Source organism: Lotus japonicus, chromosome 1 (assembly GCF_012489685.1).
Source record: "Lotus japonicus ecotype B-129 chromosome 1, LjGifu_v1.2".
NCBI lineage: Eukaryota > Viridiplantae > Streptophyta > Magnoliopsida > Fabales > Fabaceae > Lotus > Lotus japonicus.
In genome coordinates, this window is record NC_080041.1 from 37,099,199 (window position 1) to 37,170,936 (window position 71,738).

The 71,738-nt window shown below is 37.5% G+C and overlaps 4 protein-coding genes across 4 annotated transcripts; 1 reads left to right on the forward strand and 3 right to left on the reverse strand.

Annotated features, from left to right (window-relative positions):
• Positions 1-3,121: 3,121 nt before the first annotated feature.
• LOC130734601 (GDSL esterase/lipase At1g29670-like) lies at positions 3,122-7,190 on the reverse strand. Its single transcript, XM_057587089.1, has 5 exons — positions 6,760-7,190; positions 5,932-6,056; positions 5,445-5,690; positions 3,792-4,029; positions 3,122-3,680 (listed from the first exon to the last, which is right to left on the reverse strand). The coding sequence occupies exons 1-5, from the start codon at positions 7,001-7,003 to the stop codon at positions 3,439-3,441; spliced, it is 1,095 nt and encodes a 364-aa protein (XP_057443072.1). The 5' UTR covers positions 7,004-7,190; the 3' UTR covers positions 3,122-3,438.
• A 20,043-nt stretch (positions 7,191-27,233) lies between these two features.
• On the forward strand, positions 27,234-29,092 carry LOC130734445 (uncharacterized). The gene is made up of 5 exons (XM_057586879.1): positions 27,234-27,594; positions 27,685-28,005; positions 28,087-28,230; positions 28,365-28,510; positions 28,958-29,092. The coding sequence occupies exons 1-5, from the start codon at positions 27,234-27,236 to the stop codon at positions 29,090-29,092; spliced, it is 1,107 nt and encodes a 368-aa protein (XP_057442862.1).
• A 5,871-nt stretch (positions 29,093-34,963) lies between these two features.
• LOC130734602 (GDSL esterase/lipase At1g29670-like) lies at positions 34,964-38,394 on the reverse strand. Its single transcript, XM_057587090.1, has 5 exons — positions 38,079-38,394; positions 36,935-37,059; positions 36,569-36,814; positions 35,390-35,630; positions 34,964-35,280 (listed from the first exon to the last, which is right to left on the reverse strand). Exons 1-5 carry the CDS (start codon positions 38,326-38,328, stop codon positions 35,063-35,065), a joined length of 1,080 nt encoding a protein of 359 aa, XP_057443073.1. The 5' UTR covers positions 38,329-38,394; the 3' UTR covers positions 34,964-35,062.
• A 5,544-nt stretch (positions 38,395-43,938) lies between these two features.
• LOC130734600 (GDSL esterase/lipase At1g29670-like) lies at positions 43,939-48,749 on the reverse strand. Its single transcript, XM_057587088.1, has 5 exons — positions 48,421-48,749; positions 45,750-45,874; positions 45,219-45,464; positions 44,725-44,980; positions 43,939-44,378 (listed from the first exon to the last, which is right to left on the reverse strand). The coding sequence occupies exons 1-5, from the start codon at positions 48,668-48,670 to the stop codon at positions 44,155-44,157; spliced, it is 1,101 nt and encodes a 366-aa protein (XP_057443071.1). The 5' UTR covers positions 48,671-48,749; the 3' UTR covers positions 43,939-44,154.
• Positions 48,750-71,738: the final 22,989 nt, after the last annotated feature.

Here is a 71,738-nt window from a genome sequence, read left to right on the forward strand (position 1 = left end):
TTTCAACCCCCTAGTGGCCAATTTGAAGCTCATGGTAAGAAAATATCTTCAAATTCAACACAGGAACAAACCCATCTTCCTCCAACACCCTTCTTCTTCAACCTCCTCCTCTTACCAACACCAACAACGTCATCACCACCGCACTCAAAACCACAACAACAAAAGCCAAAACCTTATGACTCGATCCATTCCGCACAAACCATCCCTTTCATCCAGATCTGCGAAACCCTCACTTTGATCACACGTTCCTTAACACCGATAGCCTACAGAATAGACACCGGAACCCCACCCATCACCATCGACAAGCTCGAAACCCGCGACGCAGTCGCAGAGCCTCGACATCTCGCATAGCCTTGACACCTCAACCCCCTGGCTGATCCGTTTCGAATCCGGACATGGCGGCGGAGCGGGGCTTGGCGTCGACGGCGTAGGGTTTGCCAATGACGTTGTGTCCACTTCTCCAAGTCTTCTTAATCCTACCAAGGTTTTGTTTCAGAAAGCTTCACATACGGTGTTTAGATTTCGTTTTTGACCTTCAAATTCTAATCGCAACTGCTGAAACCCCATTTTTTTATCCCATCAATTTTGGTGATTTTTAGAAGAATTTTGTGAAGAAATAAATGGTATAAATAAAATTGTGTTGATAAATATTACAAGTCTCTATGTAGCTCACATGGTTAGGTTCTGGTTTTGCCACTTTTGAGGCTTGGGTTCGAATCTCCCTCACAATTTTTTCCTAATTTAAAACGTAATTTCCACGTGGCATTTCTAAAAAAAAAAAAATCCACATCACAAACATAGACAAAAATAGATGGGGGGTGTCTTTTGCACAAACATGATACATCAGGGGCAAGAAATGCTTTTAAGCCAAAATTAATCTATAACATTGTAAGTATTACTCATATTTTTCCCCTTTATTGATACTTTGCTTCGTTAGAATTTGGTAACATGATGATAACATTCAAATTTCCTACTATTATATAATCATCAATCACTTACAATATGAACATAGACCTAAAAGGCATCCATGAACAAATAAAAGTTCTGAAATAGTTATTTTTAGTGGGAACAATTTAACCATCTATTTAAGTGTTTAAGCTGTTTACAAAAAAATTAGGTGTTTATGCTATATCTATATAAGATTGGAATATTTTATAGGAAAATTTAGGGTCGTGTAAACCAACTTTTACTCACTACATCTTATACTTTCTCTTTTCATCCTTTTTTATTTATTTTATCCTTGTAATATCCACATGCATAAGCTTTCGTATAACGATAAGATTTTTTTTCATATCTCAGTAAAATCAACACATAAAGTTCTTGAGTTTTATTCCTACCTTCAATGCTGTAGACAATAGAAATTATTGAAAACATTTAGTTATTGCTATCAATAGTCATGATTATTTACTTAATAAAAGTTAATACTAAATTCAAGTAGGATTTAATTTCAAATATTTGATCAAATGGCTAGAATGACAATGTATAGGAGATGGGGTTAACATGGGTTTTCTTGGGGAATTACTATTATTTTTTGGCTACAAAATCTAAAGCAAAATGGAAACTAAAAACAACTCCAAGCATCACTACGATGATATAAGATGATACATCGCTCACTCCATAGAGTTGAGTTACACGCCAAATAAAAGGGATCCTATGCTACATAGAATGGTGGCTCGCTACTTAGCATGATGGCTCATCGCTTGGGGATCTTTGGGCATGCTTTGATCAAGCATCTCTGGCCTTTGAGTCTTAGACACGCATGAAAGGCGCTCAGATAAAGACCGCCCAATTTGGACACTAACCAAGTAGGCCTTTGATTGGGAAGCACCTGACAAGACACTGTGCTTGAAGCATGAAGGTTAAACGTGTCTTAACGGCTCACCGTGTTATTATTAAAACATTTGTATTTGCGAATTCTTTATAGGTAAGAAGGGAACTGGAGCTGTTGCTGCTTCGTTATTCAGGACAAACTCTCGGCTGGCAAGCGCCTATCAGTCCACAAGACTTTGTGCTTGAAGTTTGAGAGCTAAATGTGTCTTAATGGCTCGCCGTGTCGTCTAGAGAACCTCGCTTCATACGCGTTCCGCCTTTTCCTAACATGTCGAAATGTTTTTTGAAATATCTAAACTACCCTCAAACTCATGCCAACTCTTTCACATCCCATCCTCTCTTTCACACCATCCCTTCCCTCCAGCTATCCCTCACACTCTCCTCTCAACTCTCTCATTCTCATTCTAAGTTCCCTTTAGCCACTATTGGCCTATTGCCATCGCCTATGTCCAGAGGTGATTTGTATTTTGCTTCTGCACGAATCTTGTTCCAAAAATTGACTTGTGTACATTAATAGTTTGGGTTATTGTAGTTCTAGAAAGCAATTTTTTGAACGTAGAATTTACTTCCAATCGTACAATTCTTATTCCATAAACTTGTCCTTGGAAGCAAGTGAAACCTGAAAGTAGTTTCCGAAACAACTTTCAAAATGTGCTCTAGCAAAGAGCAATAGATTTTCGAAATGTGTTCTTTAAAAAGGACATTCCATAATCTCCTGGGAACACAATTCTTTCCCACACATCTTCAAGGTTTCTACCAAATCAATATCTCAGGGTGAGTTTTGATTCTTATATTTCATTTCCATTCAAGGGTGTTGTTTCAAATTTTTGCTCTGTTTAGTGTGTGTACTTGATACAAAAACAGGTCCTGGAATTCATGTCTTCAAGTTCTGTCATGCTCACTATATTTCTCTTATATCGTGTCTGTTAAATTATAAACTGCTTGTTTATAGTTTATATCACAATTAGCCTTACTTTCACACATCCTTGTGAATAGAGATATACCTTTTAGGTTCAATTCTTTTTCTGCATTTAATGTTTATTTGACTTATGAGTTCGATTCTATTTTCATATTTTGTAATTTGCAAAAGAATATCAAACATTCTTCATCGTAGTCGAGACAATTACCCACATAATTCATCATCAAGATTATTTCCTAAGTGCACAACTTTATTATTTTAAGCCATCCATTTTCAGCATTCATAATTAGTACGTTCACAATTCCTGCATTTTCAAACCTAACCTTAACGTGATAATAAAAAAAAATAGACTAATAAATTTGATACGGTTAATTTTTTTTCCCGGAAGCAAAACAGTTTATTGAATTTAGTAAAAAAAAAAACATGAGAACAACTTTCTCATGACAGTGGTGAAAAGATACATCCAACCTGCAAACAACTCATTATCTTTAAAAGCTCTAAAATCCTCCCCAAACTAACCTATTGGCTAGTTACAATTTATTAAACATCAAAAACAGCAAATCTTGCAGCAGGATTCAAGCTCTTCACACCCGTGAAGCAATATTTCCTTATTCCAAAACTAATAAGAAGCTTCCACACGGTTATTTTATTCATATTATAGTATTAATATCCATCCGCGCATAGGTAGGTCACCATGCACTTAAACTAGTCTGAAACGACTCAACAAGGTGCTCGATATCCACCGGATAAGTGAAGTTTGGATCAGAACCATTATATGAAGCATATGCAGTGAGTATGTTGACAGCTTTTGTAGGATGGAATGCATCCCAAAAGACATACTCATCTCTATTCTGGCATGGAGTCTGATTCGGAATGCAAAGTCCAGTTGCCGCTACTGTTTGACAGCAACTTGTAGTGAAAACCGTAAAACCTGAAATACAAACTCATGATTAAAATGGGTTTATACAATAATCAATTGATTTATAATTTAGAATGTACTATAATATATATGAAACGTGAGGAAACCAAAATGTATGTATACCAAGTGAAGTGTCAATGGTTCCAGCTGTACTGTTTATAAAGATAAATTTGGAATCAGCAGAGTAGTTGTCATTGAATTCATCCACTGTAGACTTAAGCTTGTCGTTAAAAAGGTATGCAGCAGCATTCTTCTCTTCAACACAAGTTCCATTCCCACCAGTAGCTATGGCATTTGGAGTGCAACCTATAAGTCCCACACCAACCATAACGTACTTTCTTGCCCCATAAACATGGAGATCCTGCTCCCAAAACCATTCTTATTATTATAATTAAATTAACCATCCAATCATGCTTACCCAAAAAAAAACCATCCAATCATATATAATAGCTGTAAAACTTGTTTAATGCTTTAAATTGAGCCGGATTGAACATCACACCTAATAATTGAATTGATATATATATATATATATATGTTCTGTTATTATTATTAAAGAAAACTAGTTAAAAATGCTTTTCAAGTTCTCATTTGATTTTAGGTAGTTGCTTATTTAATATTTTATGTAATAAACACGTTATAGCTAGTGAGGATTTGTTGGTGTACCTTTGTGTATATCACTTAAGTTTGATGTGATTTTGAAAAATTTCAAGGAAATAAATTTATATATACATACATATACTGGTCATTAATTATAACTTCGGCTTTCTAGTGTTTGGATCACTGATGGTGGTGAATGATGTAATGCATATTTGTTTATTAGCTGAATATTAGAGATGTAAACAACACCGCCACTAAACGACAATTCACTTGTTTAATCGATGGGTAACGATTTACGAGCGGCTAATGCTATTGTACTCACTCATTTATAACTTTTGGCCTATTATTCAATATACAAACAAATTCAGTTAGACTTTTTCCGAAAGGGGGTTTGTAGGGTATTTACTGTTTATGTGGGCTATTTGCAAACTTCATTTGTTGCATTTTTTTTTGTTAAAAGAACGTTCAAAATGAATTTATTTTTGACTCACCAAAAAAAAGGTGAATTTATTTTGTAGCTAAACTTAAAATTGTTAAATGTTTAGATAATTTTCATTAAAATCACTCTACTTGTAGAGAAATAAATTTTATTCAACGAAAACCCCATTCCCAAACAAAATTGCTCTGTTTATTTAGCTTCTTCAATTCTTTTTCTTCACTTTGATCTGAATTAACATTGATCTTGTTCTTGATGGCGGTGGCAGTGGATTTGTTCTCTCCCTTTCATATTCCTCTTCTTTGATCGAGCTCGAAGTAGAAACCAGTGCTATATGGATTATGGAGAGGGTATTTTGTTTGGAAATAGGGGTTTCGTTGGCATTGGTTTGAGAGGTTGGTGAGGTTGAGAAAGGAAGAAGAAGAAGATGATGAGAGGTTTCGAAGGGAAAAAGAAAATGGGGATTTGAGAATTGAAGGGAAGAAGAGGCTGAGAAATTTTCTATTTTTGGGTTATGTTTTCTTATTTGTAAAAAATACTTTTTTTAATTATATCTATTGATTTATCTGCATGATATCTATGTAAAAATTGTGTTGGATATTTACGTTATTAAATGAGTGTCACATCACTCACTTTCATAAGCAGTTAGGTGAAATCTATGGACGGACCAATTACGCACGTCACTAAAATCTAATACCCAAATCGTTCAATAAGTGCAATTAAGCCAACAAATTAAAGTATACCTCTATATATTGAGATAACTGGTCAATAAGAACTTCCGTATACTGTTCCAGAGTATAAATGTGGCTTGTTGGATAGTACTGTGGAAGGAAGTAGTTGTTTATATAATCATTACTCCCTATATTCACGTAATACAAGCACTTGTTAAGATATGTTGCTGCTTTGTCAAAACCTCCAAGTTTGGCTGCAATTCTGGAAACTATGATTTTATGGTGTGCTAACTGTAATCCCAAGCTGATATCAGCACCCTGCGTTCATATGAGGGATCATTGAAACGTAAATAATCTCCAAATATATATTAAAAACCCAATTTTTTTCCGGTGTTAATCAAAATATCCCACAGCTTATAGTTGTGAGATTAATTCCTCACCCCCACTGTCAGCACAGTAAACAATATGGGGCTGAACAAGGAGACATATCAAGAAAACTATTTGAAGATTTATAAAAATGAACATACAAAAAGCTAGTTAAAGGTTATTTGATTTATACCAAATGCGTGCCGCTCTCAATGCGAATTCCAGCAGCACCGGATGCATAATTCACACCTTTAAGTATGTCTGAGCCACTGGTGTTTGCAAATGGTGGGATGAAATTCTCAAATCCCAGTAGTTGGCCTGCAATGAACAAAATGGTTGGGGTAATAACTAAGAAAAAAGAATAGAGAATGACACCTCAAGGGCTCCTCATAAATATAGCTTTTATTCTTAATTTAATTAAAACTTTAATTTGATAAGTTATATTATTTTTTATGATATGGAAAAATTTAAATAAACTAGTAATCAAGAATGCAGTCCATGAGTACTTTAAATTGAAATATGAATATATATAATTTTTAATTTTTTTGAATATGCTCGGTTGAAATTTAAGTCAATGAGAAGTGAGAACACTGATTTTTAAAATAATTAATTTTAATTAGATTTTAATCTTATATGAAAGATGATGATGACAGGTGTGAGGTGTTTCAATCACAATATAAGACAAAAATATATATAGCTATGTGAGAAGAGAACAAGATACTGATGCAGCTTCATGATATTTAAGAATCCTGCACTCAAATTGAATATATAAGTTTGAGTTTGAGTTTAAAATTTTGAACAAGCCCAATACATCAAGAGAAATAACTAAGTTAATTGTCAAATTAGTACATGATTTTAATAGTGACATCGATTTTAGTCTCTCAATGGAAAAGTGACGTTTAGTAGCGGTTAAAAACTCTGGCCATATAGAGATTAAAATAATTTTTCCACTGAGAGACTAAAATTAAACTCGCTTACAAATGATATATTATTGAAGTGTTGAGATTATAGAAATATATACCAATTATGTCAATTGCAGTTGGTCCGTTTGTGAATCTCCCAGTTGGACCTGTAGGAAAATCGATGCCATATGGATTGTAATTGGATTTTGTAGATGTTGGAAGGTTGTTGTTGTTTCCATCATCAGACAGAGAGTCACCAAAGATAAAGAGGCAAGGCACTTCCGGTTCCCCATGAACAGAATGTTGCATGGATTTTGCAACCAAGAGAAGAAGAGGAAGAACGTACCATGTCTTCGAGGGCATTTCTACAGGTAGAATAAACTAATGAGATGAGGGAAAAGAGATTGGGTTAGTTATGGACCACAAATACGGAGATATACATGTGTGTATATATAGGGGGGAGTGGGGTGACAATTATTTTGAACAAGCTAAGTTCGAGGATTTATTATCAAAGTCAGAACGGAGCTACGAGGAATGCGTGGTTTGGTGACAAAGTTTGCTATTAACATACAAATGAGTAAAATACATTCATTATCTCAAGATTTATAAGACAACATTGAGCTTCGTTTTAATCCGAAGTGTAGCTACATTCAATCTTACCCCTTTAACCTTGAATAGATATTACTCAAAATTGTTTTATTTAACACATGAAATAAAATTAGAAAAACTTTGTGCTTTATATTTTTAATTATGTAGAGAAGATTAAGATATGTCTTCTAAATAATTTTACTACATTAAGATGCACATCACCATCAGTGATGGTTTCTTCCAACTTCAACGATGTAGGTAGCTTCTAAAATGGGTCATCAACAAATAAAAATTGGTCTTTAATTGTGTTCACTGTTTGATTGTATAAATATATGGTACTATACTAAATCTCATGATTTTGTAAATAATGCAAGGTCGTAAATAAACAATTTCTGTTTCAAAAAAAAATTAACTACGTACATTTTATTTGAATTATTTTTCTTTTTATATATTTTCTTAATAATTTTGGGCATAAAATAACCCTTGAATATCACACTTTTGTTTAGTGAGTATGAGTTACCTAATTACTGTAATTGGCTCTTAAACTAATATTTGACCAAACAAATATTATTACATATTATTAAAAACTGATACAAATTTGAAATTAACTTCTTTATGAAAAAAATTGGTATTAAATGACTAGTTTTATTTTTGGTAATTAACATATTCTTTTTCAGAATTGAAGGGGTTATTGGTAATTTAGTAAAAGTAGTTTTTATAACAATTTTTTTAAACAAAATATAATATAATATATATAAAATGTTGGAAAATAACCCTCTCAACAAGGGTACGGTAACTTAGCCAACCACTACGAGTTTCTCAATGAAGTCGAAAAACAGCGATAAGATCAACCGACAAGGGATCCTAATAAGCCGCTCGACACCTGCAAATTGGAAACCAAACCGATCGAGTAAACTAAAACCCTACCAAAGCCATAGAGTCGGAAAAAACCTAAGGGAAACAACACCAGACAAGAAACAAAAAGAAAACATAAAACAGAAAGGAACCAACAACTATTGGTCAAGCCACCGAAAACTCACCACCAACTCCTCGTCCGCTACTGCAACACACGAAGAACTTAAAGAAGAAAGCATATCCAGAGCTCTCTCCATAACTTAGCGTCATAGAGAGCAAGCTGATCGAATCACTAATGAAGAAATAGGCATCTGCGTCGAGGAAGCACCACAACCAAAAGAAGCTGAAAAAGTCCCCAAGAGCTGTCGACAACCACAATCAGCACACAGGCAGCCAGATCCTTCATCGTCAACCTCGAAACCTACTCAGAAAACCCAGACAAACAGCAGCACACTGGTTGCATCGTGCCTTCGGTCACAACTCCACCCAGCAACACCTCGTAAAATAAAGCTTGAAGAAGTACTAGATCTACCGCCGACACCAAAGTTGCAGAAAGGCGGAGGAGAAAGAAACATCATTCAACAGTCTGAAGGAACCAAATTCGGAAAGAAATCCAGAAACACGGGGCAAGAGGTATCCGATATAGGACGAAAGCGTCGAGAAGGAGATGTAAACCACCACGCAGCAGGTAGAAGAAAGTAGAGAATCATCGATTGGAATCGCAAGGAGAAGAGCAAGAGGACGTCAAAAACGCGAACGACGGTCGTTGACGAAGGAGCCAGGAAGCAAACAACCAGAAGATGGAGCAAACGCCGGCGCAAAACCAGAGCATGACAAAGGATAAAGACCACGAAACAGAGGTTGAATACAAAAGCCAGGGAAGGAGAAAACAGGCACATGAAGAGTGCGAGAGCCGTCGCGACTCAGGTGTGCGAGGCGCCACCTCCGTGTAGGAGGGGAGGCGACGCCACTGATGTGCAGGAAAGGATGAACCCTAGCAGAAGTGCTTCTTAAGTTCTGTCGTGTTGCTCTATTAGGGTTAAGTTATTATTTTTAGTACATTGGAAAGATAAGTTTCATCTCCCTAGGGATTGATCTTTGAACCTCCTCCACCTTAACCCATATGTCTTCTAGCTGTTACCACTTGAGCCATCATTGAAGAAAAAAAAATTATATTTTTGAGTTTAGTCTTATTTAGATAAGATTTTGTAAGCATTATCATAAGTTTTAAGCATTAACATATTTTCAAGTAGTGTATAAATCACCTAAAATTTACTTCGAGTAAAATTACACTAATTTAGTTGGTCAAATAATATTTCAACATGTGTCTTAATTAGAAAATTTTAACTCATGACACATGTCAAAATATAACTAATCATCTAAGATTAGAGTGATTATACATTACTAATGCATGTTGTGAAAATAATAAATTAGGAGAAATAAAATATATTCTAAAAAGAAAGATAATAAATAAATAAATAAATAATTTTTAATAATTAACAAAATAAATGTATTTTTTATATGCAAATGTTAGTTGCCAGTAATATTTATAAATTATTAACCCTTTTCAGACTTCAAACATATACTTTTGAAATAATATGTATGTATATATTTTGGATAATTTAAACAATCTCATTGATATAATATAAAAATTAACAAAAAGCTGCAAAATACATCATCCGGTCACATATATAAGTAAAAAACAACATTTTAGGTTCATTCAACAAATGATATATAATCATTAATAATGGCTAGATACATCATTTATTTAATGAACATAAAATATTGTTTTTTGTTTATATATATGTGACCAGAGAGGTTGTATATATATACACGGGAGTCCATATTTTAATGTTGCACCTCTGAAAACGATGTACGAACGGTGCAGAATTGATTTGACTGGCTGTATTCAAGCATTTTAGTGTTTTCTTTCTAAATGTTGTAGCTCCATATTTTCACGTGTACACTGTACGTAACATGCACATCAGCACATGCCCAGCTAATTATAGTATATACAACTAACAGGTGGGTGACTAATATTTATCAAATTTAAACTTCTTAATTCTAATTAGCAAATTGAAAAGACAGGTGGGGGAGCCCTATCCAATGAAGATCCGTCATTGCCTTGTTATTGGTCCTTTGAATCCTTCCTTCATTCTATCTTGATGAATAGTTTTGTTCAAACTTCAATTGAAGTTTATATGAAGGGAAGAAAAGAGAGAAATAAAAATAGAAATAAAGTGAAAATGTGAATAAATTATTATTACCCTTATCATAATAGAAAAATTAGAAGATCAGCGATACTTGTTGCACAAATGATTGTGCAAAACGTGCATTGGTGACATCCTTTTTTTTTTTTGCTACATCGAAAAATAAATTGGTGACATCCTTCTCACCGACAAAGAGAAAGAGACATTGTTCTCTTTTGTAGGATTTTGCCTCATTATTCAACAAATTATTTTTAATAGCTTAAATTAAATATTTTTTTAGGTCTCTAACTTTTTGTAAGAAGAATTAAATTAGATCATTGAAATTTTTTTTATTTAAATGTTTTTTCATAAGCCAAACTGAATCAAAACAGAAACACAAGAAGTGCTTTAAACCGTATGTACGAGAGAAGAAAGAAAATAACATCTCAAAGAGATTTGCATGAAGATAGAAATGAAAGGAGACAGCAGAGCCACAGCCAGCAAAATGACAAGAGCATGGGAGAAAACACCAGCCCGTCCCAGTTTCACTTGCTTCCCTCCATGCTACTTGGGCCACGTGAGCTTGTGTGCCAGCCATACAAATCACGTTTTTTTAATCAAATTAAAAAAAAAGTGTTTATGTCTACGTGTTAATAATTTTGACCAGTCAACAATCCATACAACGAGCCTAATTAGCCAATGTGATCATATGGATTTTTTCGTATCAAATTTAGTCCATTTAATTTTTTTAATCACATCTAATCCTTCATTTCCCACATCTTTCTCTTTCTTCCTTTTAGGTAAAAAAAAACCTTCATCTTCTACTTTTTTAAATAAAAAATCTAAATAAAAAATCCAGATAACTTTTATGTTTGTGATTTGGGAGAGGGTGGGACATGAAGAATAGTAGGTTGATTTTTGGAGATAAAGCTTATAGTATAGTTTGAAGAGAAGAGCACGAGACAACCCACTTTTCAGAGGTTTCTGCTTCCTATCACACAACCGGAAACAAAAGCGTCGCAATCACTATTGTTTTGCTTGCTGAAAATTTGAAAAAAAAAACGTTTCGTTTTAATTTATTTATCATCTGTCTCTCTCATATCACTTGCCAGTGTAAAAATCTCTCAGTCATGGGACCGTAGTTGCGTCTCAAATCTCAACTCTCAACTTTTAACTCAATCTCTCACCAATTACAGTGCCGCTTGCTTCTATAAATTCGTAAAATTCGTAAAAGCTCTTACAATTGTTTTTCGCTCACACTTTAAAGGTACGTTATGGTCACACTTTGAAAGTGAGAACGAAACGCACATATTTTTTTTTCTCCTGTTTAAATTTTGAAAGTAATCTAAGACTGTCACTTATGGTTAAGGTAATACGACCATTCTACGCTCAAATCTGCAGTATGAATTCCAACATTCCTGCATCTTTTAGGAGTCGCTTCACAATCAGGAGCGGTGCGGTTTGGAAAGTTTGACAATTTTTTGTCTCAGATGCCAAGTCGGCCAACTACAAAGTTGAAGAAAAAAAATAAAGTAATTGGTTCCTTAGCACCTGTGGTCCTAAGATTCATGAAATTTAGCCAAATTCTTTCATCTGGTATTTTATTTTGAATTAAAAAAAAAATTTATTCCACCATAAATCTCAAAATATTCTTCTTGATTTACTATGGCGGTCTCATAAAATATTTTAAAAATCATCTAATATTAGTTTTGTACAAATATGCAGCAAAACGCACTTTAAAAGTGCATTAACCACACACTTTGAAAGTGCGACCATAACACACTTTCAAAGTGCGTTTAGTTGAAAAAAAATATGAAAACGACGACGGGACCAACGACGACAATGCCGATGACGACCGTGACGACATTAGAAAAAGGAGAGAAGAGCAAATGGATAATGAGTATGATGATAAGTATGGGTGGTGGTGGTGGTGTTGGTGAGGAAAGAGGAGAGGAGAGAGAATGAGAAGATGAGGGTGTGGGAAATTTTTATAATTTTTTTCATTAAGGGCATTTTAGTATTTTCGCACTTTAAAGGGGGTTGAAATAGATGTGGGGGAGGGGGTTTGAATAACAATTCCAAATAAATATTGAAAAATTGCAATGTAACATCTCTCTCGGGAACGATAATGGCAGAAGAACTACTTCTACAACTTTGAGAGAAGAGTGATTAGATGTGGTTTTTTTTTTAGAAAAAAAGGAAAATGAATGTGAGAGAAGAATGAGTGGATAGAGGGATGACTACTGCACTAAATCTTGACCCGGGGAAAATCCTCACAACTCATCTTTGCGAACTTGTTCTGATAAGTGGCATTTTGGGGGTGGGATGCTTTAAACCTCTGTACTCATCCCGTTTCTAATTTACTTAGGTGCATTGCGTTTTCAAAAGCTTCTTGTCGAACCGGCTCCTATTTCAATCCGTGTTGGACCGATCGATATACCAATAATCAAGTCTTCAGCCAACTGGTGGAATATTTTGCATCAACCAGGGAGCATTAGTCGATCTAGTACATCAATACATGTTCCTAACATGTGATGTAAGAACATGTATAGATCAAGTAGTAAAGAGTAGGATTAAGGACAGTCCCTTCAATCATATAATATAGAATATGAGGTTCATTCCCTCAATTGGTGAGGAGCTCGATCTTTCGACCGTCTCACTTCAAGTTACATGTGTGAGCAAATGCTAGCAAACAACGCTTCGTCCTTATCCGAATACATGTCTAGCCAAAGTTCATTTGTCTCTATCGTTTTGATTAAGAGGTTCGACCTTAATCATAATATTGGTTATTTGATTAAGAGGTTAGACCTTAATCATATAATTTTGTTATTGGATTAAAGAGGATGAACCTTAATCCTATTATTTGTTATTGGATTAAAGAGGATGGACCTTAATCCTATTATCTGTTATTTGATTAAAGAATATGAACCTTAATCCTATCTGTTATTTGAATAAAGAGGATCGACTTTAATCATATTATTTGTGATTGGATTAAGAAGATAGACTTTAAATCCTATTACCTATATCGATTAAGGGGCTATTCCTTGATCCTGTTATCTGTTTGCTTGATTAAAGAGTATATACCTTAACCGCATTAGTTGATTGACCCCTGGGTCGTAAAATTATGTTAGCGACACGTGGTGCTGCCATGGCGAGGAAATGAAGATACACCTATGCATAGGCGACGAGCAATGGACTGATGACTTGACGTTCAGATGCTAGAGATGGACATATGTTGTGTTCAATTATTATTCACACACAACTTATAACTATGCTGAATTTTGCTAAGACTTATATATTACGTTATTCACACACAACAGCTACAATCTGTTTGCTTGTAGGAACGATTGTATAACTTACTTTGGTTTTGGGTAAGTTTCGATGCATTGCTCTTCTGCGATTCTCCAGTGGGGGGATTGTAGGAAGTATATTGGACATAGGGTGTTATAGCAGTTTGAACTATGTTGTCGAGTAAAACATTACTCTATTGTATTTCGCTTGATTTGAACATTCGCCGTCACTCACAAGGGTTTGCCTTGACAAGGCTGGATGTTTGGGTTTGGGCAGGAGTATGCATATCAAGTTTTGGAAATGTTTTGAAAAAAAAGAAAACAAAATATACCTGTATTTGTAAATCTTTTTGGAAAATCATTTCATTTTCTTTAGCAGGTTACTATTTGTGACCCCTGAAAGTCGGAGTGTTACACTGGGAACTAGAACCCGGAACACACATATTACTCTTTAAATTTAGGATCCGGGATATAGAACTCATAGCCTTAGTTAGTTTTAAATAAAGTTACAGGATATAGAACCTCCAAATTTATTAAAAACAACCTAGGGTTCCAGGTTCTATATCCCGGAACTTAATTGTAACTAAACGAGGTGTGTTTCGGGTTCGAAAACCCGAACCTAAGTTTTATATTAAAGGGGTGAGTTCCTGGTTATAAATCCCAGAACCAAATTGGTGTGTCCTGGGTTCTAATTCCCGAAACTTTAACAAATTATAGATTAATATTCTTTTGAGTCATAAATCCCATAACCAAAGTGGTGTATTCCGGGTTCTATTTCCCGGAACTATAACAAAAGATCTCTCAAAATGCTTTCGAGTTATAAATCTTGGAATGTTAAGCAATGTTAGGGTTTCGGGTTCAAAATCCCAGAACGTTACTAGTTGTGTTCTGCGATCTTAATCTCGGATCTATCCTAAATCTCAAAATCCTAAATAAAGTTCCATGTTTTAGAACCCAAAACGACGAAGTTCCACTCCAATAGCGGAAGCTTCGTCCAGGAGAAAAGGACAGGAGAATAATGAGAACAATGAAAGGCATAAAAAAACTTACCTCAAGATGTTGTTGTTGATGATGATGCCACAAGGAAGAAGAAGATGGAGAGGTTGATGATGATTATGATGCCGCAATGTAGAAGAAGATGAAAAGGTTGATGATGATGATGAGATCGCAAGGAAGAAATTTGTTGTTAATTTTGGTTGTCTTGCATTTTGTCCAAAACAACCTGATGTCGAAGCAGATGCAGTGACATCTGCTTTTGTGTAGCACAGGACACCAGTCCATGACTTGGAGTGCTTATGTGTGCCCTGGAAATCTGTGTAAGATTTTATTGTGGTTACTTACGAGTTAAGTAGCTGTATTATGGTTGTTTAATGTGGGCTAGTTTAATTGTTGGAACAATCTCTGATTGAAGATTTTTTTCTATTGTGTTAATGGTGATTGACATGTGAACGCAATCAACATTTATGAAAGATTGCGTTTTGATTTGTTGTTGTTGGACTACTGCTTCAGCCTTTGGAAACCCTAGTGTGGCTGCTGAAGCTTATATATATTGAAGACCTAAAACGCGAAGAATTTTGAAGATATTGAGAGAAATAGATCAAGTGTTTTAGGGTTGTTATTTGTGCTAGTCCTAGTGTTCGTTGTGAACTAACCGTGCTTAATGATTCTGTTGGTACATGTTGCCTTGCATTTTGTCAAAACAACCGATTGTCGAAGCAGATGTCGTGGCATCTGATTCCGTGTAGCTAGGGCATCAATCCTTAGCTTGAGTTTTTATTGTGGGCCCTCTGAAGATTTACTGAAGATATGTTTTTGAGTTACTTGAGGAGCAAGTAGCTTTTCCAAAAGGGTTTTGATTGTGGGTCGTTATTTGTTGAAACAATCTTTGTTAAAAGATTGATTTCTATCTTTACTTGTGCAATAAGTAAACCGAATCTATCAAGATTGCGTTTTGAATTGCTGTTGCTGCAATCTGTTTCTTCAGCCCATGATAACCCTAGAGCCCATGCTACCGCTGCTGAAGTCTATAAAAGGATGAAGACCTAAAACTTGAAGATCACCGAAGCTAAGAGAGAGAGATCGAGTGTTTTAGGATTTGTTATTGTGTTTTGTCCTTTGTTAGTTGTGAATCCTCTTTGCTCACTGATTCTATAAAGCAAAGAAGGGTTCTGTGTGTTTGATTGCGTTCAAACTCTGATTGTTCATTGTATTCACCAATCACTGTGGCAGTGATTGAGAGAAAGTGAGAGGGGCTCTCATACTTAGGTTGAGATTCTAAGTAGAAATACACTGGGTAGATTAGGGAGTGAACTATGAACTGTTGTGTTCATGAGTGTCTGTAATTCCTGATTCTTGAGATAGTGGATTTCCTTTCTTTGGGTGCAAACCCTCCAGACGTTGGTGAAAGTTTTTCACTGAACTGGGTTAACAATTCTTGTGTTTTGTTGTTTCTGGTTTAAGTTCTGTTTTACTGTTAAGCGATTGTCGAACCTATTGTCCTAGCATCGTGCAGGACATTCGTACTACAGGGAACCTGAATTACAATTGGCATCAGAGCAGGCACCCTGTTCTGGTTGGGTGAGCTCCAGGGAGTTTTATTCAAGTTCTCATGGATAACAAGGAGGGAGGATAAGTCAATAGGCCACCCATTCTGGATGATACTAACTATGACTACTGAAAGGTTCGCATGACAGCCTTTCTCAAGTCAATTGACAACAAGACTTGGAAAGCTATTGTCAAGGGTTGGAAGCACCCCACTAAGGCTGAGGTTGAAGGCACCTTTACTACTGTTGTGGAGAAACTGTAAGATCAAGATTTGGTCATGTGGTACAACTCTATGTTTTGATGATAACAAGTATTTATTTGTGGATGAACAATTATGATACTCTAACGTTTGGCTTGAGTGTTTTGACAAACAGGTTCTGATAGTATCTTGACAACTCCCTTATGTGATCAATTTCTATGCTCTAACGATACATTCTGATTGATGTCATCTCTTTCAATGCTATGATACATCTTATGACTCAATTAACTCTGATCACATACTTCAATATTGCTCAGAATCTAGATACTTCTAACGTGGTTGATATTAAGTATTAGATTCAGGGGGAGCTTAGCTCAGAATCAAGCACGAGTCTTGGATTCAGAAGGAGCTAGATAAACTACACACATCAGGATAAGCTTTAACTCTGATACCTTATACTCTGAGTGTATTCAGTTTATTTGTTTAGAGTTGTTCATCAAAATACATGGTTTTGTCATCATCAAAAAGGGGGAGATTGTAAGATCAAGATTTGGTCATGTGGTACAACTCTATGTTTTGATGATAACAAGTATTTATTTGTGGATGAACAATTATGATACTCTAACGTTTGGCTTGAGTGTTTTGACAAACAGGTTCTGATTCTGACACCAGAAGATATATTCATCAGAAGATCTGAAGATCAGAAGATCTGAATATCAGAAGTTCTGAAGATCAGAAGATCTGAAGACCAGAAGATCTGAAGATCAGAAGCTCTGAAGATCAGAAGATCTGAAGATCAGAAGCTCTGAGGATCAGAGGATCTGAAGACCAGAAGATCTGAGGATCAGAAGATCTGAAGACCAGAAGCTCTGAAGGTCTAGAGGTTCTGAAGGACCAGAAGCTCTGAAGGTCCAGAAGCTCTGAAGCATCGTCAGATCAGAAGTCAATGGTTAAAGGCAAATGTCACTATCAAGAAGTACAAGAGCAGTGTACTATTCTGAAAAGCCTACCTACCAAGGTTCAGCCACAGCAGGTTCTGGAAGTTCCAGGAATGCCCTCCAACGGTCATATTCTCTCAACAGAAATATCCTTTGCACCTTGGACTATTTAAGGCTGAAGAAAAGAAGAAAGACTAAGAGAGAGAAACCAAGAGCTGCAATACAAGAAAAGATTCAAGCCTCTACTTTCTTCATCTGTTCTTATTTAGTTTACACTCAGCTTATTCAGAAGCAAACCTTTGTAAACACCAACCTCAAACAGTTGTTTGATTTTCCTTAAGGGACCGGGTAGGTCAGTATCCTTAAGAAGAATAGGATATGTGTATCTTAGTGGTGATTCCTTTAGGAGATCAAGGTTGATCGGATCCTAGAGAAGACTAAGAGAGTGAATCTTAGTGTGAGCTAAGTCAGTGTATTGTTAGTCACTTGTAGGTTTCAAGTGCAGTTGTAACAATTATCTGATTAGTGGATTGCCTTCATTCTAAGAAGGAAGAAATCACCTTAACAGGTGGAATGGATTAGCTTGAGGGATTTATCAAGTGAACCAGGATAAAATACTTGTGTGCTCTTCTCTTCTCTCAATCTTTATCCGCTACACCATCAATCTCAGAGAAACCGAAAAGATTTACTTTAAATCTTAAGGGAAAAGTTTTTATATTCAAAACTTTATTCAACCCCCCCCCCTTTTTGGTCGTTTTTCACACCTTCAGAAACCTGAAGAGGAATGGACCAGTGTTGAAGATGAAGCTGCTCTTGGAAACTCAAATGCTCTAAATGCTATCTTTAATGGAGTTGACAAGAATATGTTTAGGCTGATCAATACGTGTACTGTGGCAAAGGATGCTTGGGAAATTCTGAAGACTGCACATGAAGGAACTACTCGAGTAAGGATGTCAAGACTTCAGATGCTTACTACTCAATTTGAAAATTTGATGATGACTGAAGAAGAGACTATCTCAGAATTCCACATGCGTGTCTGTGACTTGTCTAATGCTTCATTTGCTTTGGGAGAACCTATGTCAGATGAGAAGCTTGTAAGGAAGATCTTGAGATCACTTCCTCAGAAATTTGCTATGAAAGTCACTGCGATTGAGGAGGCTCAAGACATTGAGAACATGAAGGTCGATGAACTTATTGGCTCTTTGCAGACATTTGAGTTGAAACTGAGTGGGAAGTCTGAAAAGAAGAATAAGAGTATTGCTTTTGTGTCAAACACTGATGAAGGTGATGATGAAGACTGTGAGGGTGAAAATCTTTATGAGGCTCTGGCTATGCTAGCAAAAAATTTCAACAGAGCATTGAGAAAGATTGACAAAAGAACCAGGCCTAATGCCCAGGACATGAAGTTCGACAACAAACCCAAGTTTTCTAATTCACAGAGGAAGACCAAAGAAGAAGAAAGATCTGGTCAGAATAAAGGAGTGTAGTGTCATGAATGTGAAGGATATGGCCATATCAGGTCTGAATGTGCCACCTATCTAAAGAAGCAGAAGAAAGGTATGATGGTAACTTGGTCAGATGAAGACACTGAAGATGAGGAGGAGATATCTGCAAACAAAGTCAATGCTTTCTCTGGAACCATCTATGAGTCTGATACAAGTGATGAGGACATTACAGATGAGGAACTGGCTGAGACTTACAAGCTGCTACATATCAAGTGGGAATAAGCATGTAAACTTGTGAGAGAAAAGCAAAGTGAGATAGAACAACTTGTCTCTCAGAATGAAAGGCTGAAAGAGCTCAGCACAAAATTGAAGGAAGATCTGGAGGAATGACAAAGTAAGTTTAATAATGCTGATGTTATGGAAAAAGCTAATCTAGTGTTGATTAATGCAGGACTTCAAGAGGAAGTGGCAACTCTGACAAGAAAGCTTGAAGCTACTCACAAATCTGTTAGAATGCTGAACAGTGGTTCTGATATGCTTGATGAAATTCTAAAAGAAACCAGCAAGCAAGGAAGGAGTTGGAAGGGAATTGGCTTTGACTACAGGACATCTAACAAAGAAGATCAGAAAGGATCAAAGAAACTTGTGTCTGCTATAAAACAAACTGAATTCAAGAAGCCCAGGAATTATCACTTGTCAGACCCATTGTCTCGACATGTGCCTCAGCATGTGAACCCTCAGCTTAAGGTTGGCAAAACTGTGCCTTGGAAGTGTCACTATTGTGGTAGGAATGGTCATATAAAGCCCTATTGCTTCAAGTTATATGGTTATCCTCAGATGCACAATAATATCAAGTCTACAAAGCCTATTCAGATGAGGCAGCTATGGAAGCCCAAGGGTGAAATCAAATGTCAGGTAGCCTACACATCGTTCAGAGCATCGTCAAAGGAAGACTGGTATTTTGACAGTGGCTGCTCAAAGCACATGACAGGGAACAAGAGTTTTTTACAAGACATCAGAAGTCACTCAACCAACTATGTTACCTTTGGAGATGGAGCTAAAGGAAAGATCAAGGGAGTAGGAAAGCTTGTTAGCACAGAATCTCCTAACTTGAATAATGTATTACTTGTCAATGGTTTAACTGCAAATCTGATCAGCATAAGCCAACTGTGTGACCAAAGGGTATGATGTGAAGTTCAATAAAATAGAATGTGTTGTGACCACTGATGAGGACAAAATTGTGATGAGAGGAATCAGATCAAAAGACAACTGATATATGTGGACATCAGAAGAAAAAGCTTATGTTTCTAGATGTTTGTTAACCAAAGAAGATGAGGTGAATGTATGGCACCAAAGACTAGGACATCTCAACTACAGGAGCATGCAAAAAGTTATTGCTGATGGAGCAATAAGAGGACTGCTGTAACACCCCGATTTCGGTGGTGCCACTTTAGTGACTTTAAATCAATAGTGCGGAAAATGCGTAAATATTTTTTTTCGTTTTCTTTTCAAATAGAAGACTTAACATAATGAAGACTCAACCCAAAGATAATAAACATAAAGTAATTGGGGATAGTGCCCGCAGGCGAATAAGTGCATCCCATGGTCAGAGCCATGAGTTTTATGAATACAGTTTTCAAGGAGATAAGTCAGCCCCAAAACGGGAAATGACAATCAGAGCTGTGAAAACAATCCCCCCATATAATACACTCCTAACATCGACCCTCATCCGATCATGCATGAAGTCCGGGTCCACGTCAAAGGCTCAGTAATAGTCATTGCGCTCCGGATCCTCCCCGAACGACGATCCATCTTGAATCAGCTGTTGGACGTCTGGCAGCAGGCCAACCGCCCAAACACAACCATACACACAAAGCCAAGGCGCTAGGGTCAACTCACAGAATATAATAGATAATACAAGCAACATGTGATGAATAAAGGGGTATATATATATATATATAGGTTGTATATATCCATATAAGTTCTGTATCGTCTACCCTAAGGTATATACATAACATGTTATCAGATTTCTAAATTCAATATTCAATATCTCAACAGTTCAATAAGTTATATCTCGAAAACTCGATAAGCAATATATCAACGAATATAGTTAAATGCATGGTATGCCAATGCAATGTCATGCTCAAAATATGATCCGGATAAAATGTCACCCTCACGATGACCCGAAGCATCTCGCTCCGCTAAAGCGTCTCGCTTTTATGAAGCATCTCGCTCCTATAAAGCATCTCGCTTTTATGAAGCATCTCGCTCCTGTGAAGCAGCACACTCCTGTGAAGCATCTCGCTCCTATGAAGCTGCACGCTCCTGTGAAGCAGCACACTCCTGTGAAGCATCTCGCTCCTATGAAGCTGCACGCTCCTGTGAAGCATCTCGCTCCGATGAAGTCCGATCTGAGATCGTTCTTCGGAAAGCAGCACACTTTCCAAGAAATGTATGCATGAATGCAATATGGTTAGCCAAACCACGAATCGTCCTCACCAAGGTACGCGAGTCTAGCTAAAGTACATTGTCTCTACAATACCCTAAGGTAAACAAAGAAGTGCTAATCGAATTTGGTAACTTTCCTAGTCACTTGGGCTCACCGTCTCGATGGCCAACCAAACTGCTCAACGAGCAAAAGAATGCAGCTCGCACTCAGTGACCTTTCAACTTACCATGGCTCACCATCTCGATGACCAAACAAACTGCTCAACGAGCAAAAGAGTATCAACATACTCAGAACTGACTAGTTCCCCGGCTTATCCCTTGGATTGGCCAACCAATAAAACTTGCTCATCGAGCAAAGTGCCAACGCACAATGGTTTCCCCAGAAACCTGGATCCGACGACACTTCTCATTTTCAAAACTTAGTGTTCAAGCCCTAAACTTTCGTCTGAGTCTTTTATCATTATATTAAGGGTTTTGAGGTTGTTTAATACATTATGGAGGTTCATTATGAAATTGTTTAAGTTTTGTCTCTAATCCTATTAGTTTCAAAGATCCCATAATTCCAATGATTCCCTGGAGAAGGTCTCAAAACAAAAGGTCCATCATCACCCAAGTAATGGCCCGAGAAGTTCCCAGGTAAGCTGGCCGGGCACAATGCCTCATTAAAAGCCCTTCTTGCCTTAGACAGAACAACCCAAGTTCTTACGTGAATTCAAATGGGGTTTTTCCAATATCATTTTCAAACTCAATTTTCCTTTGAGAAGGTCTCGATCCATAAAACAATAATAGGGTACGAACCTCGGTCCGTCCCATCAAACTTTATCTAAAAACTCGTCAGGAGTCTGGCATAACTACCCGTTATCCACTATCTTGACGTTCCCCACTCATTCGCACAATTGCACGGTATATTCAATATAGTCAGCAATTCAAGTGCGTAATAGAAAGACACATTATAATCAATATAATCCAAATATCATGTGAACAAATAATCACATAGCCTATAGTTAACCATTTAACAATTAAGCATGCGAGTCAATTATCAACATATCAATGCGATAAATCCTAATCTCCCATGTCGGCCGAAGCCCAGAAAACGGAGACACACGTCTCAATCAGTTCACTCGGCCGAAGCCTTCAGAAAACATTTTCAATCCAGACAATTCATATGCATAAACAATAAATCAAGTCGAATTTATCGACGCCTACAAAGCATTAGCTAGCAAGTAAGTTGCCCTAACCTCGAACTCGTCCAGTGTGTTCAAGCAAGGCTTCTTCACAATCCTCTTTTCCTGCTCCAAGTGTTCCTCCAAACGAATCTTCGAGCAAACGAAGCGAAGGTCAATCAAAACAAGTCAATTCGGTCAATATAACACTAACTAGCGTTTAGACAAAGCTTAAGAAGCTTCAGAGTACAATTTTTAAGCATGAATAGACGACATAACCTCGTTCGCTAAAACGAGCATAACTCGAGCTACAGAACTCGGAATGACACGAAACCAGCGCCAAAATTTCGAAAATCGGAAGAGCTACGCAATGGCTCAGGTCATAGAGACCCAAAAATTATTTTTGGACACGGTACTCTAAGCAATAGGTTTCGGCCACTATGTAAAATAGGGTTTCCGAACTTTTTCTTCGATCTAAATCGATTCCTAGGTATTCTTAGGCGATATCTAGGCCAAGGAAACTCTCAGAAAAAATATCGAATCGAAAACTGTCGCAGGGGTATTTTGGTCATTATTTTCAGCTCAGAATTTCAAAATCAGAGTTTCGAAAAACAAATTAGATGGGGTTGATACTAACGACGACTATGACGACTAATCCTACTAGCACTAAGCTAAGGCGATAGTTTCCAGCCCAAAGGTTGAGACTTTGCTTAAAAATGGGTATTTTAAGCAGAAATTGATTCCGGCGGAGTTCCGGCGACATAACGGAAAAACTAATCCGACAGAAGTGCTCTTGGGCACGTAAGGAAGATGTTTAGAATCAAAAATGAAGTATTCAAGATAGTTTTGCAAAAACCTCAAAACTATAAGCACAGAAGGACATAGAGAAAAGCTATGGAAAAAGACGATCAGAGGTAAGGAAAAGCGACTATACCTCGAAACCTTGAAGTAGCAACTGTTTAATCGACGATCCAGCAAGAAATGAACAAAATCTCTTCTCCTCCTCCTCCTAGCAAACTCGCGGCTTCAAGAGAGAAAATGGGTGAGTTTCTGTGTTTTGTGAGGTTTTTGTTTCAAGCTTCAACATATATATATAGGGAATGAAATGGAAGATATTTTGTAAAGATTGGATAAGGATGGATAGATATTTATCAAAGATATTTTGAGAAGATATTTTGTGAAGATATTTTTGAGAAGATATTTTGTAAACCGATACAGATTTGTTTAGATATCGGAGGATTTAGCTCATAGAGTTAAGATAAAAATATGAGAGTGATTTCCGATTCTTCCTACTGATTCCAAGGTATTCTAGACACGATATTCTCCCCGCTGAATCTTCTAATTCTTCAAAGAAATATCGGTATGATTTTTGGTTTTCGAGGCTTGTTTTTAATGCTATATATTGAGGTTGGCAAAACGCGGGAAAATGAAAGTTTCGCGAATCTGATTTTTCCGGCTTCATTCTCCATGAATTCTAAGATAGGTTTTGGCGACATAAATCCAAAACTAAGAAAAGGTTTCCTTGTATTTTTGGTAACTAATGCAAAGTCGGTGTAAAACTATTTTACCCGATAAGTTGCTTTTTGCATCGGATGTCGGAATAGAAAACTTCCTTCTGAAGAAAGATTGAAATCATCGAGAGAAATGGGTGTACGCGTGTAGAATCTTCATTTGAAGCTCTGAATAGAAAAAGTCTTCATCGTCGGGTGATTCTAGGGTTTTGAAATACCAGGGTTTTGGTTTCGGCAAACTTCCGATGATTGGAATCGGACGTTCGTAGATTCTAGAGTTTCGCCTCGAAACGATTGTGATATATGGAAAAAGAGAAGTTCTAACATTTCTCTGAAGATTTTTGGACTAAATTCCTACAGTGTTCCAAGGGTGGAACACAGTTTGATTTCCTAAGGTTCTTGTCCTAGGTTTTAAAACGAATATTAGTCGTGCTATAACTTAAATCGACTTCGATACAATCCTTTGACTTTTCCTGAACTTTCTCCTTCATAAATTTATTCCATTCGATAAACTCTTGTTCAGGTTTTCCGTTCACGATACGTCAAACCTAATCGTAAATGGAAATCTCTTCCACTTATTCTAAGCTTAAAACTTGGGTCTTACAACTGCCCAGTTTGAGCTTGGGAGAAGGAAAGCTATGTGGAGAATGTCAGATTGGTAAGCAAACGAAAGTGCCTCACAAGATGCTCCAGCATCAGACCACGACAAAGGTTCTGCAATTGCTTCACATGGATCTCATGGGTCCCATGCAGGTTGAAAGCTTGGGAGGTAAAAGGCATGTGTTTGTCTGTGTAGATGACTTATCAAGGTATACATGGGTTGAATTTATGAGAGAAAAATCAGAGACTTTTGAAATATTCAAGAACCTATGTTTGAGACTTCAGAATGAGAAGGACTGTATGATTGTGAGAATCAGAAGTGATCATGGAAGGGAGTTTGAGAATTCAAAATTCTTGGAGTTCTGTGGAACAGAAGGTATTAGCCATGAGTTTTCTGCCCCCATCACTCCACAACATAATGGAATTGTTGAAAGAAAAAATAGAACTCTCCAGGAATCAGCTAGAGTAATGTTACATGCTAAGAAGATTCCACACCAGTTCTGGGCTGAAGCTATGAGTACTGCCTGTTACATACACAACAGAGTCACCATCAGGGCAGGGACATCCTCTACACAGTATGAGCTATGGAAAGGTAGAAAGCCTTCTGTAAAATACTTTCATATATTTGGAAGTAAATGCTATATCCTTGCAGATCGTGATCCTAGGAGGAAGCTTGATCCAAGAAGTGATGAAGGGATTTTCATGGGGTATTTTATGAACAGCAAAGCTTACAGAGTTTTTAATTCTTGCACAAGGACCATGATGGAATCTGTGAATGTGACTGTGGATGATGAACCAAGCAAGAAGGAAGAAGTAGTTTTGAATGAAGATGATGATGGTGCTGATGTTCCAACCGATGCTCCAGCAACCGCCCTCGACAATGAGTCAGAAACAAGTGCTGATGAAAAGGAAGACAAAGATATCCCATCAAACAAAGTTCCATCAATCAGAGTTCAGAAGAATCACCCTCAAGAAAACATTATTGGTAATCTTCAAGAAGGGGTGACTACCAGATCCAGAAGTATAATTGCTCACAGTTGTTTCATCTCTAAGATAGAACCCAAGAATGTCAATGAAGCTCTCACTGATGAATACTGGATAAATGCTATGCAAGAAGAGCTAGAGCAGTTCAGGAGAAATGAAGTGTGGGAGTTAGTGCCTAGGCCTGAAGAAGTAAACATCATAGGCACCAAGTGGATCATCAAGAACAAATCAGATGAAACTGGAACAGTCACAAGGAATAAAGCAAGGCTAGTTGCTCAAGGATATACTCAGATAGAAGGAGTTGATTTTGATGAGACTTTTGCTCCAGTAGCTAGACTGGAATCTATAAGACTCTTGTTAGGTGTTGCTTGTCTCTTGAAGTTCAGACTTTATCAGATGGATGTGAAGAGTGCTTTTCTAAATGGCTATTTGAGTGAAGAAGTTTATGTTGAACAACCTACAGGATTTACAGATCCACATCATCCAGATCATGTGTACAAGTTGAGGAAAGCCTTGTATGGCTTGAAGCAAGCTCCTAGGGCTTGGTATGAAAGGTTAACTGAGTTCCTTGTAAGCAATGGTTACTGTAAGGGTGGAATTGATAAAAATCTGTTTGTGAAGAATGACAAAGGTAAGCTCATGATAGCACAGATTTATGTGGATGACATTGTTTTTGGAGGAATGTCGAACTCAATGGTGGAGCATTTCGTCCGACAAATGAAATCTGAGTTTGAGATGAGCTTAGTTGGTGAATTGAATTATTTTCTAGGGCTACAAGTCAAGCAAATGGAGGATTCTATGTTCATATCACAGAGTAAGTATGCTAAAGGCTTAGTCAAAAAGTTTGGTCTTGAAAAGGCTGGTCACAAGAGAACTCTTGCTGCTACACACATCAAACTGTCCAAGGATGAGCAAGGAGAAGATGTTGATCAAAGTCTCTATAGAAGCATGATTGGAAGCTTGTTGTATCTTACTGCTAGCATACCAGATATCATCTTTGCAATTGGTGTATGTGCAAGATACCAAGCAGCTCCTAAGGCTAGTCATCTGCTACAGGTAAAGAGAATTATCAAGTACATCAATGGCACAAGTGACTATGGTATTCTCTATACTCATGATACAAATTCTTCTTTAGTTGGATTCTGTGATGCAGATTGGGCAGGAAGTGCAGATGATAGAAAGAGCACATCTGGTGGATGTTTCTTCTTGGGGAATAATTTGATTTCATGGTTTAGCAAGAAGTAGAATTGTGTCTCACTGTTTACAGCTGAGGCAGAGTATATTGCAGCAGGAAGTAGTTGTACTCAACTCATGTGGATGAAGCAAATGCTGAAAGAGTATGATGTTGAACAGGATGTCATGACATTGTACTGCGACAATCTCAGTGCAATCAATATTTCCAAGAACCCCATACAACATAGCAGGACCAAGCATATTGACATTAGACATCATTTTATTAGAGATTTGGTGGAGGATAAAATTGTCAATTTAGAGCATGTTACAACTGACAAGCAATTGGCTGATATTTTCACAAAACCCCTTGATGCAATTACTTTTGAAAAATTAAGAGGAAATCTTGGGATTTGCCTTTTTGATGCATAGCAATTAGCGTGTCCCATTGTGTTAACGGCTAGTTTATTTTTGCTCATCATTAACTGCCGTTGTGACATCAGCAGAGAGAAAGTTACTTCAAGGTTCACTTGCCCTACAACTACCTCCAACGGGCAAATTGTGGTCTCGCAACCGCTTGTTCATCTATTTTCTTCAAGACTCATTCTCTCTCGTTTGCAATTTTTCTTCCTTGTTTTGTGCTCTGTTTGCGTTTCATCTCATTTCATCATGTCTCAAAGTTCAGGAAAGGATGACTCTGTCAAGGCAAAGATTGAAAGAACTGCTAAAGGAGTAAAATGCAAGGGTTTGAAGAGTGGTTCTTCCCAACCTTCTACTGTGTCAAAGAAAGCTCCTAGGAAGACAAAGACAAGATACCCAGCAAGAAAGACCTACATGTCCAAGGTTCAAAACAAAGAACCCACCAATGTTCCTCTTTGTGAGGATGTTACTGATGAAGAGGAAATCGATGCTGAAGACTCTCCTGTGAAATCGCCTCCTGATGTTGTGCCTGATGTTGAGACATCTGGGTCTAAGGAGATTTCTGCCAAAGAAAATTCTGGAAATGATTACACCTCTCATGAAGATTCAGGCGATGCTACCCAGCCTGATATCTCTGTATCATCCTCTTCAAAGGATGTTGATCCAAAGAGTGGCCATTCTGAGGATACCAATTCTGCAGAACCAACCCAGGCTCCAACCCCTGTTCAAGACATCTCTGATGATGTTTCTGATGATGAGCCCCTGGTTAAATCCATTCCTGATAGCATTGCTACCAGAATGAAAAGAAAAAGAAGGGTCTCTACTCCAGAAGTCACTCCTACTCCACCAAAGAGATCCAAGTCATCTCCTGTAACCTACAAATCTAGACAAGCGAGTGTGAAGAATAAGGGAAAGCAAAAGGCTGTCAAGACTCCGAGTGAGAAGAAGAAAAGAAAGATTCCAGTTGATGTTAAAGAATCCGAGTCAGATGCTGAAACCGATGTCCAGGAAATTCGACCCTGTGAGAAAAAGAAGTTTTCTAGTAAGCGTATTCCTCAAAATGTTCCTGCTGTTCCCATAGATAGAGTGTCTTTTCATTTAGATGAGAGTGTTCAGAAGTGGAAGTTTGTTAGCAAGAGGAGAATGTCCAAGGAAAGGGAAGTTGGTTCTGATGCTCTTGAATGTAAGGATGTTATTGCTCTTATTGAGAAGGCTGGTCTGATGAAGACATTCAGAATGTTGGAAGGTGCTATGAGAAGCTTGTGAGAGAGTTCTTGGTGAATCTCTCTGTGGATGTTGGACTTCCTGACAGTGATGAATTCAGGAAGGTTTTTGTGAGGGCTGAATGTGTTGTGTTCTCACCTGCTGTGATAAATCAAGCACTTGGAAGAAGTGTTATTGAATTTGCTGATGAGGAAGTCTCCATGGATGATGTTGCCAAGGAACTTACTGCTGGTTATGTGAAGAAGTTGTTGTCCACTAGGAATCTTACTGTGAAGTATGCAATCCTTAACAGGATTGGTGCTGTGAATTGGGTTCCTACACAACATACCTCTGGTGTTTCTGCATCTCTTGCCAAATTGATCTATAGGATTGTCAAGTCTATTGCTTTTGATTTTGGAACTTTTGTGTTTGAGAAGACATTGAAGCATGCTGATACTTGTGCTGTGAACCTGCCTGTTTCATTTCCTTCACTTCTCACTGAGATCATTCTCAAGCACCATCCTCAGATTCTCAGGGCTGATGAAGTGGTTATGTCTCGTGGAGTTCCAATCACCTTGGATCAACGTTTGTTTATGGAGCCACATGTCCTTGACATTGCCATGCCAACCAGTAGGACATCTGCTCCTCCTGTGACTGAATCTGGCACTCAGACCATAATTGCTGAATTACAGGAAGTCTCCAAGGCTTTGCAGGAGACAATCAGGGTGAGCACTGCCAGGAAGCTCAAGGTTGATGCTTTGCTACTCAAGCTCCAAGAAGAAGAACGTCAAAGTGGTGAGCAAAGTGCTGCTCCTACAGCTGCTCAGGATGAGAGTCAGGAAGAGGAGGAAGGATCTGCAGAGAGTGCAGAAGCGTCCGGAGCGGCGTCCAGTTCTGAAGACTAGTTTGCTATGTTCTTTTGCTATTTTCTTTTGTTTTTGGATGAATTTGTGCACCCTTTGCAAATTTGTGCTAAAAAGGGGGAGTAGTTTGTGAAGAAGTTTGATTGAAGATTCTATCTGCTCTATGGTCTGTAATATTTTGTGCTACTGCTATGAAGACATATGATCCTACTGTGACTATGAAGACATATGATCCTACTGTGAAGTTGCTTCTGTGCAGCCTATGTGTGTTTTGCTAGTGTTAGCTTTGGTCTGTTTAATTTGAAGACAAGTTCAAGACAATGGCTATGTTTGTTTCAAGTTGCATTTTCTGGTGTTGAGTGGATAGCTTATGTGCTGCTAGCTTCTGATAGTAGTATTTCTGGTACGTTGATGTTCAAGCTGATCTATTTTGGTGTCATCATATGCTAAGGCCTGATTGTACTTCTGGTTGTGTGTTTGTGCTGCTAAGTGTTTTGTTCCAACTATGTCTTTTGAAGTATGGTAGTTGGTTGTGTAGATGCATCAGTTGAGGGGGAGCTCTGACTAAGGGGGAGAATTGATTCTCTAATCCTCTATTTTTATCCTCTCTGGGTTATGTGTTGTTTTAGACAAAATTTGACAAAGGGGGAGATTGTTGGTACATGTTGCCTTGCATTTTATCAAAACAACCGATTGTCGAAGCAGATGTCCTGGCATCTGATTCCGTGTAGCTAGGGCATCAGTCCTTAGCTTGAGTTTTTATTGTGGGCCCTCTGAAGATTTACTGAAGATATGTTTTTGAGTTACTTGAGGAGCAAGTAGCTTTTCCAGAAGGGCTTTGATTGTGGGTCGTTATTTGTTGAAACAATCTTTGTTAAAAGATTGATTTCTATCTTTACTTATGCAATAAGTAAACCGAATCTATCAAGATTGCGTTTTGAATTGCTGTTGCTGCAATCTGTTTCTTCAGCCCATGCTAACCCTAGAGCCCATGCTACCGCTGCTGAAGTCTATAAAAGGATGAAGACCTAAAACTTGAATATCACCGAAGCTAAGAGAGAGAGATCAAGTGTTTTAGGATTTGTTATTGTGCTTTGTCCTTTGTTAGTTGTGAATCCTCTTTGCTCACTGATTCTATAAAGCAAAGAAGGGTTATGTGTGTTTGATTGCGTTCAAACTCTGATTGTTCATTGTATTCACCAATCACTATGGCAGTGATTGAGAGAAAGTGAGAGGGGCTCTCATACTTAGGTTGAGATTCTAAGTAGAAATACACTGGGTAGATTAGGAAGTGAACTATGAACTGTTGTGTTCATGAGTGTTTGTAATTCCTGATTCTTGAGATAGTGGATTTCCTTTCTTTGGGTGCAAACCCTCCAGACGTAGGTGAAAGTATTTCACTGAACTGGGTTAACAATTCTTGTGTTTTGTTGTTTCTGGTTTAAGTTCTGTTTTTACTGTTAAGCGATTGTCGAACCTATTGTCCTAGCATCGTGCAGAACATTCGTACTATAGGGAACCTGAATTACAGATTCTATAAGGTAAGGTTGAGCTCTGTGTTCTTGAGTGTTAAAACTCTAATTGTTGTTGTTCTTACCAATCACTATGGCAGTTGTTGAGAGAAAGTGAGAGGGGCTCGCATACTTAGGTCGATATAATAAGTAGAAATACACTGGGTAGATTAGGAAGAGAGCTATGAGCTGTGAGTTCATGAGTGTCTGTAGTTCTTAAATCTTGAGATAGTGGATTTTCTTTCTTTGGGTTCATACCCTCCAGACGTAGGTGAAGTTTAACCGAACTTGGTAAACAACTTTGGTGTTGTGTCTTGTTTATTTTATGCTTTTACTCTTTACTGTTATTCGATTGTTAAAGCAGTTGCCTAAGCATTGTGTAAGACATCTGTCATACAGGAACTAAAATTTCAAAATTGTTGATGATGGAGTGGTGAGGGTGAGATAGAGATGAAGAGATTGATGATGCAAAGAGTGATATAGGAAAAAGTAACACAAGAAAGGGGGGGTTTGAATTGTGTTCAAATAAAACTTTAGTTTTTCAAACGATTATAGGTTTATGAAATATTTTCGCAATCGTTTGGTGCAGCAGATATACAAGTAAAGAAGTAGACGATAAGGACACAACAATATATCTTGGTTCACCCACAAACGATGGGGCTACGTCCAGTCCTTGGCTTAACAAATATTTCCACTAAACAAGCATTAAGGGCTTCTCCTACACCAAGTATTAGACAAGACACCTCTTAACCAAGAGTTCTACAGGACTTCTCCTAACAAGTATTAGACATGACTTCTCCCAACCTCAAGTATTGTTCAGGACTTCTCCTAAGATCTTTTTCAAGATCGTTTGGCTCTATAGGGTACTATTCTCACAAGAGGGATATAAGAAATTACAAAGCACGAGAACTACAAAGTTTTGGGTGAATTTGACTCTAGGGAATACTTTGTGTTCTTGATATAGAGAGAGTTAGATATAAAGATTTGAATCTTAGGTATTTCTCTCAGACGGAGGGGACTTTTCTTTCATGCTTGCTTGAAGAATATTTTTGACTTAGATAAAAAATTTAGCTCAATTTCTTGCTTTTGAAAATCTTCAAGTTCTCATTTTATACTTCAAGAGCTTCTAGGTTTTGTTGAGAGCCGTTGGAGCGTGTAGAGCATCTTGAGTACTAGTCAATGGATCAAAATGTCTTCTTGTCAGGTGCATTAAATGCATTGTGTTCTTTGTTGAGGCAAAATGCTACAAAGTGTATCTTGTCAGTTGGTTGGTAGCATAAGCAACAACATTCCAGTCCTTTGATGGTGATAACGTTGTACTTGTTTCCTCGTCCTATGTGCTTTGTGAGATATCACGTGATTTTTTGCACTTGACTTTCTCTTTCAACAATGTCAGAGAGCTTTCAATTTGAATATGCCGCTCTTTCTCTACATATTACTTCCATTGGTCAGCTTTCGAGATAGACGATGAATAGCTTCATGAGTGTGATCTTTGAAGTTGATCTGAGTAGCACAATAAAGGGGGTTTGAATTGTGCTCAACAAAAACTTGGTTTTCCAAATGATATAAATAGTTGTATTCTTCGTTGGTATCGTCTGGTGCAGCGGAAGTGTAAGAGCAGAAGAGTAGACGATGGCACACAGACATTTTTATCCTGGTTCACCCCCAGAACAATAGGGTTACGTCCAGTCCTTGGGAGCACCGGGATTTCACTAAGCTCAGGTATCACAGACTTCTCCATAGAAGTATTATTGTACATGCCTCTTTAGGCATACCAAATATTCTATGTCCATGCCTCTTCAGGCAGGTCAAGTATTCTTTGTCCCTACCTCCTCACGAAGTTGAGTATTATTTCAGCACCGCCTCTCCAGGCATTGAGTATTGGTTTGTCCCTGCCTCTCTTGGAAGATGAGTATTATTTCAACACTGCGTCTCCAGGAATTGAGTATTAGACAAGACTCCTCCCAACTAAGTATTGTCAGGACTCCTCCTTTACAACAAGTTTAAAGAACATCTTCTCAAACGATATTTCTCAATATCATTTCATATACAAATAGTCTCTACTAAGAAAATATACTCTCCATGTTGAAGCAAACGATATTGATGACCATCTTTGAGTTGTGAGCTCTTAGGATTCTTTTCACGCTTAAGTGATTTGAGCATAGAAGTTCAATCTATGTGAGCATAAGCACTACCTCTTCAAGTCTTCACTTCTTCCCTTTATACTTCAGAATCTTCTGTGAGTGAAAGATAGTTATTGCAGCCCGTTGGAGCGTGTATATCACAGAGCTTCTAGCTGTTGGATCAAACGGTACAAAATGTACTTGCGTTAGAGCGTGGTACTGTTTGATGGAGATCTTATGCTGTAAAGATGTAATATGTCATATAGCAGCTAGAAGAGGTCTGAATTTCTATCCGTTGATGTAGAGATATGGAAATCTGTTAGTGACACCACGATGCTTTTCTCTTCATCATAGCATTGTGTCAGAGATTGAAATTTCATCTTGAAACTTCTGCACAAAGCTTTCTTGGCTTTATCTTAACGGGATATTTACTTGATTTGACTTTGTATCATTCTTCAAATGTAAGCTTGAAATTCTTCTTCAGATGATCTTCTGCTTCTATCGTCTTCATTTTGCTTCAGACGAACTTTCTTCAATTCATCAGCGATGAGACTTGCTTTCGCTATTTTGCTTTCTCTCAGATGATTTAACTGAGAGGCTTGTTCTTCTTCACTTTTTTTTTTTCTGAAGCTTCAGACTTCATTTCATGATAGACGATGGTGGCTCCAGATGTTCATTGTTCTAATGTTCAACAAACGATGTTGCTTGCTTCAGTCATTCTTCTTTCAGGAGATTTATCAGTTCGGTGCAAGCTTCATTCCTTTCTTCAGTTGGTCATTCAATAATTGATGGCTTTTAGCTTTGAACAACATTCTTCTTCTTCTTTTTCTTCAGAAATGAATTGTCTTGTGTTGCCTGAATCAGATTGATGTTTGTAGGCGTAGACAGTAAACTTTGCTCCATTTCTTCATTTCTTGCGTGAGAGAGAGAAAGAGGAAACTTTGCTGTTGACATGTTGTAAGACCCCGAAATAAATAACTAGCTTAATTATTTATTTTCGTTGTATTAATTAATTGAATGTTTATATTCTATTGTTTTTATGTTATTTTCCTGTCTCGAATTTAATTGCGAATCATGGAAATTAATTAAATGATAATTAATTTCGGAATATGTTTGATTTTGACACTATAATCAGTTTGAATGTCAGCACGAGTCGTTTTCTCACCCGACTATGGTTCAGAGTGTCTGAAAAAGGCTATTTCCGCTCCTAGAGCATTGTTTAAGTTATATTTCAAATCGGCAGAAAAATTAGACTCTTAAGGTATTTTTCTGATGACGTGTGTTCCATTCTGGAACTTTCGACTGTAAGCTCGATAGTTTTCACTTTCTGGAAACTCGATAAAGTTATACTTTATCTCCGCAAGGACTTGAGCGAGACCATGTACAAAAGGTTTTTCCGTTCGGAACTTCTTTCAGAAATTTCATCCGCAATGTCTTAATTTCTTCACTACTACGAATCTTTTTCTTGAAGGAAGTTTTCTCGTCCGACGTGAATTGCGAAAAGTAGTTCTGCGGCAGATTTGTAAGCGGACTGCATTTAAACCATTTTCTCATTTTAAATGAGCTCTAAAATAAGTTTCGACATTCTATCGTCGAATACTTACTTTAAATCAACAGATGAAAGTACCAAAACACTCGAACCTGCAAAATCTTTTTTTTTTCTTCTTTTCCCTGCCCCTATAAAAGGAGGAAAAAACTATCACCGATCATGATTAATCACCCAACGAGCCACGCAAGTGAGAGAGGGAGGAGGAGAGTTCGCGACCGTTCGTCCGTTTCTCGACCGATCGACGTGATTTCAGTGGCATTGAAAAGGCACGAAGGTAAGGATCATTATCCATGCATCCTTTTCTTGTTTCATGTCTTTTTTCATGTTTTTTTGTGCTCAAAGTTTGGAGCTTTTTGATAAAAAGTAGGTTTAGGTTCTTTTATTCTGTCAAATATCTTCTATGCTTTCTATACACTTCATATTCATGATCCATGCGCTTATATTCTTGCCGTGGTGCCGTAGATCTGAAATCTTAGCCAGAAACTCATTTTTGATCAATCGTTACTTTGTGACGCTTAAAGTCTTGACCTTGCTTAGCGCTTGTAGGATTAGTTGTTAGTAAATATATTTTTTATAGCTATTCAATTCTTGGATCTGTCTATATTTTTTACCTATAAATAGTAATTTTTATTATTATTCTTACAATTCATTCTCTTGTTATCTTCTTAAATTCGAGTATATAAGTAAGGGACATAAACATATTTAACCCTTTTTAATTTGACACAACCTGTTGTATTCAAATTGAATTTCTTTGAAGTCGAACATATTCAAAATGAATAATTATTCATGATAGCATCAAACTAATTAAGAAGACAACTATGAACTAAAACTAAAACGACTGAACAAGGTGCTTGATATCGATTGGATAAGTGAAGGCTGGATTAGAAGCATTATATGAAGCAAATGCAGTGAATATGTTGGCAGCTTTTGTAGGATGGAATTCATCCCAGAAAATATACTCATTCCTATTCTGGCATGGAATTTGATCACGAATACAAAGTCCATGTGCCCCTGTTTTGCAGCAGCTTGCATTCAAAACTTTGAAACCTGAAATACAAGAATCATTGTATATAGTACTACACACCAAAATCAAAGTTACACAATCAATTGATTTAGTTTAGAAGGTGATACGAAACATGAGAAAAAAAATATATACCAAGTGAATTGCCAAGGGATCCAGCTGTACTGTTTATGAAGATGAATTTAGAATCAGCAGAGAACTTGTGATTGAATTTTTGCACAGAAGATTTAAGCTTGTTGTTAAATATGATTGCAGCAGCATTCTCCTCTTCAACACAAGCTCCATTTGTCCCACGAGTAGAAATGGCATTTGGAGTGCAACCTATAAGTCCCATCCCAACCAGCACGTATTTTCTTGCCCCAAAATCCTGGAGACCCTGCTCCCAAAATAAAAATAATTTGTATGCAAATTGTTGTAAATCATGTTAGGGATGCCATGGGGTTTGAGTAAGATTCAACACCACTAATAATAATTGAATTGATTGATTCTATTATTTATCAAAGTAAACTAGTAAAGTACATGCTTTCATTATGCCAAAGTTCATTATCAAAATATAAATACTTTATTCTACATGTTGCACAAATATTTATTTTAAATCCTAAAGAACATATTTTCTTTCTAAAAGTTTGATTAATCTACAAAAAAATTAAAATAGTTATATCAACAAGGGGTTAGTTTAGTGATAAGCAAATCAAATCCCATAAAATGTCAGGTAAATGATTTTATTTCATTAACTTAGTAGTTTTTCTAGTAAGCTAGCTACTTGAGATAGCTTCTACCTTTTTGCATTTATTTTCACTTTTATATATTATCATCCTTATCATTTAATTTAAAAAAAAAGTAAACAGTAATAATTATGATAATTTCATATACAACACATGTTTTCAGGTAACTTTTCAACCTTCAACTAATGTATCAGCTGGGTGTTGTCAAACAATGTTTAATATAGAAAAGATCAAATCATCTTTTTTTTTTTCTTTTAAATTTGAGTTTTGATTCTTTTGCACTTTTTTTTTCATGTTTCTGTCTTCATTTACTTTCACATCATTTATCACACATCTCACTTACTATTTTATTCTTATACTCTTTATTAACGTTGAGTTGGAATTAGATCGTGAACAAAATCGGTCAACACCTTGTTGAGGCTTTAGAATTCCCCTTTTAAAAGTCACAAAAGAACCTCCTTACGCAATAACGTGATTCAAATCTCTAGCAAATGCACCAGTGAGTCAGTGACAATTACTTTGTCAACTTCATCAAAACAATTACTTTGTCATGTGTTGAAAAACACGCATAAAATAAAATAAAAAATACCTGTAAATATAGAGATAATTGGTCAATAAGAACTTTGGCATACCGCTCTGGAGTATAGAAGTGGCTTGTTGGGTAGATCTCTGGAAGGAAATAGTTGTTTATGTAATCATTGTTGCCTATATTCACATAATACAAGCACTTGTTAAGATGTTTTGCTGCTTTGTGAAAACCTCCAAGTTTGGCTGCAATTTTGGAAACTATAGCTATATGGTTTGCAAATTGTACGGCCAAACTGATATCAGCACCCTGCGTTGACATGAAATGATCATTGAAATACAAATCCTCTCTAAACATTAACCAAAAAACCGATTGAAGATAATTAAGAGTGAACAAATAAGAGAAGCTTAAAGATTGTTTTATCTATACCATGTGTGTGCCGCTCTCAACGCGAATTCCAGCTGCAGCGGATGCATAGTTCACACCTTTCAGTATGTCTGAGTCACTAGTGTTTGCAAATGGTGGGATGAAATTCTCAAATCCCAGCAGTTGGCCTGCAATGACAATGGTGAAATGTTAGTTTGAGCTCTATAAAAATGGTTGACCATGTTATAAATTGATCGATGTTATAGAATTTATGTTTGTTGTAGCCGTCTTGCGGTCAAGTTTTACACTGAAAGCTATTTTTCACTTTGTGAATTTCTTTTTGTGTTTTATAGAAGTTGAACTTCCAAAAATATATATTTATAATTCTTCCGGAACATAAAAAATATTCACTTCCGGAAGTTCGAGTTCTGGAAGAGCAGAACATGACTGCAATGAAGGTAGGAACCAACAACTATAGTGGATCTATATCAATCCACTCTTATATCATGTTTTTACTACTGACACATTTAGTATGTGTTATTTAAAATAAGAAATAAGTTTCTTATATGCAAAAATTAATTAGTTAAAGCTTTAATTTTGTAAGTTTTATATTTGTGATGCATGGAAAAAAATTGAGTTCATGAAGACTAGGTCATCCATAGTCACAAAGTTAACTCGTAAAAATTTAAACAAAGCTAGTAAGAATGCAGTCCATTAGTACTTTTATAAAATATAAATAATCAATAATAAATTGAAATTGAGATTTTTTTTAAATATTCTTTTAATGGTAGAAAATTAAGTTACAATTATTTTTAAGCTAGCATGCCGTTTGGTTTGATACTGATCGGAGAAATTAAGGAAATTAAACTTATTCCTTGATAGAATAATAATTTTAAAAGATGATTAATACTAATTAGATTTTAGTCTAACATAAACGATCATATGTGAAAAATACATAATTTTGTAAGAAGTGAGATAATAATATGGCTTTATATACAATATTCAAGAAATATGACTCAATTAAATTTAATATATAAGGTAGGATTTGAGTTTGAAACTTTGACGCGAGCTAATTAATTACGTACCAATACATCCTTAAGATTAAAAGAGGAGATAGACAAATGACACATTGAAGGGTGCAACCGTGCAATTTATCTTTTTAATGTACCAAAAAAAATTCTACTGTATAGAGGTTAGAGAAAGTTACTAATTATGTCAACTGTAGTTGGTCCGTTTGTAAATCTTCCAGTTGGACCTGTTGGAAAATCGATGCCATATGGTTTGTAATTGGATTTTGTAGATGTTACAAGGTTGTTGTTGTTTCCATTATCAGACAGAGAGTCACCAAAGATAAAGAGGCAAGGTACTTCGGGTTTTCCATGGACAGAATGTTGCATGCAGTTTGCAACCAAGAGAAGAAGAGGAAGAAATAACCATGTCTTAGTCTCACAAGGCATTTTCTATAGCTAAAATAAAGCTAATAATGATTGAAGGAAAGAAGATTGGGCTAGTTATTATCCACGAAGTAAGGAGATGCTATATATAAGGTGGGGTGAGAATTTTTTTGACCAAGTTGGAGGATTTTTTATCAAAGTTTAAGAGGAGCTACGTGGGATGGCGGGTTTGGCAAGTTTGTTATATTTTAATGGCTTAAATACTCTGGAGGTCCCTGAAATTGTCTATCGTTCAAAAATAAGTCCCTGAAATTTTTTTTCCGAATCCCTGGAAAAAAAATTTAATCAGAATAAGTCCCTACTCGTGTTTCTAGCCTATGTGGCACAATTTTTGCTGAGTCATTTATTCCACGTGGCTTTTCTAATTTTTTTAAATACACATGGATTAAAAAAATAAAATTAAAGATGTAAATTTAAAATTAAAATCTTTTTAGGGATTTAGGGTTAATTAGATTTAGAGATTTATGGTTAATTAGATTTAGGGTTAATTAGGTTAATAAGATTTAAATTTAAACATTTAAACATTTAAATTTAAAATTAAAATCTTTTTAGGGATTTAGGGTTAATTAGGTTAATAAGATTTTAATTTTAAATTTAAATGTTTAATTTTATTTTTTTAATCCATGTGTATTAAGAAAAATAGAAAAGCCACGTGGAATAAATGACTCAGCAAAAATTGAGCCACATAGGCTGAAAACACGAGTATGGACTTATTCTGATTAAAAAAAATTCCAGGGATTCGGAATCAGAAAAAAAAATTTCAGGGACTTATTTTCGTACGGCAGACAATTCCAGGGACCTCCAGAGTATTTAAACCTATTTTAATAAAGGAGAATACTTAGCTATAGTTTGATAATTCCATGTGTGCGGTTTATGTTCTTAGGTGCTTTGTTTTTCTTTTTTCATCAAAGTCGAACTTAAATTTGTGCTTGAGAGATAACTGTTCATATATTCATAAGGAATGTATGTACTGTCAAAAAGAGAGGAGGCATGATGATCCCCCGACCGTCTTCTAATTAAAATATGATGATACACAAATTAAAAATTGATAAGTTTACGAAATTATCACGATTAAGTCAAGTAGCTGAAATTTTAAGGTCAAGAACACAAACAACAACTAAAATACAGTAATTTTTTTCTGATAAGCACTAAAATACAGTAATAAGTTTATCCATTAATAAACTAACATTTTAAAGCTGCAAGATGCGCATAGACTGGCAGGTTTTTTACATATTAATAAACTAGCTAACAATTTAAAAGCTGCAAGATGCACTGTAGGAATACATATTTTAATGTTGCACCAAGCTGAAATCGATGTATGAACTGCTGTGCAGATTTGGCTGGCTGTATTTTGGTGTTTAGTGTTGTCTTTTCTACAAATTTTATAGTTCCATGTCTTCTCGTGTCATATTTAAAGTAAGCTTGAAAGAATTATTTATTTAAATCAAGATTTACCAAATCTCAAATATTCTGATTATTGTGAATATACGTGTGAGTGTGAAGTTTACATTGACTATTCATGTGCTAGAAATATTCTTGAAAGTTATAAAATATATGATTTATACTATAATATAAAATTATTCAAGTGACTCTTACGCAGCAACCGTTTAAGTTTTAATTTTAGGATAATTAGTTATTTGATATCGTATCAAAATCTCTACGGTCAAGCGGTCCAGAGTTCGATAGACGCTCTCAATTCTTCAAATAAAAAGTTGAATTAAAACATATGGTAGGTGAATTTGTGCATTGTCTACGTTTCAAGCCCATATTGTGTGAGGGAGCATGTTAGAATCTAATATAAAAAAATCCATTTATGTGGCCTTTACCCAACAACTTCAATTTTTGAGATAATTGATTGTTTGACAGAGATGTTATATTTTATAAACTCTCTTAGTGTCTTATTTAGGTTTGACCTATTGTTGATGTTGGAAAAATAATGGTATTTCAAAAGATTCAAGTCCCACATTGCTTGTGCATTGAACTTTCTAAAGGTTAATATATCAAACCTCTCTTGTGCATGTTAAAGAGCATAATAAGAAGTGGCCCTCGTGCACATGAGAGTTGGGCCTCGTTGGCCAAACGTAGTGCAAATCAGAGGATTTGCGCGCACGTCACATGGGTCGGGCATGTTTTTTGTTAAAATTTTATATTATTTTTGCACCTTACCTGAAACCCTCGTTTTTCACATGTTCACCGTCCACACAGTCTAACCTTAAAAACTGCCACCTGGTACCACCGGATGAATCTGTTTAATCTTGGGGAGGTGTTTTGGTTTTTCCGGGGATAAATGAGGGTCGTGCGTGTGATTTACTTCATTAGGCGTGTAGTCCAAATACAAGTTGTAAAGACGATAAAATAGAGAGCTAAGCAACGGACAATGCACACAAGTTTTTTTATCCTGCTTCACCCTATATCGGTGGGCTACGTCTAGTCCTTGGCAACAACCAAGATTTTCACTATCAAGTATCAAAGACTTCTTCATACAAGTATTATTGTACGTGTCTCTTCAGACACATTGAGTATTCTTTAGCCATTGCCTCTCCAGACATTGTTGAGTATTCTTATACAAGCCTTTACAGGCTAAACGCAAAGAATTTACCCCTGCCTCTCAAGGCATAACGAGTACTCCCTTTGTTCCTTTTTATAAGAACCAAACTAACTTTGTACGCCCCTTAAGAAAGTTGGTTAATATACTTTTTTGCATTAAATGTTTTCTGAAATGTTGTTGAATATCCAAAGTTATCCTTAAGATACTTCTTTTTAATATGTTTCCATCATTAATGCATTTCAATATTTCTAGAATTGAATAAGAGTAAAATTGTGAAAAAGTAGTTAATATGACAAAAAGTTTTATTTGGTTCTTATAAAAAGGAACAACCTCCACCCATCATTTGGTTTTTATATAAAGGAGTGGAGGGAGTATTATTTTATACACTACCTCTCTAGGTAAAAGAGTATTCTTTTAAACACTGCATCTCCAGGAAAATGAGTATTCTTTTATACACTACCTCTCCAGGTAAACAAGTATTATTTATCCTGACTATCTAGACATTGTTGAGTATTTTTTCTCCTGCCTCTTCAGACATTACAAGTATTCTTTTATGTGCCTCTTCAGGCACATTGATACATGAATTGATTACATTTGAGAGTGTTGTTCATATTAACCTATGAGATGTACACATATGTGCAATACAATCAATTCATCTCTAGTTGTATATGATAGAGCTAATAGATAATGAATTGCTCTCAGTCTTTTTTGGAATTGACTTGATCTCCTTGTAGAGTGGATGTTGGATGCCCTTGATCAAGATCATTCTTTCTTATAGCATAGGCATGGATGTTTCGTGGAATTAGTTTAGCCTAGATTTTCTTCATCGTGTTGTTGTTCAAGTATTTTATGTTATCTAGAAATGAGAGTGAAAATCTGGACCATCAACATCAGTGAGCGTCTTCTTTTTCTTGCTACATGGATCTTTGAGCGAGTGAATCCAGTATATTTGACCTCATGTAAGATGCACTTCTCAATAGATTGGGAATGCTCTTCCTCAATCAGTGCATTATATCTCTTCTTCTTCTTCTTCTTCTTCTTCTTCTTCTTCTTCTTCTTCTTCTTCTTCCTCTTCTTCTTCCTCTTCTTCCTCTTCTTCTTCCTCTTCTTCTTCTTCTTCTTCTTCCTCTTCCTCTTCCTCTCCCTCTCCCTCTCCCTCTTCCTCTTCCTCTTCCTCTTCCTCTTCCTCTTCCTCTTCCTCTTCTTCTTCTTCTTCTTCTTCTTCTTCTTCTTCTTCTTCTTCTTCTTCTTCTTCTTCTTCTTCTTCTATCTCTCAAAAGCATGTTTGGATATGATGTTTTAGTTCGTGATTTTCTCTTCTTTCTTTTGATCTCTTATTTTCTCTCAGTGTTTTACTCTTAATCTCATTATTTCATCTGAGATGTGTTTGATCTCTTCTTAGCAATTCATCATTCTATCCACTGGTCCGATCTACATCGACAATCCTTACTCTTTTAATTGCATTGGCTATTTATACTAAGTATTGGAAATATGACCGTTGTAGTGTAAGACTTATTGAATGTGCGTAGTAGACATTAGAGAGTTGTCAACTTCTCTACTCTGTGTTAGAAGGATGGAGACTTTTCGTGTCGTTGAAGTACGCTTATGCGTAGTCTTCATCGTCTATGATAGTTGTAGGATATGCTTGGTTGTCTCAATACATCATGCTTAGGCTTAGTTTGAATCTATATATTTGTTGGGTCATTGAAGCTTGTGCTTGATAAGACATATATGCTTTCGATACATAGGCGCTCCTAATAGCTTCTGTTGAAGTGGCAGCTATGTGCCTTGATTGGTACTTTGTGTTAGGATTAACTTGTCACGCGTGAACAAGCATAGTATTTAACTTTGGTTTCTTGGTTATAGTTGCTTGATTCCAATTGCTTCCTTAGGATCAATGCTTGATTCTAGTTACTTCCTTAGGAGACTTGTTCCTCTTTCGGATGTTTCAGTCATCATGACTTTGCTTCTCCTTTCAAAATATTTGTTTTGCACAAAATTGGAAGTCAGATAATGTCTTCTGGATTTGTGAGACTCTGAGAGAGAGTTCATGTAAGCTCCCCATTTACTGGACGGCATACCCTAATCCTATTAGCAAGACAAATTTTACTCAGTTGTCTACAGATGAGAAAGTGAATTCATACGTCTTTGGAGCCTACCCTCTCTTGAGTAGCTTTGAACTGTCAAGACCGGAGCTTCATCCTGATTCCTTACACCAATATTTGGGTGACATATGTTTCTCGCACTTGTTATTATGTTGCTTCCTTATACTTATTAATGTTATGGCCAATCTTTAAATGTTTGTAAGCGAAATGTCTCATATGAGTAATGCTAATTTGAAGGGAAACAAGGAGGCGAAGAAGAAAAATCAGTAGTCGACTCTCCAAAATCTTGGATTTTTTAATCAGACAAAGAAGGAAAGTCGGCCATTTAGCAGAGAAGACTGATGTTGTCAATCTTCTCCCATAAGCCAGGGTGATTCACTTTCTAAAAGTGAATGAATATTGTCCAAGACAAAGGCCTTTGGAGTATGTCTTTTATAGAGATGCATTTACTATTTATCACATCCTGAAAAACCTGGAAATCGATCTAGTGCATTTAGTCCATGAGCATATGATGGGAAGGGGAATGGGAGATACTAATGCTTCGCCCTTGTATAACTTTTAATTGAGATGATTTCAGAAAATTAGGTTTTTTAATTTTAATTTTGGATTTTATTTGGTATGGTTTGATTTAAGTTAGCGAATTGATGGGGGTTAATTTAGGGTTAACTTAGTGCAGTTATGTTAGTAAATCAGAAGTCAAAATTAAATATAAATGAATTAAAATTCACATAAGCCAAAATCAACACGTGACAGTGACGTAGGTCTGATGACACCACATGATAAAATCGTCGAAGCTCAAACTTCGGTGAGAACTTAAAGTTGGGCATTTCCCTAAATAGAGAGATGCTTTTAAGACAAATTAAAATCAAATCTCACTCATCAAGAAACATAGTTAACCCTTCTTTTAACAAATGTCTAACTGTATATAATCTCTTGTAAGTTTATTGTTTTTGGATGACATTTCATCGGCCAATAAGAAGCATATTGATTCACTATTAAGATGCAAACCTTACAAAATTTATGACAAGTTAGACTTAGAGAACAAAAACATCCAAAACACGAAGAGAAAAAGAAAAGTTAAGAACATTCTTATATGCCTTTAACAGCAGAAACAACTCATTGAAACGTGAATACTAGTGGCACACAAGCTTATTACCACTACTAGACCGACACTCTTCAAAGCTGAGCTAAGCGGTTGATATCAATTGGGTAAGCATCAGATGCAGATTGAGAGTTGTAAGCTCTCCTACCAATGATAGTGTTCCCAGCTTCTGTTGGATGAAATGCATCCCAAAATAAGTACTCCCTCCTGTTACTGCAGGGGGCTTGCAGGGGCAGACATGTAATTTGTCCATTGTTCCTTCCTATCCCACAGCACCCAGCATTTGTAACTGTGAAACCTAAAATATTGGAAATCACGTGGGAACAAAATGAGCATGGACTATTTCCAAAATTCGATTCTAATAAATGGGCATTCTATCAAACAAGTGATGTAATAGTACATCGCTTGTGAGTTGTAGCTTATTGAGTTTAGTTGGTTGTGCAACAAATATCACAACTTATCACATAGTTTGTATCTTGCCTTGTTACAAACTTGAATACAAGTTACAAATCTTATTGCACATAGTTACAAATTAAACTCTGAAAGTTACAACAAAGCAATGTATTGTTACCCCACCTATTGGACAAAGCAATGAGAAAATGAAAAATTAGGACTAGATCATGTTTTAGGAGGAAAATAATTACCATAGGATGATGGGTTGTTTATGACATCTTGAAAGATATCATAAGAGTTTATGTAGATGAATCTTGCATCTGGCAGCTGGTTGTTGAGTTGATCAACAAGGGATTTCAGTCCATTGTTGAATAATTGATTTGCAGAATTGATTCTTTCCACACATGTTCTGCCATCTGGGCTATTCTGGGCCAGTTCATTTGGGCTGCAACCTATTTGGCCAACTCCAAATAAGGCCATTTTCCTTGCCCCATAGTTATACAGGACCTAAATCACAAATGCAAACCAATAAAGCTTTTAATTTCTGAAAATTAATTTGGGATTCTAAACAACTCCAAACCATAATCATTTAATACATTTAGTTAAGGTATTGTTTTTTGCATGCTCTAAACATGTGATCTACATATTTAATATACACTTCCAGAACTTCATGAAGCTCTGGATACATATAATATATGCATGGTCAAAGTGAAAGGGGGAAAATTAGAGAGAACAGAATCCTAACCCTGAGTTGCTGAGCATAAGCTTGAATAAGAACATCAGCATATTGTTGTGGTGTGTACTGCCTACTGCTGGAATAGATTTGAGGCATGAAATAGTTGTTGAGGTAATCATTGCTACCCAATCCAACTGAATAAATGCATTTTCTCAAGTAATCTGCTGCTGTGTTCTCATCTCCAAGTAAATTCACCACTTGGGACACCGTCCTTTGGTAATTTTCCACCTGCCCACTAAAACTAATACGCCCTCCCTACAAAATAATATTGAAAAATTATAGGGTAAGATTGCTGCAATGTGACTTTGAGGTCATATGTACGAGTTGTTGAATTAGGCACTCGTAGAAAAGTAGATTAAGACTGCTTGTATAATTGTATTGGATTCCCAAAGTGGGTTCGGCCCTTCTCTGGACTTCACACATTATAAGAGTTTTATGGCAAAAGATTTGCCAATTTAAAGAGAATAATTAACCTTGTGGTCACCAATTCCAAATGAAGAAAATAAATTTGTAATATAAGCAAAAGGAAAATAAGGGTACCAGTTGCTGTCCAGTTTCCTCTCTAATTCCTGCTGCTGCAGAAGCATAATTGACACCTTTGAGTATGTCTTGGCCTCTGGCTGTTGAATAGGGAGGTATGTAACTATCAAATCCCAAAAGCTCAGCTGTTAAATTTCAGAAGAAAGTTAGACAAATGTAAAAAAATCTTGCACTTAGCATGACTTTATCTACCATGGACCAAGAAAAAAAGAGGTCATAAGTTGAAATGTTTCTCTGCAAATTAAATTCAGCCCATGAGGACTATATTACAAATAAAACGTATAAATTGTAAAAATATGATTTATAGGTGGACCAATTTTTAATATTTTCCATCTTGATTCTGGTCAACAAATATCTGGGTCAGTAATTTCTGGTTACTTGTGCTTTTGCCTTTTTTAATTGTTGTTATAGCACTTTCCCCAAATTACTCAGAGGATATATGTCACATACCAAAACCTGACTGTCTTAAATTGCAGACTCAGTTGAGCCAAACAAATCCATGTGATGGGAACTTGAGGACTAGCTAGGCACACAACTAAAGTAGAGCAACTCTAGATAGGAGATGAACACTTCCAGATTTGTTTTGTTCACAACCTTATGTGTGCCACTTATTTATTTCATTGTATACTGATTAGGTAAACTAGTGCTTTTTTAAAAACTTGCCTTGGAATTTCTTGTCTGAATTAGCATCATAACTGTCATTCAATTGGGTATTAAAGGTAAAACTTGATAGATTACAGAAATAGAAAATGAAGTTATGCATATGTAAGTTTCACTTTACATATATCTCTATCTAATCTGTTGAAAATCAGGAAAACACAAAGGTATTAATTTATTAGATGCCAAGAAACCAATATATATACATACGTAAGCTCTTAGACAACTAGATAATGACTATAATCATTGACACCCTCTATGATTATGACTTATAATGATTTGGAATTAATTAATGACCTTATAGTCCTTACTAGTAAGTGTGTTATTCTTTTGAAACTAGTAAGTGTGTTAGAATATGTATGTTTTTATAATTTTTTTTATTGCTAGGGTTAAAATCAGTATAAGTGTATAGTCAATTAATATTTAAATATTAAAAGCATCCTTATTTATATTAAAAATTAATATAAACTAATTTTTTAGTTTCTACGTCGTATTTTAATATATCATTTTTTATGTCGCTAATAAGATTAAATAAATAATAGGGAGTTAGGTTTATTATGGAAAAAAGACTAGGGATATGTTTGACATGTCATTTCTCCGTCAAAAAAAAAAAAGACATGTCATTTCAGTTAGTTTATAGCTTATTTGACTAGCTTAAATTATATTTAACTAACATAAAAGCCCTTTAAAAATGTTTTGTAAGTAAGATTATTTCAATAGCTTAGAGCTTTTTCAATAACCTACCTGAGATAGTTTATAGCTTAAAAACTTAAAGCTTATTAAATTTTTCTCATTTTTATCCCTATCATTTTAATAAAATTTTATTATTACCATTTTTATATTTATAAAAACACTAGACCCTAATTATTTGTATTTTGAAATAATTACTATTCAATTGTTAATATAATTTTTGTAAACTTTTTGTTGTTAACTTAGATAAATATAAGCTTACTTTATTAAATTAAAATATCAATTATTTTTTCTTATTCCATTTAAATTAATACAAATATGAAAAATAAATTAACAATTTATATTATATTTTTGAGATGATAAATAATTTGAACTAAATAAAAATATTTAAAGTAGCAATTATTTTAATATCATATAGGTAAAAGATTATTAATAGATGCTCAATCATTTATGTAATTTTATGATTTCAGTTGTTCAACAGTTAATTCACTAAACACTTTTTTTCAATCAGATAGTTTTTAGCTATCTTATAAGTTTATACCTTTCAGCTAGTTTATAGAATTTCAACTATTTTTTCAATTTTAAGCTAACTTATCAGCTTGTAATGCTAATCATAGTCTAAAGAAAAAATGGATCACAATGATAAAAGTTGACAATAAAAAATTAACTTTTCATTGAAAGTAAAATATAAAGATATGAGGACATTTATTATTTTGTGAAGCAATTAAAAACTCAATAATGAAATAGGGGCAAAGTGCCCCCTTCTCCCATGTGCATCCGTCCGTGCAAGATCAGGTTAATATATTGACTTATATATTCCTCAATTGTTTCATAAGCTAATTAAGATTTCTTGTTTAAATTAGTTTGACAGTACTATCATCAAGTTTTGTTCACCAATCAATTTCACATCCACCTTGAGAGGTGGTGAAGAAATAAGAGAGAAATAAGTGATATGATATATGATGTGACTGGAAATATAGAAAGAGATAGAAAGAAAAAATGTGTAGAAATGAGATGAAAGAGAAGTGAAGTATGTATAAATCATTACTCGTACTATCATGGTCGACACGGACCGTGTTATAAACTGGTGCTCCAATAAATCATAATTTTATTACTAACATTTAATATATATTATTCACTATATATGTTAAAATGAAGGTGAAGATAAACATTTTTAACTTTGGAACTGGATTTTTCTTGATCACAATAGATAAAACCAATTAATTTTAAATAAAAAGAGTATAGTTTAACAATATCTTAACTACATATTTAGATATATATCCTTGGAAATAAATTTTGAAGCTAAATTGACTGAAAAACTTACCAACTACATCAACAGTAGTTTTTCCATTGGAGAACCTTCCAGTTGGCCCTCCACCAAAGTCAATCCCATAAGGGAGGTAATTAGCTTTGGCCAAAGAATTTAGCTGGTTGTTGTTCCCATTATCCACCAAAGAGTCGCCAAAAATAAAGTAGCAAGGTACTTGTGGATCAGCTCCCACCCTAGTAGTACTCCACAAACCCAGAAACACTACCATTACCACTGCCACTAAATTCATAACAATCCACTTCATAATGACAATATTGAAGCAACAAATTTAATTATGGTGGTGTGTGTTTTGAGAGTGAGTGGATGGATGAGGAACTTGTGAAATGAGCAAAGGTATATATAGCTGCAGAGCAGAAGGGAAAAGAATAGGCAAGGTTTCTATAGCTTTTACAGTTGGGGATATTGGTAATTAGCTAAGGAGCATTAAATTCACGCGGACATAACGTGAAATTGAATGACAAATGCCGGCATTAACACTGTACTGTTATACTACCATTACCACCTCTTGGTCTAGTCTTTAATGTGGAATTGCTTTTTGCAGTAACAGGAATTCCCGGCATCAAAACATAACCATCAACGTTTGGCCAAATGGTTTTCACAGGAGGGGGGAAATATTACCAAATTCCTTTCATAAATGTGTTAGGAATTCTTAAACTGTGAGAAAGAAATAAAAATAAAATAAAGAATTCTAACAATGAATTAAAAAAGAGGGTTCAATGGTATATAGTAGTATATATGAGACGCGTACACCAAAGTTTAAGGTTAGACCACGGGGACACAACAAGGGGGGTTGGGTTGTGTTTATGTAATTCGATCGTGATTGACTCAATTCTACTGGACTTCGTTAGATGAATAGCTTCGATTAAGCTTGGAGTCCAGAGACAAGTTGTGCAAACGATAAGTAAAGAGTTAATTAGCAGCGGACAATGCACACAATTTTTTATCCTGGTTCATCATATATCGGTAGATTATGTTCAATCCTTAACAAGAATCAAGATTTTCACTATCAAGTATCAAGGACTTTTCCTTAATTACAAGTATTATTGTACATGACTCTTCAGGAACATTGAGTATTCTTTATCCTGTCTCTCCATGCATTATTGAGTTTTCTTTTATACATTGTCTCTTTAGGCAACAAATATTCTTTTATACATTATCTCTCCAGACAACCAGTATTTTTTATCCTGCCTCTCTATACATTGTTGAGTATTCTTTTATAGACAACCTCTTAAGGAAACGAGTATTATTTTATACACTACTTCTCCAAGCAACTAATATTCTTAAATACACAACCTCTCCAAGCAACAAGTATTATTTATCCTGCCTCTCCAGGTATTGTTGAATATTATTTTATTTTATACCCTGCCTCTTCAGGCAACAAGTATTCTTTTATACATTGTCTCTCAGGTAACGAGTATTCTATTATGCACTTCCTCTCCAGGAAACGGGTATTTTTTAACCTGCCTCTCCAGGCATTGTTGAGTTTTCTTTTACCCCTGGCTCTACAACATTACTAGTATTATTTTTCATGTCTCTCGAAACATATTGATGTATGAATTGATTACAATCGAGAATGATGTTCATACAAACTTATGAGATGTATAAAAGTATGCAATACAATCAAATCATCTCTAGTTGTATAGGATAAAGCTAATAGACAATAAGTTGCTCTCCGTCCTCTTCTAGAATTGTCTTGATCACCTTGTTGAGTACACATTGGACGTTCTTGATCAAGATCAGTTTTCCACTTAGCATAGACTTAGAATATCTTTGTAGAATCAGCTATTCCTAGTTATTCTTCATCTCACTGTGGCTCCTGCATTTGAGGTTGTCTGGAGGTGGAGTGTAGAGCTGGACCATCAACATAACGAGCTTCTTCTTCTTCTTGCTACATGGATCTTTGATTGATTCGATCAAATCGGCTTGTGAGAACTCATGTAGAAGATGCATGCACTTCTCAATATATTGGGAATGCTCTCCCTCAATCAGTGCATTCTATCTTCTTCTTCGCCTTCTTCATCTTCATCTTGTCAACAAGATGCATATGACTTTGAAGCTTGATCTCTCAAGAGCATGTCACATTGGAGTTCATGCTTTTCTCCTTGTTCTTTTCATCTTTCCTTTTCTCTTAGTGTTTGACTCTTAAGACTTATTGAGTGTATGCAGTGAACATTGAAGAGTAGAAAAGTAGTCGTTTTGATCACAGGTACATGTTGTCAGCTTATTTGCTCTATGTCAGAAGGATGAAGACTTTCGCATTGTTGAACAACGCTTGTGCTCAGTTTTTCATCGTATATGATGATTGTATGATATGCTTGGTTGTCTCAGCACATCATACTTAGGCTTAGTTTGAACCTATGTAGTTGTTTGGTCATGGAAGCTTATGCTTGATATATGCGCTCCTTATAGCTTATGTAGAAGTGATAGGTATGTGCCTTGATGGGTACTTTTTCAATGGCTCAACTAGTCACATGTGAACAAGTATAGTACTTGAATTTTGGTTGCTTGTTTCCAGTTACTTCCATAGGAGAGAAACCTGATTCTAGTTACTTCCTCAGGAGACTTGTTCCTCTTCTGAAAGCTTGAGTCATCATGACTTTGATTCCTCTTTGAACAGTTTTTCCTTGCATATAAGTGGAAGTCAGGCACCGTCTTCTGGTTTTGTGAGACTTTGAGTTTTGGACAATCTGAGTTTTGTCTTGCTGGAATTGGGAGATCAGATGTTAGCGAAGACTTATGCAACTCCTTTGCACATTTTCTTGGCTTTGAGCACTTCAACTGATCAGACTATGAATGCATGGACATTGTCGGATTTCACTACTTGTAGGAATGGTATGTCTCATAATCTTTCTTTTTGCGCCATTCATCTCACTCGTTAGCAATCCTTGTTTTTCTTCGTGAAGCAGATGCTTTGACTGCTTTTAGTAATGGCGTCTGATTAATTTGAACTGTTGCTTTCATATAGATGCAAGTCTTGTGGTATTCTTGGGATGCACGGGATTATTTCCTTGTTGTCATTTCTTCTCTTTGTTTCCTTCTTCTTCTTAGACGGTGTGCTTTGTTGGCTGAGGTCTGGAGTCTTTAAACAATGGCTTTGTGCTTTTAGACGAAGCTTGCAGACTTAGACTTGTTGAACATACGGACGATGCTTTACCATGGACTTTTCCAGTTGGTCTTGGATGTTTACGTTGCTTTTCATTGCTTTGTCCTTGGTCTTCAAGTCTTTGATATTTCTTCTTTGAGATTTTCTTTAGCTTGTCTTCTCCATTCTTCTTGTCAAACTTCTAGGCGCTCTTGGTCTTGATCTTCTTTGCCTTGTCTTCCTCTTGCTTGCTCTGTCTGGATTTTCTTTACTCTACTTGACTTTTTCGTGACCCGATATGCTTGGTCTTGTTGTGGTATGCTTTGTCTTGACTTGGCCTTTTCGTGATCTTAATATTCTTCATGTAGATCTTCTCTTTTTCCTTAAGTTGAAGCTTTCTTATTTTCCTTTGTTGCTTTTGTCTAGTCTTCTTGTCTTCATTGACTTCTCTTGGACACCATAACATTGGTATCGTCTTCATAGCTTTATGTCGTTGCTTCTAGTGAACTATGTCTTCAAGGTGTTGTGCTTATACTTTATTTTTGATGTATCACATCTTCACATGTCGTATTCTTGACCTTTTTGTAGACGACGAATGTCTACAATACTTCGCAGACTATACTTCTTTTCCTTGTCTTTCTCTGGTCTACTTTGTCTGGATTTTCTTTGCTTTGTCTTGACTTTTTCATGACCTCATATGCTTGATCATGTTGTGGTATGCTTTGTCTTGACTTGGCCTTTTCTTGATCTTAATATTCTTCATGTAGATCTTCTCTTTTCCCTTAAGCTGAAGTTTTCTTATTTTCCTTTGTTGCTCTTGTCTAGTCTTCTTGTCTTCATTGACTTCTCTTGGACACCATAGCATTGGCAGACTATACTTCAGATAGACGATTGTTTATTGTATAGTGTTATGACATTCTTTTGTTGTTTCTTATCTTCCCATTTGATGCTTTGACTTTGGGTGCATTTGTTGTATGAAGCTAGATAGACATTTGATCTTACTCATTTTTTTGTTGTTTAATCTTTGTACATGTATGAACACATGAGGTCACTAGATTTTATAATTTTGTTTCAGAGATTCGACGACACTATTGCCAGAGAAGAAACTAAGTAGTGGATTATCTTCCTCTCGTTGCTAGGAGCGCGGTGATGTTGTTCGTTTCACCTAAAACTCAACGAGAAGACCACAAACTCCATTCACTGGCCGATTTTGCTCACCATAAGATTTCCAGATCTAAATGAAATTGCGCTTTGGTAGTTTATGAGTCGTCATCCTCTTCCATGACACCAATATTGTCATTCTCTGGTCATTTTGGGTTGACATCGCTCGGAGCTGACGTAATGGCTCCATAAGAAGCTTCACACAAAAAATGGAAGGAGATGGTGGAGCTATTGTTAGAGATATTCTTCCTTAGTTACCTTTCTTCACGTACCTAGTCTCTTTAACAAACTTTACCTTGACTCCTGGAGAGTTGTACACTTGTAGACAATGTACTAGATTAGTGTTGTATGATACTTTCAATGATTTACCTTATGAATAGCGATCATGTCTCCTTTAATGTACTATGATTTTTATCGTACGATGACCCTTAAGACTTCACAATACAATTTCAATGTATCGTGATTTCCTTGTTGATGAATTTTTCTTTCATTTATCTCTTCTGATGAGAATTTATCCTTGTAGTCATTAACTTAAGGTATAAGTATATCTTTTTCTTGATCTTAAGGAAGATATGACTTCGTTGTTTTAGATCATTTTTCTTTTGTACTTATGAACTTGTTATGCTGAGCATTCTTTCCTTGAGCTAAGGTGATTTTATTTGGAAGACTTGGCTTCTTCTTGGTTTTACCCTTAACTTTAAAGTTGTTCTTTAGCAAGCTCTTTGAAGAATGTTCTACTTGTAGCTTCAAGAGACTTCTTGTGATCCCTTACTCTTATTTATTTCTTTATTCAGCTCCTGAGATCATATTTCAACCATGTGCAAATCGAAGAAATCCTCTCTAAATAGTTCATAAGATCTTGATTCTGAAAGAGAAGTCATCATTAGAATGAAGAAGTAGCAACAAAAATCCTATTCCAACAAAAATGGAAGTCATTAACTCTTCTTTGTTGGAAAATCTTTGTGTCTCAAGTCGTCATCAGTCACATCCTTTAACACACAATAGAAAGCTTTACCAAACAGACAAAACAATTAAATGTGCTTCATCAAAAGACCATAAAAGTGAAAAGAAGGATCCTACAAACGAAAGGCTCTCACAAAGAGTAAATCTCATCGTCTATCAAAGCAAATACTTTTAACCAAAAGGGTTAGTTGGGTGTAAAGGATAGTGTCATTGAGATTAGCACCATTGAAAGAAATAAATCCAAAAGTATTTGTTAGAACCACCATCGGTTATTTCTCTATTCCATGCATATAATAATGGATTACACTCTAAGATCAAGCCAAGAGATAGAAGCTGAGTAAGTGAAAAGAAAGCAAGAAAGAACAACTGAAGCATGTGAATAAAAAGAGAAAATCATGTAGAGCATCAGAAAAGAGAAGACTGCAAAAGTACTAAGAGTACTAGAGTGTGAATATACGCCAATATGCATGACATCATAAAGAAGAGAAGCACAAGTAGATTTAGAGCATCGAGAGGTTGGTGATCTTCATGTGATATTTGTTAAACACCTCTAAGAGAAGAAACGAGAGAAAGGAATGCTCAATCAGAAAAACTTACATATGAGCCAAATGGGAGAAAATCCGAAAGAGTTCCATATCAATCAATCTTGCCACAACGTTTATCTAGTTTGATTGAATTTTGAGTGATAAGGGTAGAGAGTACTTTATTTCTATTCAGCTCTATCTTGAAAATTCTATGAGAAGGCTGCAACTTAGTAAAATCAAATGCACCTTAATCAAAAGCATACACTTAGCTACATCTCATAAGTTGAAAGGAGGAGTCATGTGAATACTTGTTAAACCTAAAGAGGCTTATACAATAATACTTGTGGGAGAAGTCCCTGGGAATAATTGCTAATCCTGGAGAGGCTTGTACAAGAATACTTGTGTAGGATAAGTCTTTGAGAATAATTGATAAGCCTGGAGAGGCTTGTACAAGAATACTTGCGTAAGAGAAGTCCCCGAGAATACTTGCAAAACCTTAAGAGGCTTGTACAAGAATACTTGTATGGGAGAAGTCCCCGAGAAAACTTGTTAAAAAGATTAGTGAAAATCTTGGTGGCAGACTAAGGACTAGAAATAGCCCAGTTGGGTGAACCAAAATAAACTATTGTGCGCAAACTTCTCTATCCTTACCGCAGTGCTTTGCTCGTATCATATATTGTCTACTGCTGCATAAATCGTCTACTGCAACGCTGAACATGAGATTGCATATTGGAAAGATTTAGGCATCAATTATGCTGCATAAATCTCATTCTTGTATCCTTGTGATTTACTATAGCTTGAGGCGGCCTCCCCCTTCCACGGTAGTGGCCTTCAACCTTGCTCCTTGGTGGTGGTGGTTTGTCCAACATTAAGGGATATTGTTGTTCCTTTGTTCATGATTGTCTGCATTTTAGCTGAGTGTGTTTTTGCCAACATGTCGGACATGATGTTGTAACATCTTGACTATGACATGTGTCCCTGCGGATCTGATATGAGTTGGCTAAGTTTTCTGTGAAGCTGTGCTTTGATTACGTGGTATTCAAGTTAGGGTTGTTGAAGAAGCTTCTGTGTGCTATCTGGAATATATTATTGTGCAATCAAATCTGCTGAAGAGGATTTGATTTGGTTTAAATTGTGAAAGTTGTTATCTTTTGTTCAAATCTTATTTGATAAGATTTGTTACTGGTTTAAAAAGATTTGTTCCAGATATGTTTTGTGGACTCTATTTCGTGCAAGCCCATTGAAGATCAAGGCTTGCTGAAGAACTTCTATTTAAGGAGGCTTAACGCTAGTTGTTAAGTGTGCGTTGGGCACCCAAGGATGGTGTTTTAGGGTTTGTGTTTGTGAGTCATTGTTCTGTGATTTTGTACACCACTCTACTGTCTCCATTGATAAATCATATGGCTTAGAGTTGGTTTGTTTTAGTTGAGTTGTAATCTCTTCAATTGTTGTTTGATCATGAGATCAGTCTTTACTCTTGTGCAAGTTTCAATCACTATGGCAGTGATTGTGAGAGAAAGTGAGAGAGGGTTCTCATACTTAGGGGGAGACCTAAGTAATAAACCACGGGTAGGAATAGGTAGAAAGGTTGGGAACTGGGGCAGTTCTTGAAATTCTGGTTCTCAAACAGGACAGATGTCGAACGCGATGCTGGGACAACCGGTTCGACAACTGAATAACAGTAACAACTGATGTGCAGCACAATATTAAATCAACAAAAACAATAAAGAACACAGAGAATTGTTAACCCAGTTCGGTGCAACATCACCTACATCTGGAGGGCTTCGCCCAAAGAAAGGAAATCCACTATATCAAGATTTAGGAACTACAGACACTCATGAACACCTCAGTTCATAGTTCTTTTCCTAATCTACCCAGTGTTTTTCTACTTAGTATATCGACCTAAGTATGAGAGCCCCTATCACTTTCTCTCAATCACTGCCACAGTGATTGGTAACAACAATCAACACATGTTTGAAGATATTACAACTCAACTAAAACAAACCAACTCTATGCCATATGATGATCAATGGAGGCAGTAGAGTGGTGTACAAATAACATAACAAGGACTCACAAAATACAACCCTAAAACCCAATCCTTGGGTGCCCAACGCACACTTTGCAACTAGGGTTAAGCCTCCTTAAATAGTCGTTCTTCTGGTCTTGATCTTCAATGGGCTTGCACGAAAATAGAGTCCATAAAACAAATCTGGAACAAATCTTTTAAACCAGTAACAAATTTTATCAAATAAGATTTGAACAAAAGATAACATCTTTCACAATTTAAACCAAATCAAATCTTCTTCAACAGATTTGATTCCACTATATTATATTCCAGATAACAAATAGAAGCTTCTTCAATAACCCTAACTTGATTATCACGAAATCAATCCAAAGCTTCTAGAAAAACCAGTCAAACACACAGCAGATCCGCAGGGACAAATGTCACAGCACGATGTTACAACATCTGCTTCAACATCAGGTTGTTTTTGAAAAAATGCAGACAAACAAAAGTAACAACAGTTCTGTTAAGACCTTTTTGTACTTGATTCTCTATAATAGTGGATTATCTCTCTCAGGCTGAAGCCCTCCAGATGTAGGTGATGTTGCACCGAACTGGGTTACAAATCCTCTGTATTCTTTATTGTTTTTGCTGGTTTAATACTGTGCTTCACTTCTGCTATTATCTGCTGTTATCTGTTGTACGTTGTGCTAGATGTCTCAGACATTTGGTTCGACATCTGTCCTGTGCGAGAACCAGAATTTCAGATATGGCATAAATTTTGTGAGGCTTGCACAACTTCCTCATGAAGCAGAGAAAATGAACAAGAGTGTGGTGAAAGGATTCGAGAGAGAGAAGTGATGAAATAATTCAAAAGATGGAATCTAACATTTTTACTCTTTTATCTCTAGTTCAATCCTAACAACTTATCTATTAAATACTCTTATATTTTAAAATCTAATGATGTTTAATTTGGTTCCATCGATAGGAAAAAAACCACCCTAGCCTTTGCCACAAACAAAATCTAATTTATATCCATAAAAAAAGATGGAGATTCTTGGTGTTGGATCTGTAAATTCGAGCTCACTCACATCTTGGAGCGATATTGGAGTGTGAAACTCACTCACATCTCAAGAGACACTAACGAAGCAGCGGCTGCTTTGCTAGCATTGGACTTCATCAATGTCACCTAACCCGTCTAGAGAAGACTCCTCAGCAGCTTGCTCTCTTTTTGGCTAGGGACTTATTAGTCATGTAGTCTTTGTTTGTTTTTTTTTTTCGATGTCAAAAAAATACTTTTTTTATAGGAAAATGTTAGTTGTTAGTAAATTTGTCTCTACTTAAGATTCGAACCCCTTCACCCTTCATTCTTCATTTCACTCGACCCTTATATCCCCTAACTCTTAGAACTTGAGCTAACCCTCAGATGCATGTAAAAAAAAAAAAACAAACTTAATTGCACTTTTGATTCCCCAACTTTGCCCTTCCTGCGAAAATCGTCCCCCAACTAAAAAATTAGCAAAAACCATCCTCAACGTTTACACTCCGTTGCAAAACTGGTCCGCTGTTACAATTCCGTCTGAAAACTAATGTTTTCTGGGTAAAAAATAAAAAAATAATAAAAAACACATGAACTTCATCATCTTCATCTCTTTCTTGATCTTCTTCCTCTCAGTTATCTTCATACCTTCAAACCTAAAATTCCAGAAAAAAACAAAAAGAATCCAGATTCAAGAATCTCATTTACAATTTTTTTTTTTGAAAGCAATTTGAACCATTGAATTGCACATATCTGATGTATCCAAGTACATCAACACCAATGTCACACAACCCTCAAGTATGTCCCCAAGCCGTGGCCTCAAAGCAGCTGAATCCTCATCATAAGAGCAAAATTAGCACCATATTAGCACCCCAAATTGAACACCCTTTATCCCCCAAATGTAGAACTCTCAAATTTCATGCACCCAGGATGAGAATTCCAACCAAAACAAGAATGAGAAACATGAATTTGTCAATTCACACACCAAACAAATATATCCCCCAAATATTGAATGCAAATTGTAAAGTTCTTGATTTATTGCGCACCCAGAATTCGAATTGGCCTCTGAACTTGTCCAAACGGTAAGCAATTGCATCTGCAATGAGTTCTTTGATGATTTAGAGAACATTCATAACCAAATCAAAAAACCCCAAATCCGAATCCTACCCCAGAATCCCCAAATCCAGATCTGATTGGTTCCTCTGTTTCCCCCTCGAGACTCGACCTTGCAGTTCCTCTCAGAAAGCAAAATCACACAGATCTGAATGCATCGACAATCAACAACACTCTTCTACACTTCTCTTTTGCCTTTGTTTTGGGTTCGTTGGTGGTTGGGTGGTGGGTCAGTGTGGGTTGACTGGGTTACGATCTAGGGGTGGGGGCAGCAGAGGTTGCGATTAAGGGGTCGAGGTTGTGGGCTGCGATTTAGGGGTGGGGATAATGGAGGTTGTGGATTTTGATTTTTGGGTGGAGGCGGTGGAGGGTGTGTGGGATGAGAATTTCGATTTTTGTTTTTTCTAGAATTTTGGGTTTGAAGGTATGAAGATAACTGAGAGGAAGAAGACGAAGAAAGAGATGAAGATGATGAAGTTCATGTGTTTTTTATTATTTTTTGATTTTTTACCTAGAAAACGTTAGTTTTTAGACATAAGTGTAACGGACCAGTTTTGCAACGGAGTGTAAATGTTGAGGATGGTTTTTGCTAATTTTTAGTTGGGGGACGATTTTCACAGGAAGGGAAAAGTTGGGGACCAAGAGTACAATTAAGAAAAAAAAAATACATGTGTTTAGCCTTTAGGATTTAAAAGGTCGGTGGATATATGAAAGTTTGTCAACCAATCATAAATGTGAGTGGATTAGAAAATTTAATATTTGAGCTGTCATGCCGACTATTGATCTTGGACTTTATGAAAATTACATTATTGCGTATTTAAAGCCAAAATCCACAATCGATGTACGTTCTTGGGCCAACTTAGTTAAACTCCGCATGTAGCTTGTACCAAGTTTGTCTTTCACGTTTTTGCATCCATGTTTTTGCTTTTGTTGATTGGAGACCTGATCCAAGTCAACGTAAAATGGTGTGACCAAGAATTGTTTTGCACTTTACAGCTAATACCATTTTCCTAACAGCCAATATTGATGTGGCTGTTGACATTAGAAGGATCCACAATTTATGATTGAAGGACTTTACTACTCATATGAAGCATATCTATGATGAACTCGAATGGAGATTTTCAAAGTTTTAGTACGGTCCCCTCCATTAAGGTCACATGCATAATTAACTAACAACAGCTGGTTGTTTAAGAATGATGATGATGACGGTTCGATCTTTGGTCCAGTGAATGGAAAATCTTTTATTGGTTTAGGCAAAATACATTTTGGAGGATTTGATTCTTTTCGTAAAATGGTGTGATACTCACGTGCTTCCCTCTTTCCTCAGATCTCCTTTTTCTCTCCAACTAGACGTCCACGTAAGCCTCCTCCATTAAGAAATAAACGGTAGGACTAACGTTGCACACAACCTACAACGTCGGGGACCATCCATGTAATTAAATTAGGTGGGGACCAAAATCGTGGCATTGGTAAACGTCGGGGACCAAAGTTGTAATTACAAATTTATTAAGAGCACCACGTTGAATTATTTTTCAATTTTGCTTTTTTTTTTCTTCAATTTTACAAGATCAGATTCATACTTTCTATTTGACATTTTCTCTAACAAAAAAAAAAAAAAAACTAAATAAAATACTGCAAAATAAATAAAAAATGATAAACAATTGAACCTGGAACGCGAGAAATGAAATAATGAGAGGTTTTGCAACACTTTGATATTAAATTTCTCATTTGATAATTCAATTCAAGGTAGAAACAATGAAAATTTTCATTTTTTTAGAGAAGAAACAATGAGGGACAGGTGAAGCCTTCGCGGATGAGGGAGGAAGAGAGGATGGTGGTGGCCAGATTTGTTAGTACACTTGTGGCGGTTGTTGCTGCTCTGTCGACTCGTCAGCTACCGTCGCCTATGGCCTCCTTCGCCTCCGTCCCCGGCCAATTTTCTTGTGCCTTCTACCTCTTCTCCTTCGTCCGGTCTCTTATTTGTTCTCTGCCTCACCATGTTCTCCATCGTGTGATTTCTCAGCTGGGTGAGAGAAGATTAGATTTAGGTTTTGGTATTTTAAGAAATGAGATGGAATAAAATAGTGGAATATTTATTAATTATATGACATGAAAAAAGTTTCACGTGGAAAAGCTGACGAGTTTAAATCCATGACACAATCAAATTAAAACACACTTTGGATCCAATTTGATTAAAAAAAAAAAATTAAGGGATCCAATTTAATGTGAAATTTTTTTTGAGGCCCAATTTGATTAATGTAAGACCCAAGATTTTAGAATTAAATAAATAATTAATTTCCAGCTCACGCATAGGATTCTGTGTAAGCGTGAGGGGAACTTGACTTGTGTTTAATGTTTGGATTAGCGTTATGAAGAAGAAAGTTCAGGAAATGGTTCAGAATAGTTCTATAGACGCTATAGGTTATAGCACGAGTTTCATTCACTTCCGCCTTAGGACGAAAACGTTAGTAAAGGGCTAATATGCTCTTAAAGCACTGTAGAAATGAATTCAAAAATAATTAGAGGAATATAAGAATTTCACTTATTCCTTTCCATGACGAGTGTTTCGACACGAAACCCTAGAATGTACGAACGATCAATTTCAATCCTCGGAAGTTTGCCGAAACTGAATCCCTGATAGCTCAAGAACCTTAAAGTAAACTGTTGATGAAGAATTTTTCTATTCAGAGCTTCAAACGATGATTCCACACGCGTACACCCATTTCTTTCGATGTTTCCAATCTTTCTTCAGAAGGAAGGTTTCTCATTCGACATCAACTGCAAAAAGTAACTTTTCGGGTTAAATCGATGTTCTGTACTAGGGCAAGCTTACGTAAGAGAAAGACAAAAAGTAAACCCTAGCAGAGCACTAAAATAGCAAAACTACCATAAAAGGAATATTCTCATTAATGCTGAAAAGTTGGTCTCGTACAAGTGGATGACCTCCCCTTTTATAGAGGGGGTGGTCATGATATGGACCTTTCCTATATTTGGGCCTGACAATCAGGGCCCAAATCCCTGTACATATAAGACAAATCCAAAGGAATCTTCCAGCTGGCTTGTGGGTCCATCATCTAAGGGAGGGCAATGAAGCTCGTTGTGTCGCACTTCCCGCCATGGCTATCTTCAATGGTTTATTGTTCATTTTGGGCGGGACATAATCTTCTTTATGTCCCGCCCAGTCCACATGCCCCCAAGACATTAGACTCGAGTAATGAGTCGAAATTTCTTCATCATGTTACCTAGTAGTTCGCCTATATTGTTTATTCGTTCATCGCCATTTTCACGCTTCGCCACCTTTGTTGCCGTTTCAAAGATATGTCGCCATTAATCATAACCGTCAATCACGTCTTTTCAACTGACGCACGTATCCTTGTTTTCCGGGATTTCGTCATCATTTGTTATAAATGCAATTTTCAGTTATGCGTCTCGAGGAGTAATGTCTTTTCGCTTCCTACCTTTTCGAATTTCAAATCCCACAATCCCACGATCTTCCCCCACTCATTCTCTCTCCTCCTTTCTCTCTATAAAAACCCCTTTTCACTTTTCATTTTTCACTTTCTTAAAACTTTTGTTCTGAAAATCTTTTCACCGCAGCTTTCATTCTCTTCTTTGAACTCCGGTGAACCTTTTCTTCCTCCGGCCGTCGTCATTGTAAGATCAAGTTTTGATCTAGTAGTACAACTCTATGTTTTGATGATTACAAGTTAACCTTTTGATATGAACAATTGTGGTACTCTAACGTGTTTTTCTGAGTGTGCTATTTACAAGCTCTGACCTCAACTCAATCTCACACAAATCAGAAGCACTGTGTATAAAGAGTGACCCAAGCAACGCTTTCGCATTCACCATGTTCAGTATGAACAGTGGAAAAGCTTCAGAAGTTCTGAAGTTATACAAACTCTGATGAGGACTCAGTCACTAGAAGCTCTGAAGATCCAGAAGTTCTGATAACCAAGAAACACTGAAGGTTCAGATGTTCTGATGGTGTAGAAGACTCTGAAGATCCAGAAGCTGAATAGTGGAAACTCTGAAGTCCAGAAGCAAGAAACTCTGAAGGCCATGTTCTTCCCTCTGAGTTCAGAATCAGAAGAAACAATGGTCAGAGGATCTGTGCTTTCCCTCTGACTCTGATCAACCGGCTTCACAAGTTCCAATACGAAGCATTCCTCTGATCAGAAGTCTCCTAGGTTAAAAGGTCAAGTCGCTATCCAAGTACAAAAGCAAGTGTACCTTCCTGACGACCTACCTAACGTTCTCAGCCACAGCAGAAGCTGGATTTTCCAGAACTGCCCTCCAACGGTAGCATTTCCCATGCATTGCTCAACCCTAATCCTTGGAGTATATATAGAGGCTGAAGATTGAAAGAAGCGGCTAGAAGCAATACATACGCGCAAGACATATTCAAATTATTCTAAGCTTTCTTTCATCTGAAATTCATTGAGTTTACTATTAGCTTTTTAGAAGCAAATCTCTTGTAAACAATTCTTTGATAAACAGTTTGTTTAGTTCCTTTAGGAGATCAAGGTTGATCGGATCCTAGAGAAGACTAAGAGAGTGAATCTTAGTGTGAGCTAAGTCAGTGTAATTGTTAGTCACTTGTAGGTTTCAAGTGCAGTTGTAACTCTTACCTGATTAGTGGATTGCCTTCATTCTAAGAAGGAAGAAATCACCTTAACGGGTGGACTGGAGTAGCTTGAGTGATTTATCAAGTGAACCAGGATAAAATCCTTGTGTGCTTTTCTATCTCTTATCTTTTGCACTTAAGTTCTCGAAAGATTTGTCAAAATCTTTAAGGTGGAAGTTTTGTACTGAAAACGTTATTCAAACCCCCCCTTTCTACCGTTTTTCATACCTTCAGTCATTGCGCGGTGCTCCCCTATCGCCGACGTTCTCCTTTCTCAAATTCACAGTTCTTCCCCTGGTTAGTTTTTCTCTTTCTTGAGATGCTTCGTTTACTTCTTTTTTCTCTGACTCTGTTCATCTTCTTTCTTCTTTTAGTTTGTTCATCTTCTTTCTTCTTTTTATGAAACTGCCTCGCATGTCTTTACCAAACGCTAGCCTTTCTTCCCTAGAACTTTCTTCACCCTCCACGGAGGAGGAAGTTGTCGCCCCCTCTATAATTGAAATTCACTCCTCGCCTTCTACCCATGATGATTCCGGTCCCGCCGGCTCTGTAGACTCAATTCTCTCCTCCAATGGAGATTTGTCTTCACCTGAATGGCGCTCTAACGCGCATTTAGTTGAAGATAAATGTCTGTTGCGTTCTATCTGGAGCAGCGTTGGGAGCATTAATTCGCTTCGAATATCTGCTCAAGGGTTCACAAAGATAAATCCCGCCACCTCGAATAATGAAGATCATCTGTTGAATGTCCTCCCATGTGGCGAAGATGACTGTGTTCTGTTGCGTAAAGAACCAGCCGATGAATCGCCCGATTTCTTCTTTGTTTATGGCTATTTCTTCTTAGACTTGAACATCAAACTTCCTTTCTCGCCGTTTATATGTCACATTCTTTCTTTTCTGAATGTGGCGCCTTGCCAACTCCAGCCCAACGCCTGGGGTTTTCTCCGCTGCTTTGAAATTCTTTGTGAACACTTGAGTTTCACTCCAACCTATCCTTTGTTCTTCCTTTTCTATAAATCAGTCACCACTAAACCTACTTCTGTGAAATGGGTTCCACTTTTAGCCCGTAAGAACATGAGTCGGTTCACCGCCCTTAAAAGCCATTACAAAGTATGGCAGAAAAAATACTTTAAAGTTATGGAGTCGCCCGAAATAAAGAACTTGTTCCGAGATTCCGACAATAACCCTCTCTTCCCTTTTTACTGGACAAAGAACCCTCGCCGAAAAATATCTGTTTCATACGACGCCTTGGATGAATCTGAACAAGGCGTCGCCGATTACCTCCGCACACTACCAGTAATTTCTGGTCACGACTTGATTGAGGCGTCGAAATCCGGCACTTTAAATCAATTTTTTAGTAAGTTTATAATCTTTGCACGTAACTTGTTTTTCTTTTTGTTCATGTATCTCGTCTAATTGGTGTTTTCCATACAGCTACGATGGGAAAAAGCAAGGTTGACGCGAACCCAATCAAAATGAAGGAATACCTCGCCCAGTCTGCTGCGGCGGCGAAGAAGAGGGCCGCGCCGAAACTGAGCAAAAGAAGAAGAATGAAGGTACTTCGGGTTCTGACAACGTCAGGGACCCTAAACGTCAAAAAACTTCAGGTGCTGCTGGTGGTAAGCCTCTCCACCAATCGACTCTCGATCCAAAAAGTCATCCGGCTGAGAAAAAGAAGGGACATGACAATGTCCCGCCCCCTCAACAAGATTCAAGCGCGCTAATCAACCGCCCACCAACTCCATTTAACCAAGCTGGCCCTAGCTCAGCCATTGGTGGCGAGGCTCCTCCCCCCTTGCTGAACTTGTCGGATCCTCACTTCAATGGGCTGGAATTCATGACCCGTACTTTTGACAACCGGATTCACAAGGACATTTCCGGTCAAGGCCCCCCCAACATTGCTTCCGTGGCGATCCATCACGCGCTTTCTGCCGCCAGTACTGTGGCGGGAATGGCTCAGTGCGTGAAGGAGTTGATATCGGCCAAGAACCGTTATGAAAAGAAGGCGGCTGATTATAAGACTGCATATGAGCGAGCGAAGGCCGATGCTGAAACCGCCAACAAGAAGCTGAAGGCCGCCGAGGAGAAGTGTGCTAAGTTAGCTGATGACTTGGCTGCTTCTGACTTGCTCCTTCAGAAGACCAAGTCCCTAAAGGAAACCATCAACGACAAACACACTGCTGTTCAGGCCAAGTGTCAAAAACTGGAAAAGAAGTACGAACGCCTAAGTGCTTCCATCTTGGGGCGTGCTTCTCTCCAGTTTGCTCAAGGCTTTCTGGCGGCCAAAGAGCAAATTAGTGTGGTTGAGCCGGGCTTTGATCTTTCCCGTATTGGGTGGCTGAAGGAGATCAAGGATGGTCAAGTAGTTGGTGATGATGACATTAGCCTCGACCTCCTTCCCCAATTCGATGATGAAAGTGAGCCTGAAGAAGATGGCGAGGATGGGAATGAGCAGCACAAGAACGAGGATCACGAGAAGGAAGACCCTCAAGCTGGGACAAGCCAGGGCAACAATGCCAACAATGAGAATCTGGCTTGAATTTGTAATTTGTTTTTATTTTGTTGAGTCATCTTTTATCTTTGGGGCCTTGCCCCTTTTGTCTTTTTTCATTCCAAATTATGTACGGGCGTCGCCCCTTTTTCTTGCTTTTAATGAAGACCGTTTTAAATTTTGTTGTTACCTTGAGTTGTTATCAATTATTGTTGTTACTTAGGTCTATATACCTTAGTCGATTTTTCGACGAGGCTTGGTTTCTAGTGGCCACTAGAATTGCGAAGGCTTGCAATATTGGATGGCGATACTTTCTTATTCCGAAAGGTTTATTCGCGGTATTATATACCTTGATACGATTTACTTTGCATAAACTCGTAATATAAATTAAAAAGTAACTTCTGTTGAAATAATCTTCATTTCTTTTTCATACTCATACATGGGAACAATTGTCTCCATTCTTTATACATGCCGCCTCATTAAAAACCTCTACAAAGAAAGGGAAAAAGAGTGCGGCTTCATTCACCTTTGTTGTTTCTTTTAACTAAAATACTGTTTTAGATGAGAGGCGTTCCATGTTCGTGGAACCTTTTGACCGCTTAGTTGTTCCAACTTATAAGCTCCTCCTCCAACGTCGCCTATAATCCTGTAAGGCCCACCCCAATTGGGCGAAAGCTTGTTGTGCTTATCAGGTATTGTGTTTTTTCGGAGCACCAAATCTCCCACCCTCATTTTTCTTGGCACGACTTTTGTTGAGAATTTTCTTGCGACCTTCACTTTCCCCGCCTCGTTTCTTATGTGTGCCTCCCGTTGTTCTTCTGGCAACATAATCAGATTTGCTATCAGATTTTCCCCGTTGTCATTCTCATTAAACCGAGCCACTCGCCAACTTTGGTTTTCTATTTCCACTGGGAGCATGGCGTCAGTTCCATAAGTTAAACGATACGGGGTTTCCTTTGTGCTTGACTGTTCTGTGGTGTTGTATGCCCAAAGAACGCCTGGTAGTTCCTCCGCCCAAAGCCCTTTTGCTTCATCCAGTTTCTTTTTTAAACCTTTCAGGATAACCTTGTTAGCCGACTCAGCCTGCCCATTGGTTTGTGGATGTTCTACAGAGGCAAATCGCATCTCGATTCCCATTTCTGCACAAAATTCCCGGGTAACACTACTTGTGAATTGGGTTCCATTATCCATTACTAACACCATGGGGACCCCAAATCTACAAACAATCCTTCGCCACAGGAAGTTCCTGACCTTGGCGGCTGTGATAGTCGCCACTGCCTCGGCTTCTATCCACTTAGTGAAGTAATCAACCGCCACGATGATGTACTTCATTTGTGCCTTCGCTACAGGGAATGGTCCTAAGATATCAGTCCCCCACATGGCGAACGGCCAAGGCGCCATCATAGTTGTTAATTCTTCTGGTGGAGCCTTGTGTAAGTCAGAAAAGACTTGACATTTTTCACATTTCTTAACATACTCCAAACAATCCTTCTTCATTGTTGGCCAATAGAATCCTGCTCTTATCACTTTTATTGCCAAGGATCGCCCGCCGATATGACTAGAACACACACCTTCGTGGACTTCCGCCATTATTCCGAGGGCGTCCTTGGTATCGACACATTTGAGCATAGGAGACATGATTCCCCGCCGATACAACTCACCATCCACCAGTGTGTAGAAACTGGCTTCCCTGCGTTTTGTTCTCGTGTTCAAATCATCCTCCTTTGGTGGGTTCTCTAAGAAGGTCTTAATCGATTCCATCCAAGGTAGCTCGCCCTCACTGACTGACTTTACAGCTTTCAACTTTATTTCTACCAAATCAATGCTCGGGCGAGGCAGGGTTTCTTGAATGACTGTTTGGTAGTTGCCCAATCTCCCTGTGCTTGCCAACTTCGCCAACACATCAGCCCTCTCATTTTGTCCCCTCGGGACATGTTCTATTTTGATTTCTTTGACCTCCATCATCAATCTGCGCACCACTTCCAAATATTTGGACAGTTGCGGATCCTTCACCTGGTACTCTCCTTTCACTTGTTTAACCACTAACTGCGAATCTCCTTTGATAAATAACTTCTGGACTCCAAACTCAATGGCCAACCTTAAGCCGGCAATCAGAGCCTCGTACTCAGATTGATTATTGCTCGCCTTGAACTCGAACTTGAGAGACTGTTCAATGATCATTTTATCTGGACTTTCAATTGTTATTCCCGCCCCACTTCCAGTGTTATTAGAGGACCCATCCACAGACAGGACCCATTCTCCTTGAGTCTTCTCACCTTCAGTGGGTGTTAATTCCGCCACGAAGTCAATTAAACTTTGGACAGTGACTTGGCCCCTTGGCTCATATTGTATGTCATATTCTGATAACTCAACTGACCAGCTAACCAATCGCCCTGATAAATCAGGCTTCTGAAGTACTTGTCTTAAGGGAACATCAGTTTTGACTTTGACTTGGAAACTTTGGAAGTAAGGCCTGAGGCGCCTTGCAGTTTTCAGAATCGCCAAAGCCGCCTTTTCAATTTTTTGGTACCGCAACTCTGCCCCCTGTAAAGTATGGCTCACGAAATATATAACTTTCTGCTTTTTTCCTTCTTCCTGGAGCAACACCGTACTTACTGCCTTGTCAGTAACCGCTAAATAGAGCACTAATGGAACGCCTGGTGTTGGCTTGGAGAGTACCGGTAATGTGGCCAATGTTTCTTTCAATTTGGTAAAAGCTTGTTCGCATTCCTCTGTCCACTGAAACTTTGAATTCTTTTTTAAACATGTGAAGAACGGGGCCGCTTTGTCACCCGCCATTGGCAAGAAACGTGACAAGGCAGCCATTCGCCCTGTCAAACGCTGAACCTCCTTTACACTTGTTGGGCTTTTCATCTCCAAGATCGCCCTTCCCTTATCAGGGTTCACTTCTACTCCTCTTGATGTTAACATAAATCCCAAGAACTTTCCTCCCTGGATCCCAAAAGAACACTTCTCAGGATTCAACTTCATTTGATATGTTCTTAACTGATCAAACGCTTCTTTGAGGTCGCCACCATGATCACTAGCCCTGGCGGACTTTACAATCATGTCGTCCACATACACCTCCGTATTCCTGCCTACTTGTTTTGAAAAAATTTTGTCCATGAGTCGTTGGTACGTAGCTCCTGCATTCTTCAAACCAAAAGGCATTGTCTTGTAACAATAGTTCGCCTGATTGGTCATAAATGCTGTACTTTCCTCATCCGAGGGATGCATCATAATCTGATTATAGCCCGAATAAGCGTCCATGAGACTTAAAAGTTCATTCCCTGAAGCTCCATCCACAAGCTTATCAACATTGGGAAGTGGGTACGAATCTTTGGGACACACTTTGTTCAAGCTTGTGTAGTCCGTGCACATTCGCCATTTCCCATTGGCCTTCTTGACCATCACAACATTGGCGAGCCACGTTGGGTACTGTACCTCACGGATGAAGCGGGCCTTGATTAATTTTTCAGTCTCTAATTGTACATCCTTGTGCTTTTCTTCACTCATTCTTCGCCTTGGTTGGATGACTGGGGTCGCCCCTGGTCGTATGGCTAGTTTGTGAGTGATCACCTTGGGGTCAATCCCTGGTACATCATTGATGGTCCATGCGAAGAGATCTAGATTATCACCCAGAAGGGTGATTAGTCTGCCTCTTGTTCTGTTGTCAAACCACTGCCAATCTTTAGAAACTTGTCCTTGACTTGCACCTGCTTGGTTTCTTCCAGAGGTTGTGGGCGAAAATCATCAGCCTCGTCCCTTGGGTCCAAGCTAAATCCTTCTTGTGGGAAGATTTCTGTAATTCGATGGCTCTCCTTGGCGGCCTTTCGCCCATAGAGCGCCACGCTTCTTAAATAGCATTCCCTTGCTGCATTCTGGTCTACACGCAATATCCCGACCTTCCCGTTGCAGGCGGGATATTTAACAGTTAAATGAGCAGTTGAGATGACCGCGCAGACCTTGTTGAGGGTGTCTCGCCCCAAGAGTACATTGTAATTGGCTCTACACGCCAATACTAAGTACTTTACTTGAAATTTCTTGACAAACTCTCCTTCTCCAAAGGCAGTCGGAATTTCCACGTATCCCCGCACACTGACACGGTCCCCTGTGAATCCCACCAAGGTTCCCTTGTATGGTTTCAAATCTGATTCCTTTAGTCCCAGGCGATCAAAGGCGTCTCCATAGATGATATCCGCCGAAGATCCCTGGTCTAAGAATACTTTCTTTGTCACATAATTGTTAACCCTAATTGTTACCACAATTGGATCGTTGTCATGGGGAATCACATGCGCGAAATCCTGAGGGGTAAATATAATAGGGGAATGATTCACCCAACACTCGCCTTCGTTCGACTCCTGTACATAATGTACTGTCGCCACGTAGCGTTTTCTAGCCCTACTTGAAATTGCACCCCCGCCAAATCCTCCTGCAATAGATGAGCATTCCCCAACAGGATCGCCCAACTCTTCAACTATATCTTTACCTTTACCTTTGTCCTCCTGAGTGATCTTTGCTACCTCCGGCGTTGCTGTGTCTTTAACAAAGTTTGCCAAATGGCCAGCTTTAATCAAACGATCAATTTCCCGCCTTAAATTCCAACAATTATCTGTCGTATGCCCCAACGCCTTGTGGTACTCGCACCACCTATTGGTGTCCACGTTAGCTGGCGGCCGCCGTGGGGGTGGTGGGTACTGCACAACGTTGGTCTGCCCAACTGCCCTTAAAATGGTACTTAAGGGTGCATTCAACTTAGTAAGTGGGACTGGCGTTGGCGAAGCACCAGGCTGACCAGCTGTGGCAGCAGTGGGACCTTGTGAACTTCTGTGCCATGTATTTTGAAAGCCAGGTTTAGAGTTTTGGTATGGTCCCGGTCTTGGTACACGGGGGGTTTGCGCTACCCTGGTTTCCTTCCCCGCCTTGGATTTGTCCTGTGAAACACCGCTAGATTGAGACTGCTTGCGTCCTTCCTCTCTTTCTTGTTTCTTCTGATCATCTTGCTCGATCAATATGAACTCTTGAACACGAGCGCGAAGATCCATCATATCCTTCGCCGGTCGCCTTGTTAAGTCTCTATTCAAATCTCCCGCCCGAAGGCCATTTTTGAATGACGCCAAACAGACATCTGGATTTTCCTCCTCCAACTGCACCGCCATCTTGCTGAAGCGTGCCATGTAGGTTTTTAATTTCTCGCCTGGTTGCTGATGTATGCTGATAAGATCAAACATTGTTGCTTTTGTGGTTTTATTGGCGGAAAATTGAGTCAGAAACTTAGTGGACAGATCAGTGAAATTATCAATGGAGAAGGGCGGTTGTCGAATGAACCACTGCATCGCCATGCCTTTGAACGTGGAAGGCAATAATCGACATTTTACCGCATCCGTCGCCCCGCCGATCACCATTTTGGTATTGAAATATCTAAGGTGCTCCATAGGATCAGATTCGCCCGAAAAGGCGTCTAATGCCATGGTTTGCAGGTGCTTTGGAATGTCCACCCTAGTGATGGCTGGAACAAAAGGTTGAAATTCAACTACATCCTCCGCCTCCAGGCGTTGTTCTTGCTTAAATCCTGCCGCTGAGTGAGATACTCAACTTGGGCTTGCAACTGCTCGTTTTGGGACTGCACCTTCTGTAAGGTATCTAACATTTGTTGCAAAGCCGCAGGCGTGATACCTGTCACTGCCTCTTGCGCTCTCCGTGGAGCAGTGGTTTTAAGATCTTCCAAGTTCACATATTCAGGCGGCGTTGAACGCCGCCGAACACCTGGATCTGATTTAGCGATCAGATCTGAAGGTCTTCCCGGAGCTGCATTCACCAATGACGCTGGCAACGGCGCCACTGAGTGGACCCCCTCCGAGGAAGCTTCCTGCTCTTGCTCGTCCAGTACGGGACGGTTGTTGTTTCGTCCGCCGCCGCGACCGCCGTGTCGACCACCACCGCGCCGGCGATGATCGCGTCGACCCACGCCGCATGAACGAGTCTCCATGGCTCGCAATTCCTCCTTCTGTCACCGGAAGAGCTAAGTCAGAGCCACAGACGGCGCCAATGTTCTGTACTAGGGTAAGCTTACGTAAGAGAAAGACAAAAAGTAAACCCTAGCAGAGCACTAAAATAGCAAAACTACCATAAAAGGAATATTCTCATTAATGCTGAAAAGTTGGTCTCGTACAAGTGGATGACCTCCCCTTTTATAGAGGGGGTGGTCATGATATGGACCTTTCCTATATTTGGGCCTGACAATCAGGGCCCAAATCCCTGTACATATAAGACAAATCCAAAGGAATCTTCCAGCTGGCTTGTGGGTCCATCA

Excerpts from the sequence above, each read along its gene's own strand:
- LOC130734601 (XM_057587089.1), bottom strand. The coding sequence starts at position 7,003 with ATGCCCTCGAAGACATGGTACGTTCTTCCTCTTCTTCTCTTGGTTGCA. Across the intron at positions 5,691-5,931 it reads TTGAGAGCGGCACGCATTTG|GGTGCTGATATCAGCTTGGG; the intron begins GTATAAATCAAA and ends ATATGAACGCAG. Across the intron at positions 3,681-3,791 it reads AACCATTGACACTTCACTTG|GTTTTACGGTTTTCACTACA; the intron begins GTATACATACAT and ends TTTGTATTTCAG.
- LOC130734445 (XM_057586879.1), top strand. The coding sequence starts at position 27,234 with ATGTCTCAAAGTTCAGGAAAGGATGACTCTGTCAAGGCAAAGATTGAA. Across the intron at positions 28,006-28,086 it reads TGTCCAGGAAATTCGACCCT|ATGAGAGTGTTCAGAAGTGG; the intron begins GTGAGAAAAAGA and ends CTTTTCATTTAG. Across the intron at positions 28,231-28,364 it reads GACATTCAGAATGTTGGAAG|CACTTGGAAGAAGTGTTATT; the intron begins GTGCTATGAGAA and ends TGATAAATCAAG.
- LOC130734602 (XM_057587090.1), bottom strand. The coding sequence starts at position 38,328 with ATGCCTTGTGAGACTAAGACATGGTTATTTCTTCCTCTTCTTCTCTTG. Across the intron at positions 37,060-38,078 it reads AACTACAGTTGACATAATTA|GCCAACTGCTGGGATTTGAG; the intron begins GTAACTTTCTCT and ends TTGTCATTGCAG. Across the intron at positions 36,815-36,934 it reads TTGAGAGCGGCACACACATG|GGTGCTGATATCAGTTTGGC; the intron begins GTATAGATAAAA and ends ATGTCAACGCAG.
- LOC130734600 (XM_057587088.1), bottom strand. The coding sequence starts at position 48,670 with ATGAAGTGGATTGTTATGAATTTAGTGGCAGTGGTAATGGTAGTGTTT. Across the intron at positions 45,875-48,420 it reads AACTACTGTTGATGTAGTTG|CTGAGCTTTTGGGATTTGAT; the intron begins GTAAGTTTTTCA and ends GAAATTTAACAG. Across the intron at positions 44,379-44,724 it reads AAACAACCCATCATCCTATG|GTTTCACAGTTACAAATGCT; the intron begins GTAATTATTTTC and ends CCAATATTTTAG.